At 40.0% G+C, this 72,089-nt stretch overlaps 1 protein-coding gene across 2 annotated transcripts; it reads right to left on the reverse strand.

Moving 5' to 3' along the window:
- Nucleotides 1–7,142: 7,142 nt before the first annotated feature.
- KLHL7 (kelch like family member 7) lies at nucleotides 7,143–35,085 on the reverse strand. 2 transcript variants are annotated; one of them, XM_063452377.1, is made up of 11 exons: nucleotides 34,955–35,085; nucleotides 20,220–20,322; nucleotides 19,210–19,303; nucleotides 17,507–17,631; nucleotides 16,875–17,050; nucleotides 15,705–15,879; nucleotides 14,786–14,928; nucleotides 12,360–12,600; nucleotides 10,343–10,544; nucleotides 9,334–9,431; nucleotides 7,143–8,190 (listed from the first exon to the last, which is right to left on the reverse strand). In XM_063452377.1, exons 2-11 carry the CDS (start codon nucleotides 20,296–20,298, stop codon nucleotides 7,907–7,909), a joined length of 1,617 nt encoding a protein of 538 aa, XP_063308447.1. In that variant the 5' UTR covers nucleotides 20,299–20,322; nucleotides 34,955–35,085; the 3' UTR covers nucleotides 7,143–7,906. The 2 variants fall into 2 exon arrangements, with proteins under 2 accessions (XP_063308447.1, XP_063308448.1); XM_063452378.1 differs by lacking the exon at nucleotides 34,955–35,085 and adding an exon at nucleotides 34,734–34,900.
- Between the last annotated feature and the right edge of the window lie 37,004 nt (nucleotides 35,086–72,089).

Here is a 72,089-nt window from a genome sequence, read left to right on the forward strand (position 1 = left end):
TAGGGCAAAGTCAGAGTACTTCATACTATAGCAACTCAACTATATTTTGTATGGAAATCTCTGTCATGAACGCAGCCTACTCCAAGTGTAAGCGCGACTTGGTTCTGATGGCAAAGGGGTTAAAAGCCACTATTTGTCTGCACTAGACCAGAAAAAAATCATCAAAATCCCCTTAACACCACCCACACTTAATTATAATATAAATATTACTATTTTTTAACACTGTCACCACCAAGATCCCTTGGTCTCTCAAGTAAATTAGAATAAAAACCCATCAAATACAATTTAGCACAATATCTATGCAATTTCAAAACAGTAACAAATTGGTCTCTTCAATTACTCACTTAGGTTTTAAAAATCAAGTCTTCTGACCAGGGGAGGCTCCGGCAAGGACATTTGGCAACTTGCACAAACTTAGATCTTGACTCCTTGTAAGCACACTAACCATTTGCTTATCAATTAGTTTTCTACCTTCTGGATTTACCTCAGGTTTCCAAGTGGTGGTATAAGTGACCCTTCCCTTGTGTTTCAGACCAACATGAATCCAAATAGAAACTTTTGATTCTATTTCTTCTTTTGTGCATGCCACAGAAATAGTTATTGCATCTAAGTATTTGTTGCAATTTTTCCATTCCATAGATATGTCAAACTGCCAACTTATGACCTAATACAATGGACATCACAATTCTTTCCAAATGGCTTATGTAGCGCTAATAATATTTACACGGTTCCTGTTTTCCCTGTTATAAGATGTACAAAAGGAGGAATGATTATTAATCTGTGGGTTATTATTAATGTCTATTTTGGATATCACACTGGAACACAATGGTTCTTTTGAATGCCAATGGTCCTTAACATATCAAAAGTATTCACTATCTAACAGACTTTTAGGCAACTCATGTGTAACATTTCACACCTTGCAGAGGAGAGCTGGAGTCACGGTTTCAAAACCTTCTGACATTTATCACATTTCTATACACTTTTAATTGACACCGTATATCTATCCTCTAGAATCAAATTGGCCATACCACCTCTACCAAGTAGGCGATTCATGTATGCACTACACATAACCCATTAAATAGCTATATTCTATAGTGCAACAATGAATTATGCACCCTTATATAATAATTTACTTAAATGGTGTCCACATAAAGGAGTACACTCTAGAAAATGTAAACAAAAAAATATATAGCAGGATAGTTTGCAAGATCACACTTACCTCTGTATAATTAATCTGTATAATTAACATCCTGGTGCCTGTTATTTAGTTACACAGATTTTGAAAACAAGTTTTTCTTTTGTTAAATAAAATGGACTAGATTCAGTGTCACGTGTTTTATTGTGATCAATAAACAGACAATGTACATTCACCTGTGTGTAGATAGCAGACACACTTAGTGGGTATTAGGTGAAACAAAAACACACAAATTACCCTTAGTTAACTGTATCGTAGATAAAGGATTCCTCTTATATCCTCAAGACAATAACAACAAAACATAATTGCACTCACAAAACCAATTTGATTGAAGGCATATCAAAATGTGATGATGTGGATAATTCAAGACTTGTGGAGCATCAGAATCATGTATAGGAGGAAAAAGACAAATAATAGTGCAGAGTATCCAAGTAAAAAATGACACTTTATTCACAGGTACACTTACAAAATTGCAGTGTCAAATAGGCACATCAAGGTTCAGGTGGTCACACATCCCAATGGAGAAATCCAGTGGAGCAGAGGAACCAGATGCATAAAAATAAATAAATAAATAAAACCGATAATGAAAATAAAAATGCTAATACTCTAGCACTAAAAACAAAGCCCTATGCGTTTCGTTCAGAAATGAACTTCCTCAGGGGCATCGAGCATACAATCATCCATATGCAAGCATGAAAATCAAGTCCAGAAACCTCCCTTTTAAATCCGTCCGGTTTGGCACGAAAACGCCGGCTCAGCCGCTCACTTCCGGGTTCGGGCTACTTCCGGTTACGTCATGCGTTCCGGAGTTGCTGTCCAAGCCTCAATTTGATTTCGTTTATCAGTGCAGAGGTGGCACAGAGGGAGAGTTCCGTTTTATTCAATCGTTCATAAACACAAGTCCATGGTATAAAAAAACAAATATAGTACATGAATTAACAGCATATCATATATATAGCCAGAAACAATAAGGATAACATTATGAAGCCTATGACTGATGTGAAAACACCTTAGGGGGAATGGAACAAAAAGAAACATAAGTAAAATAAAAATAAAAATAAAATTAAAAATAAAGGTAAAGGTAAAGAATATAAAATAAAGGTAAACATAAAAATAAATAAAAATAAATAAATAAAAATAAAAATAGATAAATAAAATGAAATGAAATAAAATAAAAAAAATAAAAAATAAAATGAAATAAAAGAAAATAAATTAAAAAAAAAAAAATACAAATATAAATCTAAATAAAAAACCATAAATAATTATAAAAAACAAATCAGATCAAAATCCACGTTCAAACCCCTTGGTTTCATGGTTTTCAATGTATGAATCCAATAACCCTCACGTTGTCTTAAGGTCATCATTAGATCCCCACCTCTTTCATTCAAGCTTACTTGTTCTATGCCTATGCATTTTAATGTATTAAAACTGAAGAGGGGGCAGCTATTACAGTGGACTGGCACTGAATGAGTCAATAGACCCTTTTTGATGTTATTTCTATGTTCTTGAAAACTAATTTTTAATTTTCTCCCAGTTCTCCCCACATACTGCATCCCGCACCCACAGGTGAGGAGATATACTATATGCGTAGAGGAGCAGGATATCTTATTTTTGATTTTAAATTTCATTTGCGTTTGTGTACTAACAAAATCAGAAACTGTACTAAATAGATGGCCACAACTTATACAGTTCCCACATGTATAGAAACCTCCCTTATGCCTAGTGTGAAGCTTCTCAGATCGAAAGGCACTAGGAGCAAGGATCTGTTTTAAATTAGTGCCCTTTCTGATCAACCGATCCCCTTATGCTATATTATATTCTATATCTCCAGTGGTTAATATTTTTAAAAAAAATGTTCTCTTCTTTTATTCAGCCTGGAGCAATTTATACTATTATTATGGTTTACTGCCCAGCTACTCTTTGCTATTATAAGGTCTCTCTTATATCTTGTCAAGCTGGTCCTGCCTACATATGCCTTCAGCTAAGCGTTGTTGTCTAGAGTTAAACGTAATTTGTGAGCATGTTCTGTTAATCTCCCTCAACGTGATTGAAATCTATGTAGCAACTTATCAATGTTCACCTTACTCTATAACTTACAAGCATGAATATATATCTTGCGCCCTGAGAAACCGGCCAACGCCATCAAGCGACTGCAACCCAAGTGCAAGCCCCCCTATGACATTCTCAATGGAGCCACGGAGACCTCGGGGCACCGTATAGCTCGGAGAATCCAGTCAATCCACCCTGTGTGCCAGAACGGACTGTCCATGGACCTCCACCTCTTAAAGACTGCCCGACTCTCACCCTGCCGGGACTTTGTAAATCGAAAGGCGGGCATAGGTTGAAAATGCTGCAGCCGCAAGAACTTCCCAGCCATCCACCTCACCCACAACAAGCGTGGGAAATGGCATATATTCACAAATGGACGCTATCCGGCCTCTTAAAGTTTTATGTGTTACAGCCGTTCACTCTAGATAGTGGATATGTGACTATACATCTCGGAATACCTACATTAATCGTTATTGTATACTCTTTGCCTCAGATCCTTATGCTTATACTTCACCGCACTTGTAGAGAGACAGGCCACTACACCATTGGAAAAGCTTACCGTACACACCACGAGCGGCATTATCCCCGCTCACTCCTCACCCATGCACACAGGTAACAACACGCTACCTGGCACATAGGCATAGAGAGCAGCCTACTAGGTGATGACCTGTTACCTTAACACAGACGAGACTCCACTGACTATGGCACACCTGCCTCAGTACACCCTCAGAATAACTAAACACCATACACAGCGCTGCTGCCCTCGCACACAAAGCTGAAGCCCAGGGCTGAGGCCTCACCCCCACAACATTCAGGCTCTCCACACAGCGCATCATGCTTCACCTCCAACTGACAGAGCCTCCTACATCGCTACTCAATTCATCTTAAACTTACAAGTTAGCATGTTACACAACTCTACTATAACTACTTCTTTATCTTGCAATACTTCTTGTTTAATTCATGTACCTACTCGACAAAAAAAAAACAAAAAAGTGCAGTACCTCTCGACTTTGTATATCAAATGTTTTGAAATGTTATTGTACACTAAACATGTCACTGTTTAAGCTTGTTATTATCTCTGCACTCAAAAATAAAGAATTTAAAAAAAAAAATGCATAGGCATAGAACAAGTAAGCTTGAATGAAAGAGGTGGGGATCTAATGATGACCTTAAGACAACGTGAGGGTTATTGGATCCATACATTGAAAACCATGAAACCAAGGGGTTTGAACGTGGATTTTGATCGGATTTGTTTTTTATAATTATTTAGGTTTTTTTATTTATATTTATATTTGTATTTATTTTTTTTTCTTTTCTTTTATTTCATTTCATTTCATTTCATTTATCTATTTTTTTTTTTTAATTAAATTCTTTATTTTTGGTATGCAGGTGTGTACAACAGTGCCTGTGTCGCCACAACAGCGTTGGCAGGCTCAAGGTACTTAAACATTTGGTAACAGTATTGTGGCTCGCTAAGTATGCATACATTTTTTTTTAGTAATAAAGGTTAAACAGTATTAATATACTAAGTCATGGTGAAGGAAACAACACGGTTAGGTCTATTTTTATTTTAACCTTTATTTTTAATTTTATTTTTATTTTACTTATGTTTCTTTTTGTTCCATTCACCCTAAGGTGTTTTCACATCAGTCATAGGCTTCATAATGTTATCCTTATTGTTTCTGGCTATATATATGATATGCTGTTAATTCAAGTACTATATTTGTTTTTTTATACCATGGACTTGTGTTTATGAACGATTGAATAAAACTGAACTCTCCCTCTGTGCCACCTCTGCACTGATAAACGAAATCAAATTGAGGCTTGGACAGCAACTCCGGAACGCATGACGTAACCGGAAGTAGCCCGAACCCGGAAGTGAGCGGCTGAGCCGGCGTTTTCGCGCCAAACCGGACGGATTTAAAAGGGAGGTTTCTCGACTTGATTTTCATGCTTGCATATGGATGATTGTATGCTCGATGCCCCTGAGGAAGTTCATTTCTGAACGAAACGCGTAGGGCTTTGTTTTTAGTGCTAGAGTATTAGCATTTTTATTTTCATTATCGGTTTTATTTATTTATTTATTTTTATGCATCTGGTTCCTCTGCTCCACTGGATTTCTCCATTGGGATGTGTGACTCCACCTGAACCTTGATGTGCCTATTTGACACTGCAATTTTGTAAGTGTACCTGTGAATAAAGTGTGTAATTTTTTACTTGGATACTCTGCACTATTATTTGTCTTTTTCCTCCTATACATGATTCTGATGCTCCACAAGTCTTGAATTATCCACATCATCACATTTTGATATGCCTTCAATCAAATTGGTTTTGTGAGTGCAATTATTTATAACTACGATTATAATTATTTTGCAACAGTATTGCGCTATGTCCGTCTCTATTATTTCTGTATTGTAGATTGCCATCTTTTTGGTGTTTTGTTGTCACGTGTTTTATTGCACTACTTTTTTATAATATTATTTTAATACCAAATATTAAAATGTTGTGTTAATGATAACACAGTTGGAGATATTAGATAGGAAAGTTTCAATGTAAATATGATTGCAATTATAATGACTGAATGCAAGCATAATTGCTTTAAATCCAGACCTGATTTATTCCATAGAACCTAAACAGGTGTATTAGTTGGGTGCAAGACAAAAAGGTAATTCTCGCTTATTAGCCATTCACACACCTTATGAACCAAACAACATTGCAAGCCCCATGCTAACTAGCTATTTATTGACACACAGTTTACGACAAGCCACTTGCTCTCATACATACAAAACTAGACATGCACATCTATTGGCGAGGTGACTTGCATGTCTGCGACATTTGTTCCTGGTCCTTAGCATGGAGCAAAGGACATCTTTTGCACACTGTGACACCAGAGAGAGCTTCAGGGCTCCCATTGCAATCCAAAGCTCTGTATTTAGTCAGAGCTCCAGGAAAATATTATGTCATAACACATCCTCCCATTACTCTGATTCGGGATATGGCTTGGTTGCTGGTGTTTTGATCTCTCCTGAATATTGCTTATAACCAGTGAGAAGAATTGTCATTGCCAGTTCACATTTCGAGATTACTTTGGATTTATTAACCCCTGCTGTAAATGTCTTCTTTTTCAAAACAATACAATCATTATTTCTGTGTAATCACACGGAAGCTCGAGTGATGTTAAACAATGGATTTCTGATTACCAAGTAATGTAATGTGGGTACACTATAAATATATATTCTACAACCTGACAATCTTCACTGTGTCACTAGAGTATGTATCTCAAACTACACGCCCCAAAATGTTATTAAACTACTACTCCCAAGGTAATCTGGTCATCAATGGCACCCTATTAATTCTGGCAGATGTAGGCCATCAACATCTGGGGGGCTAGAGCTATTGATACCTATGTACTCACCCTATCGAGCTTGTCTGTATCTCCTATTCACTTCAACGTTCTGCATGCTTGTTATTACTTCCAGTCTATGTAAGTTTACATTTTAATTGTGATGATCACTTGCTCTGTGAACAAATTGGCTATCACCACCACTAATCAACGGCGGGATCATATGCTGCAATTAATTATATAAATCATTTGTAGGTTTGTAAAAATAATTTATTGTGCTGAAATTTAAGATGACATTTGTTCAGTAGGCATAGAATAGGTGATAATACTACTCATAATGATGTTGGGAAAGTTGTTGTCTTTTGTCATGACAAGTAGCAGGTAAACCAAGATTTATATGTGGATTGAAAGGGTGTGGAATGGTGTTATTTATATCTATAGCTTTTAGTCTATGTAGCATTAGCTAGACAAGATGTGTGGCTGATATGCAAAGTCTAGAATTTGTTGCTCTAAAATTATACACAACAGTGTCACGTGATAACTAGTACAGCCAAGTCACAACAGAATAATATTTTAATAAAACTGACTGAGCTTACATAAGTAGCTTGGGCAGCTAGGTTCTCAATGCAATACAAACATGAGGAATAAAAAAAACAAACAAAAACACACAGCACGTTAAATGGATCCCCCCCCCAAAATAAGCAGTTTATAACAATGTACAGTATACAGTGAAATTGCTAAATGAAAATCTCTGAATGGAGTAAGACTGAGCATACATAGTATTTATAAAGATGTCTATATCGAAGCTGAAAGTCTTATCATGTAAAAGCTCCAAATCACACACCACAAAACTAAGAACTAAATGCTCTGCTAACATTTCTTGAGGACGGCACCAAAACAGCTGCCCTTGGTGAAAGGATAACAAATAAACAAAAAGAACAAAAACAAAAAACACGTGGTGACCATATTTATTAAACAATCCAAAATGAGGACAATAAAAAAAAAAAAAAATTATGTTTTTCTCACCGGCTGAATTTTACTCAATAAAATAATAAAAACTAAACTAAAAGCCTGTGGTTAAGACATTACACAGATATGTTTTACCTCTGAATACCAGAGATGTAACCAATATAGTGCGTTGAAATAAGCTGAAGGCACCCCTGTTATTCAAAGGATTAAAATAATGTATCCCGCTTTTCCAGAACGTCATTAATCTAGAAATTAAAACCTAGTAGTACCCTACCCATAAATGGCACACACTATTTTAGTGTGACAATGACAATTGTCCAGTCTTGCATGGAGCAAATAATGGGTAGCATTCAAGTTTCCAGCGTTTCTTCATTTGCTCCACATGTATCGACCACACAGATCAAACAGCTAGTTACTGGGAAGGCGCGGACCTTGGCGTTTGCAATCCATTTGTCTGTCTCTGTGTTATATTCCAAAATATGTCCTAATCGCCCCACTCCCTGGAAGCCAGCCAAGACGTAAATGACCGAGCTCACTGCCGCACACTTTACAGTAACTCCTTTCCATGGCATGGGGGACACCAACTTCCATTCGTTAAGTTTAATATCATAATATTCCACGCTGTCTAGCCCACCTGAAAATAAATTGTATAAAAAGTAAACGTCAGGTTCATTTGCCTTTGAAGGTGTGGTATATATGTTTAAAATAAATTTACTTGAAATAGAATATGAGTGGAGCATGAAAAAAATAAATTATATTGTGGTTGCTTTGGTACTATTTCAAACCATGGATTTTTAGTCAAAAGCTTCCTTTGCTCACCTAACAGTCTTTTTCCTTTCTTGCCTGTCCAAAATCACCATATTGATGTAGTAACCTGGTACAGAACAGAGCCGCCCTACTATACAATTTAGAGATGGGTAGATCCCCCACACGCTGGTAAAGTAGTATGAGCGTTTTAGATCCACTTCTGGAGAACTATATGTTGTATGGATAGCAAAGCAGATCATAATTCATGTGGCCTGCATGTATGCATGCATTAATTTACATAGCGCTTGTAAAGTGTATTCAGCGGTCACTGTAATATAGTGCTGCCACAGCAAGTACAGTAAATCTAGTAGACATTTTACATCTATATAGGCAAAATGTTTTGTATAGCTTACAAACTAGATAAGGAATGGATGACGATTTTGATCAGAATGGGGCACATAAAAAGCTTGATATAACTGTAAAACAATCAATGTACAATGTTAAAATTTATAAAACAATTATAATGTGACCAGATTTTGGTCTAATAATGCTGCACTGATTTGGCTTGTCCATACTTAAGGCCCTGAGCCAGCCATGACTCTCCCTATTACTAGAAGCAGTACACTGGACCATTAGGAAATACTAGATAAAATGAATATGGCTGTCTATCCAAATGAGTGCAGAGCCATCTCCACTGAAGTTTCATTGCAAAGAGCTGTGGGAGAAAGGCGTCACCTACTTTGGATCTCTAAATACAAGAGAGCCATCTGCAGGTTACTGTCATGCAGGCACTACCAGAGACTAACAAAATTATATAGATTTTAATGTGTTAATCCTAGATATTCTTGTGTCTATAAAACATACACTTCTTCTGTGATGACACCCCAACCCCCTATAGCCATTGTTGATAGACATGCACATGCAACTACATGCTTTAATTTGTTGCCAAACTGGTCCTATATAGGCAATATATTTCTATCCATTGTATGTGCTTTTTGTTCCACAGAACTTCAATAAACTGTTTCAATACCTAAACCATTTTGCCCACCAATGGCAAATATCTTGTCTTTCACAAACACCAATCCATGGTTTTTGCGAGCCTCTATCATTGGACACAGCTCAGTCCACCTGAAAAGAAGAAAAAAATAAAAATAAAACAGAAACAAGCAAACCAAAATGTTAGGAATAATTAATATATTAAAAAAAAAATACTTTTCACAGACACCTGCTGGTGAGCAAGCAGTGAACTATTTTAATTAATAAAAATATATAAAAAATAAATAAAAATGAATGTGACCCTTGAATCTGTGTTGCACAAAACAATGTGATTAAAGAGAACATTTATGTCCTCCTTTCTTTTGTGATACCAATTATTACTGGCAGCATTATGCCTATCAATTTGGGGACATGATGGAACAATGAGATAAAGACAGCAGATTCCATCTTTCAATAGATTTCAACAGATGCATATACTATGAAAATCCCGGAACACAATTACTCACAATAACAGGCAATTAGAATGAGCTTAAATTAGCTAAAGTTTAATACCTGGTGCTCTTACTTACAAAGACACATTTTACCCTGAGGATATAAAGCAGATCTCCTTATATTTGGAGATTACTACAATTATCCATACAATATATTGATTGCGCTATAAGAGCTGCAATCACTAAACATTTTTTCTTAGATTAATTATTGGATTGCAAAAGACTAAATTAAAAATCGCCTTATGCTGTCCGAAGCAGTGGATCTTGAAACTTGGGTCAGGACCTAAAATTGGGTTGCTGTGCGGTTTCAGTGGTCTGAACAAACATCAGACTGATCACTCCCAAGGAAAGTGAAAACCACTGGACCAAAGGGCACAACTTAACAAGTAGAGTTCTAGGAATTGTTAAAAGGTAAATTTGGTTTGCACATATTTTTCTTTAAAACCAAACATTCACCTGCAAAATATTTTATAAATAATAAAAAAAAAAATTCTATTAAAAAAAAAAAAATAAAATAAAGAAGGAAATTGATTACTTCTGAAGCATACTTACGTTTCTGTTGCTGGATCGTACACTTCACAGCAATTCAACACCCTCCCAGAAACATTGTTCCCCAAGCTGCCTCCACATACATAGATGAGCCCACATGCTTCTACCATCCCATGACTACATCTCTGGGTCAGCATGCTGGGTTTCGTGTGCCAGCTCTCAGTTCTCGTATCATAGCACTCAAACAGGTAAAGGGCAGAATTTCCTGGAGAGGTACACAAAATATATGTATTTTACTTTTTAAATCAACCTCATGATGCTTGGGAAATATAAAAGATGATCAGGAACTTTATAATCTCTTTAGCGGAAATACACGCCGTCACCCCTAATTCAAAGGAATATAAAAAAGAGCAAATATGTAAATAAATAAAACATTTACAGGGCAATTCACAAAAGTGAGAATTGTTAGGAATTGAAAGTGAATTTCAGTAGTTTAACTCAAAGCACTGCTGACTTGGAGAATTTTTCCAGCTTGGAAATTTTGACCTTATATTTCAAATGTAATCTGAATTCAATTTCAATTCCTATCAATTCTCGCTTTATTGAATAACCCTGTAAATGATGCTTAGGATTCTTGAACTGGAAGTATAATGCACAGATTATGGCTACTGATCAGTTTAAGTCGGTTATGTAAGTTGGCAACGATTGGTGACTGTGTGCAGGTCATTGATTAACACATCCTAGTTATCTTAAATATTTCTGCAACAAAAAAATTATTATTTTTCATCTTTAAAATCAAATTTCCTACATTTTATTAGGAGAGGTACAACTAAAATTTATAGTAGAAAATGTATAAATCCCCCCCCCCCCCCCCCCGGTGAAAACTTGAAACTGCAAAATAAAGAATCTATATATATATATAATAAAAAAATAAAAAATAAAAAGCCACGACAGGCAACGCAAGCAACCAACAACGAAGGCTTCTGCGCAAGCCAATTGAATGGTACCAGCAAATATATGTTATGTACGCTACTAACCTAACCTAGCCTTCCTTTCTCTCTGTCACCCCACTTGAGCAAAAGCAGATGACTAGGCTTCTGCGTAAGCAAACTTAAATGTCGTACTGAATACCTGTCAATACATAAATAAAGAATTGGGTTGAAAAAAAAAAAAAAAACGTCACTTTTAATTCATTCATATAAAAATTAGAAACCAATCAAAAATGAACACATTGTCTAAACAAAGGTACAAAAATCCACCGTGATCTTCCCACACGTTAAAAGAGAAGAAAATGAAATAGTAAAAGAGATAGTGAACCATAAGAGAAAGTTATGTTTTACTTTTATTTTTAGTCTTTTACCATTTCATTTTTTTTAAATCCTTTTTCTTCTCTTTTAATGTGTGGGAAGATCATGGGTGATTTTTGTATCTTTGTTTTGATGATGTGTTCATTTTTGATAGTTTTCTTATTTTAATATGAATCAATTAAAAGTGAAGTTTTAAATACACCACATTTTCTACTGTATTATTTTGGAAGGCTAAAACTTCTCGGTTTAAACAGACTGATACCACAATCCTTTTTAAGGGTATAGTTTTAACTGAAAATTATGTTTCAACAACACCTTTTGTCCCTGATTATTAAACTTATTTTTTACACCCTTTGAACAATGGCATCGATTTAATATTTTTGGATAAATGTTTAAAATTATTACAATCTAGTAGTAAAAAAAAAAAAAAAAATGTATTTCTACAAAGTCTCTCATAGAATGTAATTGGGACTTATGTAGATAAATCATTTAAAAACTCTATCCAAAAATAATAAATGGAGTCATGTTAAAGAGTGGGAAAGCAAGTTAAGGTAAAATTACCTTAAATTATTATTATTACCCTGAAGTGGCTTTGCCACCCATTGCATATGCATTATAGAAAAGCAAAATAAATCACTCAGAAAAGTTGCATAACAAAAATAAAAATTGGCTCTGATCCTCCTCCAGTGACCTAACTATCATATCACATGCATATCTTTAAGTGCTGTTTTTTAAATCTGTCCTGCACTTGAATGAATGGATAGATCTCTCACCCACTTCTGAGCCTCCTGACGTGTAGATCTTGCCCTCAGCAGCGCATGCAGCTAGGCTGTCTCGTGGCGTAGGAGGCCCCAGTTTAGAGTACCAGGAATCTTTCACAACATTATAGCAGTCCATTCTCTTAATTGGGAAAAGTTGAGAACCACCCAAAATATAAACAACATTGTCCCAAAAAACACAAGCTGCGTCTCGTCGCTTCTCAAAGGGACATCGAATATCAGTCCAGTTGTAATCCTGGTTAACAGAATAAATGTAATATATTTATATTCAAACGATATCCAAAAAACACACATATATGCATTACCGTAAGAAAACATGACATACAAATTGATTTTCAATTTTTCTATTTTTTGCAGTGCGTATAGTTGTTATAGGCATACACATGGTACCCCAACGGCATTCCATATGCTGATATCTAGACATTAGTTACAGTGGGGGGTAGATAGACAATGCACTTTTTTTTTAAGTTACGTAAAGATAACAAGCTAATAGGTGTCGCTTTATGGTATAACATGCTAGGTTAAAATTGCGTTTAACTCAACTAGTTGCACATTAGATTGTAGTTATATTGCCATGACAGTAATCTAAGACAATCCAAGACATAGAGGTTGCTTAGCAAATTAAACAAGATGAGCATCCAGATGAAGCTCTACCAGACAGTACATAGTTGTAGAAACCAACAGTGCATTCAATTTACCATGAGAGACATATCTCTTTCACCCAAGCAGTGGTTAGTAGGCACACAGTAATTGAAAACATCAATAGGAGGCACATAATGATTAGAGGCATACTGTAAATATTTGCACACATCTTGCCCTGAGGTTTTCAGGTGTCTGGTCTGTAAGTGCATGGAATGTCTCTGTGCTTTACCTCCGTGGCATGTTGGTGGTACCTCCGCTTTTTTTCCAGTTCACAGGTCTGTGAATGCTCATGTCCTAATGGGTGTTTGGGAAGGTTGGCTGTATAGCGTCCTTTGGTGTTCGTGAGGAAGCCGGCCACCCGCCTGTCCACAAGTCATCCTATTCCTCTGAGGGGGAACTGTGGCTGCAGCGTCGGGTAGGTCTGGGTGTCGGCGGACGGCCAGGGGTATACTGGGGCAACCCTCTTGCTCCAGGCTTTTTGTTGGGCCAGCATCATATCACCACGGACTCGGGGTCATGTAGAGGCCGGGTCCCTCCCTGGTAGGGTAGATCTGAAGGCTGCGGCGGAGTTGCGACACCTGCGGCGCCCAGGCCTCCGCCTGTATGGGAGATGCGTTGGGGCTTTGCCCTTTGGGGCCCGCGGCCCGGATGGGCTTATGAGAGGAGTAGCGGTCTGCGTTTTCGGGTTTTTGCCCAAGGGCTTCCCGGGTCCTCTCCAGCTGTCGCTCCCTTGATTTCTCTGTGTGCTCCCGCTTGCCTGCTTTCGTGTCCTTGCAGCAGCTTGGCGTGCTTCCACCTTTGCCCAGAAGTTTGCAAACAGTTTGTTTAAGCGAGTATCTAGTGGTTTGCAGGTGGAGTGGTGCCGCGTGGCTCTTATCCGGCTGTGCGTCCGCCATTTTAGTGCAGCTATTGGTCTGCTGGATTAGTGTACGGTTTAGGCTGTTGCCATCTGTTGCTTTCCGTGTAGGCTCACTGGTGTCGATTATTGGGACCGGGATAACCTCCACCGGTCCTAAGGGGGGGGGGGGGGGGTAAGCCCAATACTTCGGGTGCTGCTTGCTTTGGTGGGATGGGAGAGTGGCTGTCTCTCCTCTACCCTGCGTGGTGTAGGCCCCGAGTCTCTGAACCGGTAGCCCAGCGGGCTTTCTGAGTGTGTGAGGTATCCACCCGTTCCTCAGCATTTGGGTTGCAAGGTGAGGTAAGTAGGGGTTCAGGATTGAGCGGGGATCCCTCGTTTTTTGCCAAAAATCGGGTCCAGGCTCGGGAGCTCACAGATATTGTGTCTGTTCAGTTCCCCGGTCAGGCTCAGCCCCACAAATTGATTTTCATATGATTATTTTGGATAACTACCAAAATTACCCAAGTTTCCAGTTCAGTGATTTTTGCCTTAAATGGATGATTTCCTGGGGAATTCTCACTTTTTGTGAATTACAGTGTCAGGATTATTCACTGCAACAAATTTAAAATGAATCTTTAATTTTTTTTAGGCCAAAATTTCCAAAACTAAAAATATAGTCGAAATTACAGAATTTGCACTTTAGTGATAAACTCTGTGTGTGCTACCTAAAGTAGTGATTGGTGGCAGAGCAATTGTTAAGTGTCGGCAGGAGAGTAAATGAAAACAGGAAAGATTTCCATAAATCAAAAGTCAGGAAAGATGTTCTTTTCCGATTGGCTATGCGCGTGGGAGCCTCTAGACATTGCAGTAGTTTTAAATTGGTGGCTATGAGTGAAAGTTATGAAGTCACGATCAGATAATGGAAAGAGAGATATCTTACTTTTGGATTAAAGTATCTGCAGGACTGAGGCTGCGAGCCTCCAAACAAGGCAATCCTATAATCATGTTTCTTTCTCCGTGGTCTGGTTCCATCTACCAATTCTTCTCTGTCTTCTGGAGACAGAAGATGATAGCGCATTCCACCTAAGAGATGAAAATTTGGTGATCAAATCAGAATGTACAGAAAACACTTATTAGTTAATTCAGTCTTAAAGCTATTACACTACTGATCTACACAAATATCTACAAGCCCATACAAGGAAACCTGTAGTTTCTAAAAGACAGAGGTCCACGTTTGACTACTACAGCAATACACAGTAATAAAAGGAAATCACACAACTGTAAATTTATTTACACAAATTAATGTCTCTCCCATGCAACTAACCATTTGTACTTTCTTAGTTTTCATTTGACCTTAGCATGCTTTATGCAGAAAAATAAGAGGGCACACAATTGCATATTTTATTCTCCACAATTCTTAATGCCACGTGGAGAATTGTAGAAAAATAAAGGAATGATATATTAAATATTTTTATTTTTATTAAATATTTAAAAAAAAATAAAAAATATTTGAAAACATTACACACAATCATAAGATTTAGATCACAGTTTGATTTCAGTGTAGCCCCTTCACTTGTAAATTCTTCTGTTGTCGATCATTTTATACACAATTAAAAACACTGATATAAAACACAGAAGGAGTAAGGGAAGCCGGTATCAGATCTCAGGGAGATCTGATACCTGCTGCTTCTTTGCAGCTTACAGGGCTGGTAAGGGGACACATTTGATTGTCCTACATAGGCGTTTGTCCTAGATAGGCAAAGAGAAACGTCAGTATAACATTAATACCTTCTAAGTAACAAAATACCTTTCAACCAAAACTATTTAAAACCATTATTTCAGAAACAACGGTCCCTTACTTATCACCATTTTCAGGCATTCAGGATTGTCCTGTATCAGAGGCTCGGCCTGCACGGTTTTGCTTAGAAAGTTTTTGGAAATAAGTGGAAATCTGACTTTGGCAAGAATGTCCACCATGAATGGTTGTCGACTTGGCTCATCATATTTTAACCATCTGACAGCTGCATCATATACCTAAAATAAACATATAGTGTTACTGAAAACACAGTAGATGTACCGACATAGAATTCTGACTATATTCGAAAAAGGAAAATAAATACATAAAAACCGTCAATTGAATCTTTAGCCTCAAAAATAAATAATCATAAAAATGAGAATAAGAAATATCAGTATGAAGATAATTTTAATAAAATAATTTTATTAAGCTAAAAACAAAACTGAACAAAAATGCTTTAATGCATAACTTATATAATGCAATAAAACAAAGGATCTGCCCTGGAAAGTCCCTTTAATGGAAATTGGTAATAAATGTGGGAGAAGCAGCTTCCTGAAACTAAAATTAAAGGAAAATGTTGAGCACCAAGGAAACTTTAGCTTAAACAGTTGTAGTGTATAGATCACATACCCGGAGTCTCACTGCTCAATTCTCTGCCATTTAGGAGTTAAATCACTTTTGCTTCTGTTTATGCAGCCCTAGCCACACCTCTCCTGGATGTGACTCACACAGCCTGCATGAAGAAAGTATCTCCTGCTGTTATTTGAACTTTAATCACAGCAGACGGCTCATGCTGGCTCTAGCAGGCTGTTAATAGATTTTCTCTCCTGCTCTAACTTAAACAGACTGTGCTGAAAGGAAGTTTAAGCATTAGACCTTTCTTTACAGGAAATGAGTATGGAGATTGTGTAGGTCACATGCAGTGAAGGTGTGGCTATGGCTGCATATATAAAGCGATTTAACATCTAAATGGCCGAGAACTGAGCAGTGAGACTGCAGAGGAATGACCTGTACACCAAAGCCACACCATTAAGCTAAAGTTGTTTCAGTGATTCGAGTATCCCTTTAATATCAATGCTGCATTATGTTATTTTAACGGAACCAGACAATAGATTTCTGTGTTTTTTTTCCCCTATAGTTTTTGTGACATAATTAAAGGGTATTCATGTATCCAAGTGTGGTATACTGGAACAGTTAAGATGTTCAATCTCAACTGTTAGTAAAAAGACAATACCTGATCTTCAGCACGGACAGTTAGTGTGTCCTGGTTCAGTAGATGAGTAACACGTTTCACACCTAGCTGCAGAAACTCATCGGTTTTGTAAACTTCAGTGAAATGCTGATGAATGAAGTCATCTGCTGTGGCTTTTAGCTCAGGACAATCAAGGCATTCTGCTAAAACGCTAATTCCTGTTCGTACAATTACATAGGAAATGTGGCAAGTTTTTATACATGAAAATAAAGCACACCTGAATGAAACTTAAGAATTAAAAAAAATATGTAGTTTAGATTAACAATGTAATTTATTGAAATCAATCACCTTTTTGGTATATTAACATCGAAGTGAACATAAAATGTTATTCAAGGTAACTAGCAAATAATGTATAAAGATAATCTTATATGCTGTCACACCACTCAGAAATATCTTTATGGAAAACGAGTGTGTGTTTGTTGCATCATCCTTGGACTCCTTGGACTATTCGCTACAGTTGCCAAAATGGTTTTGATTTCAGTGCTCCTTTAAGAATGAGATTTTACATTTGTTACAAACCAGTACAAATGAATAGCTTGCTGAAAACGATTCAGGTCATTTCTCACAATGTTTGATTAATGAGTAGCCAATCAAAGTATACGTGCGATATTTACCCAAACAGTTAGAAGCGTCCACTTGTTCTTTTAAGAAATCCACACACATTCTCTTGACCGGTTCAATTTGATATTGGTTGGCGGCATCCAGCAAGGATTGGACATTATTGCTATTTACAGATATTCTGAAATGGGGGAGAGAAAAAAAGTAATGTCTTTACATCAAAAGTTAGAGTAGAGATTGTAGCCTTTCTAGTCCAGTGATGCAATGTAAAATAACAGATGAACATAGTATCTTCTAATACCTTATTTTCTGGACTAACAGAATTGTGGAATGACAAGCTTTGGGAGAACCTTCCTTTCTCGAGTCTAAAGCATTTCTGAGCAAAAACAACACATAGAATTCAAGTTGAGCTGTGATACTGGGGTTAAAGAGACATGAGTGCAGGTAAGATACAGGTCTAATAGAATATAGGCACCATTCTAACAGAGGGTCATAAATATCCTCTGTAAGGATCACAGATTAAGAATACATGAATTCACATCCAAGAATCCAAATATGCATGAGGGCCTATATATAATAATAATCATAAATATGTCCCTAAAATTAATCTTACCATGTGGACACATATGCTAGAAGAGTAAAATAATGATGGGGGGGGGGGGGGAAGGGAGGGAGGATTTGGGTGTCATGTAATACTTTGGTAGTGGGAGGAGTTGCTGATGGGCGTTTGGCTCCGCCACCACCCCATTGGCGGAGATCATCAAAATGAACAATCTCAGCTAATCCAATGCTTTTCCATTAGAAAGCATTGGATTGTCCGAGATCGTCAATTGTGATGATCTCAGTCAAGAGGGCGAGGTGGGTGGGGCCAGACCAGCAGTGGAATAAAAGGTGAGTTTATTCTATTCAAGCGGAGTAAGGGGATCGAACCACCTAAATAGTGTTTTTAACACTATAGGGTCAGAAATACACTTTTGTTTTCCTGACCCTAGAGCGTAACTTTAAGCTGAAGTGCTTCTGGTGTCCCTTTAACCCCTTAGGGACCAAACTTCTGGAATAAAAGGGAATCATGACATGTCACGTGTCCTTAAGGGGTTAAGCAAATCTGCTACAAAGGTAGAGAGTATGTCAATGAGATAACTGTAGGGCCAGTTCAAACCTCTGGGACACAGGTGTTAGTCTCAGCAGGATCACCTTAGGGCTTGTTTCCAATGCTATCTCTGACACAGTACATTCTACTTATGCTCATTTTAAGGAGCATACATTTTCATCTATACATTGTACTAGCAAATGTATAGCTTGGGTGGAGGGGGATGACATATATAAATTAGGTATTTCATTCCCTGTCAATCAGTTCTTTAGCATAGACCTCTGTGCTGAAGAACTGACTCAGAGAGACCAGGTTTGTTCTCCTGCTCTCCAAGCATAGCAACACAGCGCATGTAAAGCGATTGCTATGGTTACTCCCTAGACGACACTGCTAGAGCTAGGAATGGAGTGACTGAGGTTATGGAGGTGGTTTGCCAGGACCATCGTGGCTGGACCAGAGGTGACTGTTGCAATAACACCCACAAAACAGAGAAAATGGTGGCAAAGGACTGGATGGAAGGTGAGTTAATATCTCAACATAATTAACGGAATATACAAAATTAAAGTAGCAGCTACTGGCTGTTGATAGAAACAGCTTATGACAACTATTTAGCAACAATGTTGGAAACAAGTCCTTAGACCATTGTTTTTCCAGACCAAAAAGGTATACCTTGCTGTGTATGCAAACTCCACCAATTGCTCTATAATATCAGGTTCAGCGTCTTTCAGCTCTACCTCAAAAGACTTGGATTCAAGCATGTTTGCTAGAGAGAAAGAGAAAAACATTTTACAAAACTATAGTGGATTCTCATATATGTGAACACTTAAAATATATCCACTTAAAAGAACACTGTAGTAACCATAACCACGTTTTACGCAGTTTGACTACTTACTTATGGTCCGCAGACACCACCCTGCCTCAAGGAGTGTCAGATATTTTGTCAGTGTGAGCCAAGTTCGATATTCCAAGCAGGAGCTTCTGGCTCTCCCAACCAGAAAGAAAGGGATAAGGAGTGCCCGGGCATTTCCCCATTGTGGTTTAGAACACTAACTTTTTAATCTGGGTCCACCAGATGCTGCTCCCCAACTCCACTACTAACAACAGAGAAACAGAAGCTCCTAGGCAGAAGTTTTTGTTAGCTCTCCTGAACAAAGTTTGGGGAGCATCAGCTGATCACTTTCTACCAATGTGTTTAGCCTAAGGCGAGGCTTAGCTCAGACAGAGAGCGTCCAGATCTCAATCATTAGCAGTAGGTAGGGAGCGATGCCTGGAAAACCCTAGATAACAACATGTCAAACCGATCCAAAATGGTCTAACTACTTACAGGGGGGAGCATAGCACTGCAGCTTGGATAGTTTCTTTTTTCCCCCAAAAAAACTATTTTTATTGTAAATGCATGATACAAAAATATGGAACGAATGACATTAATAACTTAAAAGCAGTCTTGGATCTTTGACAGTTGGAAAGTGATATTCAATCAGTTACATTAACTATTTTGTAGTTTTCTCAACATAGAGTTTCTTTTAAAGAGCTAAGAGAGGGAGATTAAAGACTCGTGGAGAAATTTATCTATAACAATCTACAATGTTGGCTGTGTAGCTCATCCTCTGTACATGTTGCCCTGAAGTTTTTCAGTTATATTCTGTAGTTATGGTGCTAAGAATGTGATGGGTACTCACTTGTGAACATCAGGTTAAAAAAGTGACTGGCGGCTGCCAAGACTACACGATGAGCAGGAATTTTTCTGTCTTGGACCATAAGAATGACATCACATAATGTTTTCTATCAAAAATAAATAAATTGAAAAAAATAAGGGAAGAGCAGGATGTTTGTATACGGTCATATGGTGAAAAAGATATGCAATTAAAAGTGCTGCAAAGACAAAGCTTAGTTTAAATGTCAAGTCCCAGGTAAACATGAACGGTAATCAGTTAGGACAGAAGAGCCTTTTCGTTTAGCAAAATAATAAGAGTAAGAGAAATTGATTTCTGGGAAATACTATGAAGTTAAAAAATACAAAAAGCCAATTTGAGAAGCATGCCACACAATGCTTTACCCCTTAAGGACCACATCCATAACACCTTACAGATCACAAAAAATGCTCCCTAAACACCCGTGCTAGTAAGGAATATCCTGTTTTTTTTTGCATGTATGCCTCCCCAATGCAGCCCTGCATTTGTTAAATGAGTGGAATGATATAGGCCAGGACTAGGGAAGTTGCCTAAAACTTTACAACAGGCAGTCTATATATGTTTTGCACGGCTTAACATATATTTATATAGCTAGGTAGACTATTTTAAGGACTGTGCTGAAATGCTTATAAGGGAAGTAAGGTGTGTAAAGAATCGAGATGAAAATGTTTGGTGAATGTAGTGTGTGGATTTGTTTGTTAAATGTATCTATCACAAAAGTCATGTGTTCTTGTGTTTGCTTACTACAGAGGCAGATTACTAGGATTGTTACTTCTCAAGAATGTCAACTGTTTGTTACTGAATAGGGTGTTTTTTTTAGAGAACATTACATAAATGCAAATATTACCCTATAGTAATACATATTAGCCAATGATATAAAGACAGATTATTGTCATGAAAATTCAGTCATGTATAAACTTGTGTGAAGGACTGTTCTTCGCTCACAATGCTTTGTTATTCCCCAGATGATCACTGGTTTACTTTACAGCAAATTACATTTTATGAATCCAAGTGTGGAGTTGACTCCACGTCTCATCCTGAGAACCAGCTAATTGTTTTGAAGGCAAAAAAACAACTCAGCTGTTTGTCATCTTTATGAGGCACTCACAGACAGGTCATTTAACCCCTTAAGACCGCAGCCAAATGTACAAGTTGTGATCCAAAAAAACGTAAACAAAACCTGGCATTTGCGCTATATGTCTGTCCAACCATAATTCACCTCTTTCATATTAAATGCACCCCCCATTATTATATATCATTTTATTCAGGGGAAACGGGGCTTTCGTTTAACATCAAATATTTAGGTATGGAACATAATTTAATATGAAAAAAATATTAAAAAAATGGGAGAAAATAAGAATTTTTAAAAAAATTTAGTTCTACGTGACATTCTAACTGTGAATGTCATAATACTGTTTGCTTTTACTGCAATACAATACACATATTTGTATTCAGCGATGTCTCGCGTGTAAAACAGTACCCCCTATGTACAGGTTTTATGGTGTTTTGGGAAGTTACAGGGTCAAATATAGCGTGTTACATATTTCAGTTTTTTTACATTGAAATTCGCCAGATTGGTTACGTTGCCTTTGAGACCATATGGTAGCCCAGAAATAAGAATTACCCCCATGATGGCATACCATTTGCAAAAGTAGACAACCTAAGGTATTGCAAATTGAGTATGTCCAGTCTTTTTTAGTAGCCACTTGGTCACAAACACTGGCCAAAGTTAGTGTTAATATTTGAAAATGCAAAAAACTAATTTGAACGCAAATTTTGGCCAGTGTTTGTGACTAAGTGGCTACTAAAAAAACTGAACATACCCTATTTGCAATACCCTGGGTTGTCTACTATTGCAAATGGTATGCCATCATGGGGATAATTTTCATTCCTGGGCTACCATACGGTCTCAAAGGCAACCTGACGAATTTTAATGTGAAAAAACTGAAACGCAAACCTTATATTTGACTCTGTAACTTTTGAAAACACCATAAAACCTGTACATGAGGGGTACTGTTATACTCAGGAGACTTCGCTGAACACAAATATTAGTGTTTCAAAACAGTAAAACGTATCACAACAATATCGTCAGTGTAAGTGCCATTTGTGTGTGAAAAATGCAAAAAACGTCACTGTCACTGACGATATCGTCGTTGTAATATATTTTACTGTTTTGAAACACTAATATTTGTGTTCAGCGAAGTCTTCCGAGTAAAACAGTACCCCCCATGTACAGGTTTCATGGTGTCTTGGAAAGTTACAGAGTTAAATATAGTGCTAGACAATGTAATTCCCTGAACTTTTGGCCTGGGTTGGCAGGCAGGTCCTGCAAATTGTAATTAATAAAATGACCTAATTATGTAAAATTATTACATAAATATATGCGTAGAATTATTATATATATATGTGTGTATATATATTTGTGTGTATATATATGTATATAATTTTTTTTAGTTATTTTTATTTATATATAGGTATATACATAGTGATATATACGTATATACTTATGTATATAGATATATATATTATTTCGTTCTACATGTATTTTGATATCAATATATATATATTAATTTTAAAATACAGTTAGAACGAAATTACGCATGTTTATATATTTTTTATCTATTTTTTTTATTATTTTTTTATAATTTTTTTATTTATTTTTTTAACGTATTTATATATTTATTTATTTTTTATTATATATAAATATATATATAATGAAAATTATATATATATTTAATCAATATCATTGTACGTGTATTTTGATATTAATATATATATATAATTATGTATATATTAATATTAAAATACACGTAGACAGTGTATGCATATTTATGTGTATGTGTGTATATATATATACTTAGATCATATATATAATAAATATATATATGATCTAAGTATATATAATTTATTTTTACACTGTTTTAACATTTTTTTATTTTTTTTTCAGACAGCAGGGGGAGTACCTGTCATTACAGGCACTCCCCCTGCTGGCAATGCCTTGGACGGCTATGCCGTCCATGTGATCGCGGGGTCCTCGCAAGGACCTCGCGATCACATGGCCCTGGGCGGCTGAAGAGGACGCAGGGGGACTCCCTGGGCTCCCAGGTAAGTCCCCCATACCGCGATCGCCGGCGTGGGATCGCCGGCGACCGGGTAAGTACATAAGATCGCAGGACGTACTATGCCGTCCTGCGGCTTTTAGAGCCACCAAAATAAGGACGGCATAGTACGTCCTGCGGTCTTAAGGGGTTAAACAAGGAAATCGGGGGGCGGGGCCTGGCTGCCAAACTGAAAGGCTGCATGCAGTGTGGGCTCTGTACAAGAGTTGACAATTGTCGCCTAAAAACAGTATTTAGAAAGCAAACAAACGGCTAAATTTGCGCTGATACCTACCTGCAAGCTACTCTGCTACAGCACAAGGGTTTCCAGGCGTCTGACAAGCAGATTGAGCCCACACCGCCACTGAGGCCTACCTCGAGGTGAGAGCCTGGGAGAAGCGGCCGATCTCCCTACTGCCTCTCCGACCGGAACAAGCTGACGTTATACGGGTCCCCGCTTCCCCCCTGCCGGTGGGGGTTATCCCGACACCATCACCACAGCCAAGCTACATCCCTGACAAGCACATCGTTTTAAAGCAAAGACATAGATGGGCGCAATCTGCCTCAAAATGGCAGCTACTGCACCAGCTGCAGACACACTGAACCGACTGCAGACACTCGAGCAGCGTCTGGATGACCTCCTCGCAAACTTCTGGCAAAGAATGCAAAACAAAGGGGCACAGACCCAGAGGGAGCCGCTACACCCTACATGACCGCATTACTCACCGCCGGAAAAAACACCTGGAGTGGCTGAGAAGGCGGCCCATAAAATCTGAGGCTCGCAGCTGCCTTTCTGGGTTGAGGGCCCGAAAGGGAAACACCCTGCTGCGTACCCCACATGCCCGAATGAGACTTTTCCATCACACAACCGCCCGGGACCTCGCTTGCGGTGCTGAAAGTGACCGGAGCAGTGGAAAGTGCACAAGGGCCCTTGAGAAGGCCTGGGGCCGGCAGAGTGGCCAAAATCGGATGCGGCCACTAGACCAACCTGCTGGCAGCTTCCCGATCGTGGGCATAGGATGAACGCATAAACACACTCCTGGAGAGTACCACAGCGTGCACACCGGGACTTACTCACAGGCAGCTCTAAACAGGCAGATACATGTTGCCTCCTGAACGTTACCAGCAATGCCATAAATGTATATTCTGCTTTTATTAGAAAAGTATGATTTCTCTTTTTTCAGTCCAATGGTTTATTTCTTAACATGCCTAGCTTGATGCAGACGCGCCCCAAAGCCTCGTGGTTTACAACGTTTAAGCTTGCTACATATAAGTCTTGCCGAACCCTGCAAAATATGCGGCCTTTAGCCTTTATGTATGTTTAGCCTGAAATAATTTAATCTAAGAGTATGCTAGCCCTAAGAAACGCTTTTCATAGTAGTACTCCTTTATTATCAATCGATAGGTCTTATTTTCACCTTGTTTTTACCCAACTAGTACAGGCTATAAATTAAGACATAAGTACCTAACCTGCATTTACTAACAAAAAAAGAGTGCCATTCTTGCATGCCATAATACTGTATTCACTGTATTGCTGTTTTAGCTTGAACGCGCTGTTGTGGCGATACGAGCTTGTTTATGTTACCCACGCACTGAAAGAATAAAGATTGACAAAAAACAAACAAAAAAGACAAAACTTTTTTAATTAAATGGCATTCATATTATAGATTAAGTCCACTGTGTATGGGGGTACAGTTTGGTAAAGAGTTCTGTGTGACTGAGCTGGTGTGTAGGCAAGGTTAGACTAGCCCTTATGATTTCTCACATCCAATATGTGGTCTGATCCATGATATTGCACAAACAATTGTCCCACTCAATATCACAAGAAGTGCCGATATTCTTAAGGAAGGATTTTGTCCTAACGTAACTGACCCTCAGAGCCAATGCTAACCGTTAAGTTGAGAATGCCTAACGGTCTGGAGTATATTTAGCGTCAGAGGGAGTACTGTGGAAGTTGCATAAAATAGATGTCCATCATAAAACATGGTGTCTTTTTACTTTTGTCAGTTTAACAGACATTTTTTGTTTTATAGTTTAATAGCCTATTTTTCAAGAACTATCTTGAAATGTCTAGGGGCCTGGCTGGGAAGTAACGGATGGAAAGCATAGGGCTCAGAATGTGAGAATGCAGCAAGTGAATGCGTCAATGTGTTTGTAAAATGCATGTACCATAACACAGTCATATGTTCCTGAAACGGTTTTCTAAGGAATGATCTATAGTGAGGATGATTATAGTCTTAAGATGAACTCTAGGAATGTCAAGTTTTGTTAATTACCAATATGGTTTTTCTTACATAATTTTACATAAATACAAATATTAATAGCTAGTAATAGTTTCTTAGCCAATGGTAGAGAGACAGATTATTACTAGCTATGAATATTCAATAATGTATAATATGGTGTGAATGACTTCCCCTCATTCAAAATGCTTCACTAATTCTCCCTGATGATCATTGGTTTTCTTACAGTCGGTAAATACTTTTCAGAATCCAAGAGTGAACTTGGTGACTTTGTGTCTCATTTAGAGATCATGCTAACAGAATCTTTATAAAGGCTGGTCTGTTATGACGTATATATGTATGTCATTGGTCCTTAAGGGGTTAATGAAGCTCTTCCAAGACAGTGAGTTTGGTAGGTCGATTGATACATATATTTTATTTATACTAGAATTGTAGGTAATCAATAAGAATTGCAAAATTTAAACCATGTTTGGAACTGGAAGAAGAAAGATCTCTAATATCCAGTAGTTGCTTGCAATTCCCTTGTCAACTCACCTTAAATTCCCTCTTAGTGTATAATGCCAAATATGCCAACAGTTTACAGAAAGATTCAAGAAAGGCAAATGGTAAAGCACATAAAGGAAATAACAAACAGTAATAACAGTGGGTTATAATAACTCATCCAAAGGTGCTGACTGAGGTATGCTAAACACATATTAAACCAGGGCTTGACAAATTTGTTTGGAATCTAGGAGCCAGCTAAAAAAAGTTAAGAGCCGTTTTTTGTTTTTTTAAAAGGGAATGTGGTGGTTCTGGTGCCTATAGCATGTCGCTGTAGCCTTTTCAATGCAAAAGCTGCATTTTCAGAGAAAAGGCAGTGTTTACATTGCTGCCCACTAAGACCTCTAGTGGCTGTCACTCAGATGGCCACTAGAGAGTCCTGTGTCAGTGCTCTGCATGGATGTGCTGAATGTTACCCATACAGAACATGCGCAATATCCTCACATTGGCTTAGCAGAGATCATAAAGATTGATGAACTTGGCAATGGAAGCGGGACAAGCCATGGCAAAACCTGCACGGCGTGGGGGGAAAAAAAAAGGTGAGAAAAAACACCAATCATGTGATCGGAGAGGGACAGGTACTTAGACACACATTCTCTGACTGACAGACAGACAGACAGACACACACACACACTGACAGAGACACATACACTTTCTTAAACATTCAATTATTTTTGTTTTTTTACATTTTAATCCACCCAGCCTCCCTACCTTTGGAAAGCAGAGTGACTTTCCCTGGGGTCCAGTGGGGCTGCTCTCTCTTCCTGTGTGAGAGGGAGCAGTAATCTACCATGCAGCTCCTCTCTGCTCTCTGTGATGCCGGGGCCGGAATGACATCATATTCTGGATCCCAGCATCATTAAACAGCGCAAGGGAGCAGCCGCTGGAAGATCACTGCTCCCTCGCACGCTGCCCCAGCCGACCGCCTTGATGCTCCACTGAGCCGGCCGCCTTCATAAAGACCAGGGCAGCCGGCTACAACGATCACTCAGCCGGGCGCCTCCATAAAAGCTCAGGGCAGCCATTATTTGCCCAGCCGGGCGTTTTAGATAAAAAGCTGACAAATACCAGGCGCCAGGGCAAAATTTTTAGTCGCCATGGTGACCTGGGATTTGTCGAGCGCCCCAATGTTTCAGCTACCAAGACATTACCCCTGAGGAGCCGAAACATTGGGGTCCTATTGTCTCCTGCTCTTGAGTCAGTATGCCTGTTTTATTATGGGTTTCTTTCTTGAGCACTTTAATTTGCATACATAGTGGTTATTGGTATGCTATTTGTTGTTTACATACCTGTACTATTATCTGCACCTTTTCTGTATAATCTATGCTTATCCACTATATGAATAAAAAACTTTTTTATGTGCAAATTGATTCTGGTGTGCTTGGGTTTTCTTCTACTACAACAATTATCAAACCATGGAAGTGCTAATGCAAGAATCTGCATTAACAAGAATCTGACCAAATAAGGCAAATGTTAGAAGTAAAAAATTTTTTTATCACTTAAACACTCTTTCCTGCTTCATAAACTGCATTAAAGAGCCGACACGTGAATATAGAAACTTGCACTATGCATACAGGCAAAAAATGACAAACAGCAAGTTATCTTCTGCATGTCTTTTTTCAGACAGCATCAATAAGGTTTATGGGATTTCATACATAAAATAAATTCACTATTATTGGCAGAAAACACTAAAACAGTACAAATATGTTTATTGATTCAGAGTAGGGTATAGGGACATGTATGATGTGATGAATGTTGACAGACAAGTGTCATGTAATTATAGAATCACATATACAATGAAAACAGATTTAAATGGTTATTCTGTAAAGCAAATTGAAGATTATATGGAAAAAGAAAAGTGTTTGAAGCTTGAAAATCTAGGACAGACACAAGGGGGTAACCCTAATTATGAATACATCATTACCTAGTTACATACTCTCCATTGGGGCTTATGTAGATAACTTGACGCGTTGTTGCAACTTCCGATCACTTTATAGACAAATACTTCTTGACAAGTATATCTAGTGGTTGTTTTCTATTGCCACAAGACCGCAATAATCTTACCACTACATATATCTTCACCACCATATACTTATATATATTGTCGGAGCGAACCTTCTGAAACTTCATATTATATTCCCTCCCTCCCCTTTTTTGGTTTATTAAGTATTTTTTTTTTTATCCTTTTATTGAATAAATGTTACATTTTAATACCATTACCTGCACTTCCTAAAAAGGACAGATCATGTCTCTCTGCTCCCCCATTGAAGACTATATGGGCACAGGAATTATAACAACATTTCCAGATTAACCTTCTGTTATTCTAAGATCCATGCTGGTGCAACTCGTAACCAGTGTCACAAAAATAGTTAAATGGTTACTCTAAGGACCATGACCACTTCACTAATTTGAAGTTGCCATGATGCCTAAAGGGATTCTATAGTGCCAGGAAAACAAACTCAATTTCCTGGCACTATAGGTTTAATAGGTCCCCCTTCCCTCGTGCCCCCACTCCTGGCGGGCTGAAGGGGTTAAAAGACCTTCAGCCACTTACCTGAATCCAGAGAGATGTCCCTCGGCGCTGGGTCAGCCGGCGGGGGAGACCTAATGCGCAAGGGGAAGCAATGGCCGCATTGAATAATACTTTCCTATGGGGAAAATCGGACGTACAGTTTAAGATAACGGACCAAAAGTCTGTTTGGATTCCTGAAGCAATGGAACTGCAATGTTTTACATTGCAGCACTAAGTACAAAAGGGACACATCACCCAGATCACTTCAATGAGCTGAAGTGGTCGGGTGCCTACACTGTGTGCAGAATTATTAGGCAAATGAGTATTTTGACCACATCATCCTCTTTATGCATGTTGTCTTACTCCAAGCTGTATAGGCTCGAAAGCCTACTACCAATTAAGCATATTAGGTGATGTGCATCTCTGTAATGATAAGGGGTGTGGTCTAATGACATCAACACCCTATATCAGGTGTGCATAATTATTAGGCAACTTCCTTTCCTTTGGCAAAATGGGTCAAAAGAAGGACTTGACAGGCTCAGAAAAGTCAAAAATAGTGAGATATCTTGCAGAGGGATGCAGCACTCTTAAAATTGCAAAGCTTCTGAAGCGTGATCATCGAACAATCAAGCGTTTCATTCAAAATAGTCAACAGGGTCGCAAGAAGCGTGTGGAGAAACCAAGGCGCAAAATAACTGCCCATGAACTGAGAAAAGTCAAGCGTGCAGCTGCCAAGATGCCACTTGCCACCAGTTTGGCCATATTTCAGAGCTGCAACATCACTGGAGTGCCCAAAAGCACAAGGTGTGCAATACTCAGAGACATGGCCAAGGTAAGAAAGGCTGAAAGACGACCACCACTGAACAAGACACACAAGCTGAAACGTCAAGACTGGGCCAAGAAATATCTCAAGACTGATTTTTCTAAGGTTTTATAGACTGATGAAATGAGAGTGAGTCTTGATGGGCCAGATGGATGGATTGGTAAAGGGCAGAGAGCTCCAGTCCGACGCCAGCAAGGTGGAGGTGGAGTACTGGTTTGGGCTGGTATCATCAAAGATGAGCTTGTGGGGCCTTTTCGGGTTGAGGATGGAGTCAAGCTCAACTCCCAGTTTCTGGAAGACACCTTCTTCAAGCAGTGGTACAGGAAGAAGTCTGCATCCTTCAAGAAAAACATGATTTTCATGCAGGACAATGCTCCATCACACGCGTCCAAGTACTCCACAGCGTGGCTGGCAAGAAAGGGTATAAAAGAAGAAAATCTAATGACATGGCCTCCTTGTTCACCTGATCTGAACCCCATTGAGAACCTGTGGTCCATCATCAAATGTGAGATTTACAAGGAGGGAAAACAGTACACCTCTCTGAACAGTGTCTGGGAGGCTGTGGTTGCTGCTGCACGCAATGTTGATGGCGAACAGATCAAAACACTGACAGAATCCATGGATGGCAGGCTTTTGAGTGTCCTTGCAAAGAAAGGTGGCTATATTGGTCACTGATTTGTTTTTGTTATGTTTTTGAATGTCAGAAATGTATATTTGTGAATGTTGAGATGTTATATTGGTTTCACTGGTAAAAATAAATAATTGAAATGGGTATATATTTGTTTTTTGTTAAGTTGCCTAATAATTATGCACATTAATAGTCACCTGCACACACAGATATCCCCCTAAAATAGCTATAACTAAAAACAAACTAAAAACTACTTCCAAAAATATTCAGCTTTGATATCAATTAGTTTTTTGGGTTCATTGAGAACATGGTTGTTGTTCAATAATAAAATTAATCCTCAAAAATACAACTTGCCTAATAATTCTGCACTCCCTGTACAGTGTCCCTTTAAATACAGATTTAAATCCAAGTGCTGCCCAATGTATAACTCTACCTCTGTCATTAGCTAGCCCAGAATGAGAGTAGCTGAATGTGCCAGCAAGGTAGGGGTAGGCAACCTTAGCACTCCAGATGTTGTGGACTACATCTCCCATTATGCCCTTACAGCCATAATGCTGGCAAAGCATCAGGGGAGACATAGATAGCAACATCTGAAGTGCCAATGGTAACTAACCAAGAACAGTGTTTTATCAAACATGTATTCCTGAACCTATGCTGTTAAAACCACCATATAGGTGGCTTGTTCTCCCTTAGAAAGGGTTACAACTTACCTTTTTCCCAGCGATGGACGAGTCTGCTGGCGCTGACCCCGCCTCTGATCCACCTCTTTGGCTATCATCATGACAATAGGGAAAGCATTGGCCTGGATGAAATAGTCAAGGAGTCAGGTGTGGGCGGAGCTAAATGCCAGCCTGGCCAATCAGCATCGAATAAATGCATCTCTATGAGGAAAGTTCAGTGCGCTAAACGTCAGAACAACTACAATGAGCTGTAGAGATTCTGGTGACTATAGGTGTCCCTTTTTATTTACGGTATTCATAATCACTTGCTCCAATGTGCTGTCTCACACATTCTAACAGCACACAGCATAGGAACTGTCAAGAATGATTGGCTTGGTTAAGGCACAGACATTTTTTCTATTGAAACTTCAAGTGAATACATGTTCAATTTGATGCTTGAATTTCTACTTTGCACTACAGTGCTATGAAACGTTACTTCAGTCTTCATTGAATGTTCAGTATATAAAAACAGTATAAACAGACTTGGCTAACACAAACACTCATTAAACAGAGTTAAAAACATACATGGGATTATAAACCAAGCTTTGCAATTTTGGGCGCCGACTAGGGAGCGCTGACTAGGGAGCGCTGACTAGGGAGCGCTGACTAGGGAGCGCTGACTAGGGAGCGCTGACTAGGGAGCGCTATTTGGACCCACACTTTTTTTTCCCTGTCGATTATTTTAATTATTTGCTGTCTGTACAAATCAGGGCTTCATACAATAAATGCATGGGTTCACTCTTCAGCAAACAGCAAAGTCCTGTGATTTGTCTCTCAATGAGCCTATGAATTACCTCTGGTTCCCCCTAATTTTGCAGTTAGTTTTGGTAATTGTGGGTAAATGCTCAGCCAGACGTGCAGCTTATTTCCTTAATCCTTCTCCATGCTGGTTACAGTTATATCAACATGCTAGATAATTCCGCAGAAAAACGGGAGTACCATTGCTGGCATGTCCGGTAGGCCAAGTACCATAACCACTACAGACCATTTTAATAGGTATGGTGTCAGGACACAATATTCAAACTATTTGGGAACTTACCTGGGTCACAATGGGTGCATGCACCCGTTGCTGCTAATAGCTCTATGCATGCTTAAGTAGCCAACTCAATAACTTGAAAGACAGGAAGGGTAATTCCAGCCTCTCAGAATGACAGAAATGCAAGGCACAGCCGCAAGGTCTGCTTGAAAGGAATACTCCAACGTAAAAAACTCTTTATTCGGTTTTAACATTGGGAGTGTTGCTGTACTACACTAGATGCCAGACACACCCTACACATGAAAAAAAAAAAAAAAAAAGTATATATATATATATATATATACAGAGAGATAAGAGATGCACTCACAGGACTTGATACGAAAAAATCAATCACTTCTTTATTTTCCAAACAAGGTTTACATCATCCGATCGACGTTTCGACCCCTTAGGGTCTTCCTCAGGATCCTGAGGAAGACCCTAAGGGGTCGAAACGTCGATCGGATGATGTAAACCTTGTTTGGAAAATAAAGAAGTGATTGATTTTTTCGTATCAAGTCCTGTGAGTGCATCTCTTATCTCTCTGTATATATATTTCACAACGTGGGATAGCACCCAGGCATTCTAACCTATTGATTTGGAAAGGGTGAGTGCCAAGACAAGACTTTAATTTGTATATATATATATATATATATATATATATATATATATATATATATATATATATATATATATATATATATATATATATATATATATATACACACACACACACCATTTACTCACCTTTTTCTCCAGTGGAGAGAATTCTCTCAATTCTGCTCCTCTCCTTCTCCAGGAGACCGACGACTGCCTCTGCATCGGGAAGAAACTGGCACATGTGCACCAATCACCCAATAGAATACTGCTCATAGGGAAGCATTGGAATGTTAAAGCAGAGTGAATCAGAAAGCTCTTATTGTTGTCAGCTTTGACAGGCAGGTGGGCGTTCTTAAATTAATTCACGATAGTGCTGATTTCTCTTGAAATAGGAATCCCTGGCTGGAGAATTGGAGGTGGAGTTACACCTCTGCAGCAAATATCTTAGTATGTGCATGGTTTTTAAACTGAAACGCTGCACATATAAACACTAATCACCATGACCACTTAAAATCAGTGAAGGGCACATGGTGCTTGGAGTAACCTTTTAAGAGCTAGAGGGCTCTGGAGTTTTCCTTTAAAATCCTGAAGGTAGAGAGAAGAAATAACTCAAGGTAGAGAGAAGAAATTCAAGGCTGAGACTGCAGTGAAAGTATTAGAGTAACATAGCAATTTCAATAAGATGGTACCTTAAAGGAACATTATAGGGTCAGGAAAACAAACATGTATTCTGGACCCTATAGTGTTAAAAACCACTCTTTAGCCCCTCCTGACTTCCCTAAATATAGTAATATTTTACTTTTATTCCAGTCTGCAGACTCTACCCCTGATCTGCCTGCTTGGATGACATCATCAGAAGTTATTCTCTCAGCCAATCACAATGCTTTCTCATATATTGACCAACACTGTCAAGGGGAAGAACAGGGGCAGATCCAGCACAAGCCAAACACAGCCCTGGTAAATTAGCATCTCCTCATGTATTGAATCAATGCATCTCTATGAAGAAAGTTCAGTGTCTCCATGCAGAGGGTGGCGACACTGAATGGCAGTGCTACACACCCCCAGGAAGCACCTCTAGTAGTCATTTGAGGAGTAGCCAGTCTGGGTATCCCTAGGCTGTAATATAAACATTGCATTTGAATGCATTAGCAATGATATCAGTCAGCCCCAACCTGACTAAACCAGCACTATCACTTTTCAGCATTTCATAAAGATAAAATCTTGCATAGTATTAAAAGATACAATCTTTATGAAATACTCATGTTGACTGCATTCAGTAATTTAAACGGTTGTGAGACAAAATACCTATTATTTTCTACGGAGATTTTACAGGTCGACAAACCACAGAGCTTTTGTTATTTCCAAGCAGCCGTCACACGAGATGCCTGTAGGAAAAAGCAACTTGTCGCCCACTTCATGAGGAGTTCTATGAAGGGTCTCTCATAGACTTACGTCTTGAACTCATACACACTGGCAAGAGTACAACTTTGATGCAGACTCTTCTACTTGACAACATACATTGGCTGTTAAAGTCAGCTGACACTCTCAGCAAATGAATAATGTCTGAAGTGGCACAAAATTTGTTATTGCTAATGCTGTAGTATAGGGGTATGTAACCTTTAGCACTGCAGGTATTGTGGAATACTTTTCCCCTTGAGCTACGCCAGAATTATAGTCGTAGGAGCATTATGGGAGATGTAGTCCACAACACCTGGAGTGCCAAAGTTTGCCTACCGCTGCTGTAGTACAAACACCAGCTTTAGCCTACCAGTTGAGACTCGAGTATCCCTAAACATTAATATTGATCAAGGTTAAAATTGGCGCTATTCTGGGGCAAAGTGCTACCTTTTGATCTACATACTTTCGATTTGCATAGCGATCGCCCATTACTAAGCACACTGCTCCTGAATACCACCTGTTTCTTGTCTTGATGTCCTGTTAAGACATTTAAACCATGCATAAAACCTGACAAAAAGGTTAATTAAACCTCTGGATCAAAGATCTCAGCAGGACAATGTACTGACTCCATGTCTTAGCTCTTCTAGCAGCTTGTTGTTATTAACAAAGCATTAGGCTATTGCACTGAACCAAGCCCCAGGTGACAATGAGCTCATTCTCTCTCCCATTACTCCAACACACAGATCCCCACCACCCCACGGAGTACCATAGCCTCCCAGTAAGCATTGTTATGGGTCATGCATGCTCTGGGGCCCTGGGACTCAGTGCTGCCCTTCACCATGCATGCTTCATGGGGTGCCTTCTCTTAAAGGGGCCGCACGGTTGCCATGGTTATTGGTGATTTTGTGAAGGTTAGGGAGGGCATGTTTTACCTGTTTCCGCATGATGTTCATCACTCCCATAAAGCTGGCCAGCAGCTTGGCTTCCTCCCTGGCCGCGAATTTCTTTTCGGTTTTCTTTTTGCTGGGGTTTTTCTCCGATCCCAGTGCAGCCATCCTTCCCCCCCCCCCGAGGCCCAACCACCAGCCCTCAGTGTCCCCTCCCCCGGTGTAACCCCGGTTCCCTTACCCCACCCCCAGTGACGGTTCCTTACCCGCAACAAACACAAACCGGCCCGCAGCCAGCCTGCAACAATAATAACAGCACCACCCAGCGGCCGGCCGGGGTCACGGCAACAGTGGAGAAGAGCCAGGACCGAAGCGGGACGCTGATTGGCTGACGGGGAAGAGAGCGGTGACAGAATCCCTTCCTGATTGGCTGAGAGCTGCGCTTTGTTTTCCTGCATGCTGGGATGGTGCGCCTCGGGCAGCCATTGCGTGACGTCACCAGGACCTGGCAGCCCAGTAGACAGAGGGGGCCAGATCCTGTGGGTCCGGGGAGGAAAATTTTTGGGTACAGAACCTGACTAATGTTGGGTGGGGCTAGATGGGAGTGCTTTCTTAGTACTTCTGGCTAATGCTCCCTCTCTGTATGGCTGTAGGAGTGCATGCAGGTTATTGGCACTGCAGCCTGGAGCTGAATGTAAACATTACTTTTTATTATTACTAAAAAAATGTTTTTATCATAATCGGGGCCATGAGCATTAGGCTAGCCATCAGTTTCAGCAGGACTGCTTTGAATTGAATGGTATGCCCCTGGAATACCGCTCCCACCCTGTGTGAAAATATAAATCACTATAAAATAATATAAACACAATCAAGTAATAAAAAACACAATCAAGTAATAAAAAACACTATAAAATAAAAAAGTGACATATTCCTGGTCTTTGCATCAGCATACATCATTTTTTTACATCAGTGTAAACAGAAAGGAGGAATTTTATGGGTGGCTTTGAAGAAGTGTGGAGAAGTGTCTTTCTCAACCACACATAAATCATGCTTTCCCTACCCTTCAGACTTTCTCCCCAGCTACTGAACAAGAGGTGGCTGCACTTCTCCATTCCTCTCGCCCCAACACTTGCCCACTTGATCCTGTCCCATCTCACCTCATCAGATCTCTCTCCCCTTGTCTTGTGCCTATCCTAACACACATCTTTAACTGCTCTCTCTCTTCTGGCACTGTTCCTGCTGACCTTAAACATGCCACTGTAATACCTATCTTGAAAAAAACATCTCTTGACCCGTCCTCCCCCTCTAACTATCGTCCCATATCCCTGCTCCCTTACTCATCAAAGCTTTTGGAAAGACTTGTCTTTACCCGTGTGTCTCACTTCCTTAATTCCAACTCTCTACTTGACCCTCTTCAGTCTGGCTTCCGCCCTCTCCACTCTACTGAGACCGCTCTTATCAAAGTGACTAATGACCTAATCTCCGCTAAATCCAAAGGTCACTACTCCATATTAATTCTCCTTGACCTCTCTGCTGCCTTTGACACAGTTGATCATGCTCTCCTCCTTCAAACTCTTCAATCACTCGGTCTCTGTGACTCTGTCCTCTCTTGGTTTTCCTCCTATCTCTCCCAAAGCTCATTTAGTGTCTCCTTTTCCAAGGATACCTCCTCCCCTCGCCCTGTCGCGGTTGGAGTTCCCCAAGGCTCTGTCCTTGGTCCCCTTCTATTTTCTCTTTATACTGCCTCTCTTGGAAAACTTATTGCCTCTTTTGGATTCAACTACCACCTGTACGCTGATGACACTCAGATATACCTCTCCTCACCGGACCTCTCCCCGGCCGTCCTGCAACGTGTCACTGCTTGCCTCTCTTCCATCTCTGACTGGATGTCGTCACGCTTTCTCAAAATTAACCTCTCTAAAACTGAACTCCTTGTCTTTCCTCCTCCTAATACTGATCCTCCTCTCTCACTCTCCCTTCAAGTCAGTGATATCCACATGAGTCCATCCCTACAAGCGCGCTGTCTTGGCGTCATACTTGACTCTGGTCTCACCTTTGAGTCTCACATCCAGTTTGTTGCCAAGTCCTGTAGGTTCCAACTCAAAAACATAGCCCGCATCCGCCCCTTTCTTACGCAAGATGCTACCAAGGAGCTTGTCCATGCTCTAGTAATTTCCCGCATGGATTACTGTAACCCTCTCCTGATTGGTCTCCCCAAAAGCCGTACTGCCCCGCTACAGTCTGTAATGAATGCTGCAGCTAGACTGATTTTCCTATCCAGTCGGTCCTCTCACACCTCGCCCCTGTGCCAGTCCTTACATTGGCTCCCTGTATCCTATAGGAGTCAATTCAAAGTGCTAACCCATACATTTAAAGCACTGGACAATTCCAGCCCCTCTTATATCTCTTCACTGATCCAGAGGTATGCCCCTCCTCGTACCCTCCGCTCTGCCCGCGACCACCTCCTGACCGCTGCTCGCACTCGTACGGCCAACTCACGCTTGCAGGACCTCTCACGGGCGGCTCCTCTCCTATGGAATAACTTGCCTACTGCCATCAGACTCTCCCCTAGTCTTCAATCATTTAAGAAGGGCCTTAAATCCCATCTCTTCAGGAAAGCGTATGGCCTCCCAGAGTAATCTCTCCCTTACATACCTGTCTCTTGCTCTCCTATGGGATAGTGCTTTGCTCTCTCCTCCAGCTCTGCTTCACTCCTACTTGATATTTCCTATCCTAATGTTTCTAATACCCCACCTCCTATAGACTGTAAGCTCATTTGAGCAGGGTCCTCTTCAACCTATTATTCCTGTAAGTTTTCTTGTAATTGTCTTATTTATTGTTACATCCCCCCCTCTCAAAATATTGTAAAGCGCTACGGAATCTGTTGGCGCTATATAAATGGCAATAATAATAATAATAATAATAAGAGAAAATGGTAGAGAAATTGAAAATAAGGAGATAAGACCATGGAGGAAATAAGGGGTGGGAAATGAGAGTAAAGGACACAGAACAGAGGTTAGGATTGAGTGATGGAACAAGGGAAAAGACCAAGAAAAAAGATGGAAGGGAGTTCATGGAAAAGATGTGGGGAAGGCAATAAACTACTTGAGAGAGAATGGAACAGAGCAATATAGAGAGTTTGGGAGATAAATGATAAAGAGGGGGAGAGCAGCAGATATTTTTATCTTGAACTAGGAATTTTAAGTAGCCTTGGGATATTTAAAACATATTTTGAATATGTGCTGATCCCTGCTGGCATATTTTGGTTAAGATGAAAGGGAGCCCAGAACGATAGAGAAATGAGAAGATTATCGAAAACAAAAGTTACAGAAAGCAATGGCTAAACAGGCAAGGGGCATAGAGAACTGGACAGAGAACTGTCAGAATAGGGTTCTAGAGACGGTTTGACAACAAAAAATTACAGATTTGTATTTTATCATTGTAAGATAAAATATCACACACCATAATAGTGGAGGAGTGTTAGGAATGATGGACAGACTCAATCTGTGCATCATCTATTGATGCAGAAACTGCTCCCTTGGGGCACCATTTGGTGTATTTTGATGAAGCACATAGACACATGTGTCAATTTTCCTAGTTTTTTTTACATGCATCAATTAGCTGTGCAAGTGAGAGGGCATTAAAAAGCCATCTTTCCCGTCCCTTAGTGCCAGTTTGTGGTTCAGACCTTTTTTAGAAGTGTACCAGGTGCTGTGGCCTATTTTCCTTATATGTTTTCTGTGTTTGACCCCGAATGTATTTTGACCATTCGCCTGCCTGTTGCCTGTCCTGACCCATGGCTTGTTATTTAACTATTCTGATTTCTGGTTCGCCTGAACCCAGCTTGTTCCTGGACATTGTTCCTGGACTGTTATACCTGTTAGAGGTCTCTGTATTTTCATGTTAAGCCATGCTAAAGTCTATGTCTATGTCTAATCTGCAATTAGGAATTCACAGCTATCTTTCAGGATTTTCCTGTGAGGGACACCGACAATCAAACCTACAAGTTCTGTGCATGCATTGACAAATATATAAAATTTACACAGTGCACATTACTGTAACAAGGAGCCTTTCACTAATAGATGGCACAACAGCAAAACATGTTGTTCAGGATGCAGTGTTCTTGCTGCCTTGATCTGTAATCTCTGGCAAGCTGTCACGTCCTTCTACATGCCATCTAGTCTTTTCACAACATTGGAGTTGTGATAAGGGAGTAAGTTAGCTCTTTATGCTAACATAGCACAAGAGACAAAATGGCCATCCACACAAAAGTGGAGTAAGCCTTTGTCATTCATATTAAACTTCTATCAATTAATGCCCTCACACCACATTAAACGTTAACACTTTCAGGTATATTGTATATTCCTGTCCTAATGTGTTTTACACCCCACCTCCTATAGAATGTAAGCTCGATCGAGCAGGGTCCTCTTCAACCTATTGTTCCTGTAAGTTTATTTGTAATTGTCCTATTTATAGTTAAATCCCTTCTCATAATATTGTAAAGCGCTACGGAATCTGTTGGCGCTATATAAATTGCAATAATAATAATAATTAATATTATGTTTACTTATCCCCTATACATAACAAATATTTATCTGTGAGGTGTGAAAAAAAAATGTATGTGTAAATCCATACTACTTTATTCTGCAACTGGGTGTCTCCATCTTAGTGTCACGGGATTCGTACTCCAACACACAGGTAAGAGGAAACCCACAAAAGGTGGATCCCAAAGACGTATTACTGAGCATTAGAATGGCCTGACTTAACGTAATATATAACAAGAAACAGATTGAAGATAAATCAAGGACAGGAATAGCAGGAATTCTCAAGAGTCAAGACAAAGCCGGCTCAGGATACCAGAAATCACGAGTCAAATACGAAGCCGAGGTCAGGATACCAGAAAACACAAGTCAAATACTAAGCCAAGGTCAGGATACCAGAAGACACAAGTCACCTATGAAGCCAAGGTCAAAAACAGGAAATCACAAGAGAATCTATAGGAGCACTAAATGAGGATTTAACAGGAACCATGATAGGTGTCACATCCTGCTCTGTTCTGTGGATATGTCTGGCCTTGGCTTCTGGTATCCAGTACTCTTTTTGCTATTCTTGCTTGGTTTTCTTGGTTTTTGGTTTTCTATTCTATGTCTGGTTTTCTTTATGCTTGGATTTCTGGGTTCATTCCTATAGTTCGTCCCTGGATTTCCCAGTCTCCAGGTTTCCTTTAAATGTTTGTTTTATTTGCCACACCCGTTTGTTTCCATCTTTCATTATGTTTCAGTGTTCCTGCAGGCAGCTGCTCACGGCTTCTGCCCTTTCTTGCAGGTAAGTGCTATATATGTGTTCTGAATCTGTGGTTGTTTTAGCATACATTAGGCAGTGTAGGACCTGACAGATATGGGGTACATTGGCGTTGTTGGCAGGCTTATGCAATGTATGATCATATAGTGTGACTAAATCCCCATGATTTCCATATGTAGTACTTTCTCCTCTTGTTTTGCCTATGTTATCTTGTCTTGTTTTAGTTTGTATACCCAGCCCATGTACAGTCCTGTCCAGTCATGCCCATGTTATGTTCATGTTTTCCTCATGTCTTGTGTATATGTTCTGGGTTTAGCTTACTATCCTTCTCTGGTTCTAATAGTTCTGTCTTGTTTCCATGTTTGGTGCCTATCTCTAGTCTTGCCTTGTTTCTAGTACTGGATACAATCTTGCTGCAGAGCCTCCCTATTCAGCTCCTGGGAGGTCTGCTAATTTCCATGCTCCTAGTTCCTGGTATCTGCTTAAGCTGGTTCAGGGTCTTGGTATGTGGCTGCACAAACGCTGGTGCTCAACACCAGGGGGCATGCGGTTACCCTGCTAATCCACCTCCACGCTGTGACTCCTACTCTGAACATCAGGCATGCTGGATCCCGGTCCTGCACCGCCGCCCGGACAGTGTCTGGGTCCCGGGCATCGGACCGCCACCCTGACAATAGGGCAATAAATGACGACTAAAACAAGCCTTAAATAGGCTCAAAAGAGTACCCATCAGTCCACGTCAAATCTGCGAGCCCAAACAGCATTGGGTTGCCTAGATAACGTGGTCCCTTTAGGGTAATGATGTCATGGCTTATTATTATTTTATTTCTAGGGGCTGCAGTTCGTCCCACGAACCAGCAGAGGAAGCCATTCACGAAGGTAAGCATTCTATTCAGGTCGCGCAGCCATGTGGATCATTCAGGCCGCGCGACTCGAGGAGAGCAGGAGCCCGGGCACTGTGTAAAGGTAAGTTTGTGACACTTAGCTGCATGACAGTCATTATCCTAAACTCTATTCTCACACCTGACAGCATAAAGAAACCATTTAGAGAATAGGAGAAATTAAATAATGTTTCTATGCTTCCTGATTTTAAGTATATGCCATGGTTGTACCCAAACTGAACTTGATTCTGATATAGGCCCCAATTTATAGATTACATTTTAATGATTTCTTTTTTTATATAAACAAATATATTGTATAGAAAAAAAAAAAATATATATATATATATATATATATATATATATATATATAATAAAACAATTAGGAATTCACATCTATCTTTCAGGGTTTTCCTGTGAGGGACACAGACAATAAAACCTACAAGTTCTTTGCATGAGTTGACAAATATATAAAATTATTTACACAGTGCACGTTGTATCATATGGAAAAAGGTTAACATAAGGTATAGGTAATTTTTAAAAATATTTTATAAATTAAATGTCAAGGATAGGCACCCCAACACCTAGAAGGCTAAAGGATTTCCTATACTACTAGAAATTGTATTACATGTCGTTCGGGTGGACGGGCTTGACATATTAAAGTATAGAACACAGTTTGCAAAACAGACGAGTATACCGGGGACAAGCCCAGTTCAAGGATTACAAAGTATTGGAAGAACGGTACACAGCTCAGTCAATAATGAAGAAGCGGGCATTACAAGTGTAGACGCACTCCCGGGTAACAGACTGTAACGGACCGTTTTGCACACAAGAGGTTAAAAACCGTTTAGGCGATATTCCCCTTTTCAGATGCACAGGCAGCTACTGCAATCACCAATCTCCCGAACTGCAAACACATGAATTCACCAACCTCCCGAACTGGAACCAGGGGAATGCTCCACACTCCCGAACAGGAAACACAAGAATGCTGTAAACAGCCGAACAGGAAAAAACATACGAACAGTTTACACTCCTGGCAATCAGCATACAATCCAATTCCCCCCCAAGAACAAGATGACACTTCGTTTTGAGGTCAAGCAGAACTAATTTACTGGGGCTACCTGCCCGGCTTTTATGCAGGTCTCCCACCTGGTGGACACTCCCCTAGGGGACCAGATGGGAAACTTGGAAACATATTGGACATTGACCAATTACAAGCTTACAATCCCAAAATGCATCACAATCCCTCCTCTCTGCCCTGGAGATAATTGGGAAGTAATCCAATTATCTCCAAGGACAGAGGCAAAACTCCATTAACCACATGGCAGACAAAGGACAATAAAAGACATAAAAATACATACTGTTCCATTTATCACATAGAACATACACATTCTACTTATCCCCAGATAGCTTAGATCTGAGCGCACATTATTATCGGATGGCGCTCAGATCACATACATACAGTTCAATCGCCATGGAGCCAAAGTCTTTCATACAGTCTTTCAGTATACGGCTGGGCTCCATGGCATAGCTATCTGGGTTAGCATGGCTTTAACAGTCTGCAGAAAGGCACGAACCAGCCTTTCTGCAGGGAAAAAGAACAGTGTTAAACATGGGGCCAATTCTTTATTTTTTATAGTGCATAGAGTAACATATTCGCTTGTGATGCCACGACAGCATGACAAACATATAGCAAAATCACAGGTAAATACATTGTCGTAACACATGAAGAACTGCACATTTTTAAGGTTTAAGTAAACAGGTTGATACATAAGTTTGAGCTTGGGATCTGAGGGACTACAGGAGAAAACAGACATATTAGTTTATGATAAACAAGCTGGGTGAATCATGGAAGATGTGTTTCTAATGCAGGCTAACGAAAGGTCAAAGTTTAGCTCCTGAGTCGGTGCAAAGGTAAGAGGTAACAATGTTAACAATCAAGGGTATCAGCTATATGGCAGTTGATTTTAAGGCTAAACCAAGTGGGTGACAATATTAGTAGTAACTGTTGCTTGTGTTACGTTGCTTGGAGTTAAAGTAAATCATATTGCCCAGATTGCCAGGTGAGTATATTTGGCAGTTATAGGTATATAAGCTTAACAATTCACGTTTGGCTGATCTGTAAGTGCTAGGTAGGGTCATCTGTGAGTTAAATCAACCCATCAGTCTAATGGGCCGTAGTAGCAGCGACTATGGAGCATGGTATGGTGTATAGCAAAGGAAACATATACTGGTATAACCCCTGGGAATGACAGTTTGACGCTCTCGCTAACTAGTGGTAGTCTATGTCAGCAAGTGCTGCAAATGTCCTTGCGATTACTCAGCCCACCCCACAGGGTGGAATTGTGCTGCGGAGTGCGAGAACCAGTCCATGTGGCTTCGTGGGGGTGCCGTTTTGGTCCCTTACGCTGTTGGGGGTCCTCCCGGCTGCCCCTGTATGCTTGCCCTTACCAGCCAAGTGCTTGACCCTCCGTGTTGCAGCTCCTATGTTGCACCTCCCAGATGAAGAGTGGGGATGGCTGCTGGGTGTGTGGGGGGTCCGCGGCACTCTTTGGTTGTGGTCTGGTGCTTGGTTTCTTCCCGCGTGTTTTCTTGCGGGCGGAGGGCCTCTCCGTCTGCAGCGCCATCTTGGGGCTCTGTGCAGTTTAGGGGTAAGTCGCTTGTGGTTGGGTTGCTTCGGTTGCTCGTTGTTCGGTTTATTCAGCCGTGTTCGGAGTTCCAATTTTGCCCAGAAGGCTTCGAAGATAGCAGTTAGGTTGTCTGCATAGTCTGGCACTTCTGCCTGGTGTTCCGGTTTCTCGCGTGGTGCGCTATCTGCCGCCATTTTGGTTGCGCCTTGTGATCGCCCATCATGGTGCTTTGTTACCTCGGGTTGTGGGTTTTGCTCAAAGTCACCTCTCCAGGCTCTTGTTGCGGACCGAGATGACCCCCATCGGTCCAGAGGGGGGAGGGGGGGTAGGAGACGAAAGCCCCAAGGGGTCCCCATCCAGGTCAGTCAGCGCAGGGAGCGGCCGCCTCCCCGCCGCTCGATCTCCGGTGGGCCTCAGGACACTTTGTCGGGTTCCCGGTGGGGTACAGGCTTGGTTTTGGAGTCGGTCTATTGCCCCGGGTGTCCCCGACATGATATCTCCTCACAGCTTTGCGGTTGTGCTATTTTTGGGGGGGATTATCCCCGAAAAGTACTTGAGTATGTGGGAGCTGATGTGTAGCACGTCCGCTCAGCCTGGATGCCAGGCTCCGCCCCCGGACCAATCTTTTTTTAACTAACACTATTTAAAATGTCCTGGCCCCATTTACTTTGACCTACTGTGGTTTCTGTTTCAGTAACTGTTTAGCACGTTTTTTTTAATTTGTCTATGTTCTACTAACATGGGGTTGTTGAACAATGAATTGAATTCAAAGTAAATTTAAAAATTTTAGATCAAAATACCTGAACTGGAAGAATAGTAGAATTTTTTTTAAATTCAGCTTTTTTTATTTATTTTTTATTCTTTATTTGTGAACCAGTGTAGCAAGTAAAGAACAGTGATACAAATCACAAAAGACAGCACCAGCATTTATACAATTACACAAAATGATTTCATGCTCAAATAAGCAAAAGTTGAGTTTTATTACCAAAATTCATGTATGTTGTCACAGACTTTTTACTCAAAATTTTTGAGCAATAGTGGAGTAAATCACCCATGCAGTCTCCTGTAGTTGAATGCAAGGAGAAAGGGCATACGGCTGAGCAGAGGCCTCAAATGCGAGAGATATCAGCACCAGCCCACATGTTGGACACTGATGTTGTCACTGGATGCTATATCCAGAGTACCTTGACTTAAACATTATCTAGGCACTTTATATATTTGGTTACACTATTGGTGTCTTTTTGTGTTTCTATTTCATATGGGACAACTTTAAGAAAATGCCACATCTCTACTAAAAGACCTGATTATTTATTCAGCAAGGAGGACAACAGATTGAGCTTCAAGAATACTATTTCCAGCAGGTTTTATATTAGTACCATAAGGACTTTCTCTTCGGGACTTTTATACCATATTCTTATTTAAGCTTTTTTACATTGCTATATTGTGTTCATACACTTGCTTAGTCAACATTCATATTTGGCGTAGCCTGTCCCCTTTTTCCATTTTTCTTGTCTTCTCGTTAGTGCTGTATCTCCCCCTCTTTTTTGTATATTGAGGGAGGTCTATGGGTTTCATTTCCCGCACCCACTGTATTTAAATGTTACACAACAACAATTCACCTTAAGGATGTTCAGGACAACTTTAATTCCCTAGGAAATCATTTTCTTCTTGTTGATGTTTGTTCTTCTTCGATACTGGATCTAACTTGTTCAATGTTTTCTTCTTTGCGAGCCAAATTTGCTCTGCCAGTATGTGGAAGGGTCATCAAACAACCTGAATCATAGTCACTGTGAGTCAATTCTTACATTGAAGTTGCAGTGGGCAGCTCCCAAGACTCCGTTATAACATGTAAATGCAACAACAAAAAAATACAACTATTAACAACTAAGTTATTTATGTGTCAAATAGTACGGTACTCTGAATTTTGGACCACCTTGTATAAGCAGCCAAAGGCCAGGTGCCAACCTGCACAGCAAGAGCACTCATGCCAAAACTTGATGACTGGCTAGAAGTCTGTTTTATAGCCTTGACTGGCAATATTAGACTAACCCAATAACCTATCTTTTTAGCTCCATATTCCAAATCACTGTAGATTGCTTTCTTTTGCCTGAACAAAGTATCATGCTGAAACAAGACCAGATAAATATTTGTCCTCTTCCAAAATTGAGTCTAGATGTTGGAAAAGACCTTGTTCATGATGCTTCTCACAGAGAACACTGGCAAAAATACAAAAACTTGAAGCCACTTGTTAAAGGAGCATGCAACTGTATGTCTCCTCTCAGCATCCTTAACCATATCATTTCTTGGCATTTAGAGGAAGGTAAAAGAGACAGTATTTCAAAAATACTCCCCATACCAAATATTCTCTTTAACCCCTTAGTGACCAGACCGCTTTTCAATTTTCTTACCGTTAAGGACCAGGGCTGTTTTTACATTTCTGCGGTGTTTGTGTTTAGCTGTAATTTCCCTCTTACTCATTTACTGCACCCACACATATTATATACGGTTTTTCTCACCATTAAATGGTCTTTCTAACGATACCATTATTTTCATCATATCATATAATTTACTATAACAAAATTATACAATATGATAAAAACTTTAAAAAAACACACACTTTTTCTAGATTTTATATTTATTTTATTATTTAATTTTTAGCAGCCTTGGGGACTGCCTGACAGCTCAGACAGTCCCCCTGCTTGCAGCTCCATAGACTCCTATTGCGGCGATGTGATCATGGTGATCACATGTCCCTGGAGGGCCTGGGTGGCTGGAGCTGCTGAAGGGGGACTGCTGGGGTCTCCGGCATTCCCTCCCGACCATGATTGCTGCAGATCACCAGTCCAGGTAAGTCCAGGGCTCCTATTTACCGCGGACATACCTAGTTTTTTGTCTGATGTACCTAGTAGGTCTGCGGTCGTTAAGGGGATATTTATTTATAACATCATTCTAAATGTATTTTGATTTAAATATATATATATATATATATATATATATATATATATATATATATATATATATATATATATATATATATATAATTAACATTATTCTAAGTGTATTTTAATATTTATATATATATATATATATATATTGTGACCGAAAGCAAGGAATTGTGCTGGAGGGAATCTATATACCTCCCCAGATTTTGCAAGGTTCCTACTTTGTGTAATTAGCCCCAGGGAAATGTGTTATGTTATAATGAATGTTGCACTTTAAATATGTGTATATTTGGGCCCTGGGGTGGAGTACTTGGAGAGTAGGGTGGGCCAGTGCTCCACTCCACATTTTGGAAGTTGCTTGGAACCTACAGGTGAGAAGTCCAGTTCCAGAGTTTGAATCCTAATTTAACTCACCTGAAAAGGATTGTCAATTACCAGTGCTACTAAGTACTCCCCTGCCAAGGAAGGAGGGAGATTGTGTTTGGTTTCTGTGAGTGGAAACAGAGAGCTGAAAACCCTGAAACAGTAAGGTTGTTTATGCTTATGTTTATGTTGGGAAATGGACAAGCCATCCAACCCAGTTAGCTGATTATTTTGTTTAGTTAGTGCTCAGAAGAGCAAGGCTTTTGTTTTGTATATTTTTGTTACCTTTATACCTTACTGTGCATTTATTTTGGATCCTCAATAAAAGAGCAAGTCATCCAGCGTGTGAAGTGTCTCTAAAGCCTGAAAAGGCTGTGTGTAACACCCCAATCCCAGGACAAGGTACCAAGGGAAAGGAGTACTTTTGTCACTATATATATATATATATATATATATATATATATATATATATATATATATATATTAATATCAAAATACAGTTAGGACAAATTTAATCCAATATATAATTTTTTTAAAATTTTATTTTGTTTAATTTTTTTCCAATTTATTTATTGATTTAAAAAAAAAAAAAAAAAATATATATATATATATATATATATATAAAATTAACATTATTCTAAGTGTATTTTAATATTTATATATATATATATATATAATTATATAGATTAATATCAAAATACACTTTTAATAATGATTTATGTATGTGTATGTGCATATAAAAGTACTTATATGATCCAAGTACTTCTATTAACTTTATTAAACTTTATAATAACTTTTATTTACTTTTTAAACTTTTATGCAGCCCATATTTTCATGGCCAGCTTCATGTCAGTACTGAACATTTACAGATATATCATTGCATGTCTACCTCTCCTAGAGATTCTAAAATCAGATGTCATTTTGTTTTGTAATGATCAGCTTTGTGGTTAATTTTTTTAAAAAACATGTCAGAAAACTCTGTTCTGCAGAAAAACAAACACAAAAAAAAAATATCTGGATAAATATACAATGCAACGAATTCGATAGAAATATTTTTTATATATGATTCTGTAGAAGTGAATCCTGTTATAAAAATAACTCCGCAACTAAATAAGGGAAGTAATGCTAAGCAAAGTTCTCACTTAAAATGTTCAGTGCAAATAATCCAAAGTAGGTGACCAAGGAAAATCAACATATATTTGCATTTTATATGATGACTTTATCTTTTGCACTCCTTATGTCAACTTAACATATCTATTATATATAAAGATTAACTTAAATGTATTAAGGCTTGATTCGAATATATTACGTTATGGAAGGACTGGCAGTTGGCTCTAATCGCTAAATGCTTTTCATGCAGAAAGTTGGCTATCACAATAGAGAGAATAAGTGTACATACTGTATAATTCTGACAAGTTAAGTTTTCATTATGTTCTAATCAAGAGATCCAAAATTGTTTACTTTACAAATATACCAAAGCAAATAAAAAACAAAACAAAAAAAAACCAAAGCTGCTACTACTCTAAATATGTAATTCTCCCAAAACCACACAACAACGTATCACATATACAAAAAATAATGGAGCGCTATATTGTTTAGGTGTCAAAGAATTTCATTTGCAGATATATTGAGAAACACTTAGCTTAATTCACTTTTGAATAACCTCAGTTCTGAGCGTGTTCCTTTAAACAAAGAGATAAAGTGCAATAGTGTAAAAACATTAAAACAATCTTAGGGTATATGTAAATGCCAATGGAACACTCACAATACCCAGAGCTAAATAACCTAGCTCTGGTATGTTTTTCTTATTGGTCCATTTCGGGCAGCCACTCCCCTCTTAGATGTTGTAGTCATGTTGGAAACACTTTTTTTCTTTTCCTTATTTCTCTCTGGATAAAGGAGACAAATTAATGGTGCTGATCCCTTTATTCTTTAGTATGGCGTGCAAAATGGCAATTCTCATACTCACAAGTGTGGAGCCTGCAAGCTGGCTCAGCAATGGTGCTTAGTGTGGTTAAGGACCACACACCTTTCTTTTAAGATGCTGGAGTGCAAGATGGCTTTTAAAACAGATGATTTTATTGCAATTAAATTATAATTAAATTAAATTATAAAACAAAAATTAAAATCGATAAAATAGATAATTAAATACCAAATGGTAAAGTAGAGTCTATTGTAACAGTCCAGATACACATTTTGCCGTCTTATGGCTTTCTCAGTCCGGTTTTGGTGTGACTCCTCTGTCCATCTTGCTCCCTTTTATATCTCAAATGCTGATGATAAACTCCTCAAGCTGATGTTCGTTTCTTTTTCCCTCCTTCTGAGTATATGTTGTATTCCAAGCCTCGTTTTGAGTTGTATTTCCGATTTTGGTCGCATCAATTCCAGTTTCGTCAGTGGCTCAACAAAATTCTTAATGATTTCTGGCAGAAGCTAGAGGACAGGAGGCAATCCGCCCCAGTGCAAAGGCAAACACACTCACCTCCACAGCCGATTACGCCCCCTAGGCAGACATCTACTGCCACGGCGGGGAAGCAGGCCCCAAGATGGCAGTGAAGCAGGAGGCGCATGTCCCTCCGACAACGGGCGGCACTCAACTGGGACTCACCCCGAGCCAAGGCAGGGGCTTCCAAGGTGCCTGAAAATAGCCACTTTGCCCCCCAACCGCCGAAAGCACCGAGACGGCGCTGCAGAGGCAAACAACACCCGCTTACAGACAATAGCACGATGGGAATCCATGTTCTAAAGCACAGACATGAAGAGCCGCAAAACTGCCACACATTCAGCAAACAACCAGATCGGAACAAGCAGCGAAATGCACCCCCTGCCGCACCAGCTACTCATACTCACCAGGATCCCTCCCGCGAGAGAGAGCAGCGGATCTGGGCAAGGATTCTCAGGGTGATGATCGGGCGCACCCAGCACCCACTCCTCCACGCAAGGCGACCTTATTCCGCAGCATTAAAGGGGCAAATGCAGCAGCCACGCACCCCACTCCGGTGCACCGGTAGTTTGTGGCGACGACCTCCGAGAGTGAAACTTAACTTGATTATATCGAAGCTGCAGCAAGGCTATGGCCTCCCTCAGAGGGGCATAGGATGAGGATGGACAGAACCTCCAGATGTTGGTCGTACCCCAGCCCAGACACTTTCATATTTGTAGTTAAGTTTTACCTGACTGACTTATGTTTTTTCTGTTTCTTTTTTTCTGTCGAAATATCTCTTCTAATCTGCTACCCAAAATGTCTGGGGTCCCTGCTCGCCTATAGTTAGGGCTTCATGGGTGCACTCGCACTCTTAGAGAAAACTTACAATGGCCATTTTGCATTCTCCTTAACTATGTCAGCATCCAGTGCAAGCACTATTTTATTTAGTTAAAACTGGCATGTTTATTTACGCTGCCACTGAAAGGCATAGGCTGACAATGTTCATATGTTGGTGGAGGGAAATTGCACCTAGATAGCCGGGACACCCCTAAGGGGATTGACCTATTGTCTCACCTTAACGTAATCAGACTGTAATGTTTACTCACTTGAGTATAATGAATACCATAGCTAGACTGCGTACCCACACTACGTTCCTGTTACATAGGATTTCACAGTTAATCCTGTACAACTAAGCGACCTGATCCCCTAAGCTAAGTGCACTCATACATGTTTGAATGTCTACTCTTACGCATACAAGACTAACCATAGGCTTAATGTCTCCTAACGTGACATACCACATTAGACGTAACCTTCTAGCTTGTATTCAGCTTGCAATATAAATACTAAAAAACTGTGCCTAGTTCATGAATGCCATGCAAATGCTTAACTATATTTATATTCAATTGCCTGTAACTGCCGTCGTGGCACTGCAAGCATACTTGTTACTTCTTGCACAGCAAAAAATAAAGAATTAAAGGGGGTTCTATGTCATATTATTATTAATTTAGGTAGACTAGATCTCACACCACAAATATTAGACAGAATACATTAATCCTACATCAATCATATTAGGTAGAGTAGGTTAAATATCATCTTTACCTTATTAAGCTTAAAAGATATTAGATAAATCCTATTATATCATTATACAATCATATCATGATGTGTTACTCATACAGGGAGTGCAGAATTATTAGGCAAGTTGTATTTTTGAGGATTAATTTTATTATTGAACAACAACCATGTTCTCAATGAACCCAAAAAACTCATTAATATCAAAGCTGAATATTTTTGGAAGTAGTTTTTAGTTTGTTTTTAGTTTTAGCTATTTTAGGGGGATATCTGTGTGTGCAGGTGACTATTACTGTGCATAATTATTAGGCAACTTAACAAAAAACAAATATATACCCATTTCAATTATTTATTTTTACCAGTGAAACCAATATAACATATCAACATTCACAAATATACATTTCTGACATTCAAAAACAAAACAAAAACAAATCAGTGACCAATATAGCCACCTTTCTTTGCAAGGACACTCAAAAGCCTGCCATCCATGGATTCTGTCAGTGTTTTGATCTGTTCACCATCAACATTGCGTGCAGCTGCAACCACAGCCTCCCAGACACTGTTCAGAGAGGTGTACTGTTTTCCCTCCTTGTAAATCTCACATTTGATGATGGACCACAGGTTCTAAATGGGGTTCAGATCAGGTGAACAAGGAGGCCATGTCATTAGATTTTCTTATTTTATACCCTTTCTTGCCAGCCACGCTGTGGAGTACTTGGACGCGTGTGATGGAGCATTGTCCTGCATGAAAATCATGTTTTTCTTGAAGGATGCAGACTTCTTCTTGTACCACTGCTTGAAGAAGGTGTCTTCCAGAAACTGGCAGTAGGACTGGGAGTTGAGCTTGACTCCATCCTCAACCCGAAAAGGCCCCACAAGCTCATCTTTGATACCAGCCCAAACCAGTACTCCACCTCCACCTTGCTGGCGTCTGAGTCGGACTGGAGCTCACTGCCCTTTACCAATCCAGCCACGGGCCCATCCATCTGGCCCATCAAGACTCACTCTCATTTCATCAGTCCATAAAACCTTAGAAAAATCAGTCTTGAGATATTTCTTGGCCCAGTCTTGACGTTTCAGCTTGTGTGTCTTGTTCAGTGGTGGTCGTCTTTCAGCCTTTCTTACCTTGGCCATGTCTCTTAGTATTGCACACCTTGTGCTTTTGGGCACTCCAGTGATGTTGCAGCTCTGAAATATGGCCAAACTGGTGGCAAGTGGCATCTTGGCAGCTGCACGCTTGACTTTTCTCAGTTCATGGGCAGTTATTTTGCGCCTTGGTGTTTCCACACGCTTCTTGCGACCATGTTGACTATTTTGAATGAAACGCTTGATTGTTCGATGATCACGCTTCAGAAGCTTTGCAATTTTAAGAGTGCTGCATCCCTCTGCAAGATATCTCACTATTTTTGACTTTTCTGAGCCTGTCAAGTCCTTCTTTTGACCCATTTTGCCAAAGGAAAGGAAGTTGCCTAATAATTATGCACACCTGATATAGGGTGTTGATGTCATTAGACCACACCCCTTCTCATTACAGAGATGCACATCACCTAATATGCTTAATTGGTAGTAGGCTTTCGAGCCTATACAGCTTGGAGTAAGTCAACATGCATAAAGAGGATGATGTGGTCAAAATACTAATTTGCCTAATAATTCTGCACTCCCTGTAATTAGGACACCTAAATAGGTCCTATATCAATAAAATATACGTTTTAGTTGGACTGGACTTTTATTAGTTTAGCTGGACTTTTCTGGCTAATCATGCCAGCATCACTTATTGGTAGGTCCTCCCTTAGCAGTCACAAGACAGGAATTAATTAGATTAATAATTAGACTGATGGACTACAGAGTCCCTCCTCCCCTTACACCAGAGTCTTTTTTCCTGTCCTTAGCTGATTCTACAGGACTTAAAACACTTTTAATTTTTTGGCCACCTTCCTGCGTTTGTTGTGGGTTCGTTTCAAATAAAGTTCAGCCTCTCTTCATTTGAAGGACCCAGTAAACAGCCTACATGAGCAGGACTAACTGGGTCAGGTTCAGTGTCAGTACGGAACTGCTGTGTGGGATTTATATTTTGTGTTCTGAGGGAGACACAGCTACAAGGTATTTCATGGTGTTGGACCTCCTTAAAAATTCCCTTTTTTTTTTTTTTTTTTTTTTGGCATTACCCCTATAAACTGGGGCCTAAATCCCTAGTGGCAGTTTATTGGGATCCATACTAGTGTTGGAGGGACCCATTGTAGGGACGCTCTTATTTGTCTCCTTTTGTCCTTCTTTTACCTGTCTTTAGCTCTCTGTCTTGATTGTTGGGGCTCTCTGCCGCTGATCTACCTCTTTGCGATCGCTGGAACGCGGTAGTGCGTTCCAGCGGGAGGAAGTGACATCTCTGCTGTATTCCGCAGGACCGGAAGTGATGCGGGGGTAGCGGGGGTATGACGCATGCGCCTGGAAAGCATAGCAATCATTCCTGCGTTCTGCACATGCGCGGAACTACCGTTTCCCCCCGACACTATTTAAATCCGAGTGTTCTGAGGCTCTGTGTGCATGCTGCATCTGCTGATAGCGATCCTGAGCGCACTGCTTCACGTCCTTTGGTTCAGTGCATTAAAGTTGGAGTTTTCCTTTCCTTGGCTGCTTGAATTATTTCTCATAGTCAGAAGGTAGGCTTTTTCTCCTTGTGATTTTTAAACTTTACTTGACATTCAGTTTTGCTTCTGAATTTTGATGGGATGTGGATTTGGGTCTTTTTTTTTTTTTATTCTTTATTTTTATCGTGCAAAAGAAGGTACAAGCATATCTGCAGTGCCACAACAGCATTTACAGACTTTTCAAAACTGACAAACTGTGACATAGGTTTAAAGCTGCCCATTTTTTAGGTTAAGGTATTGCTGAGAGAGTTGCAAGTTTAGTAAATACGAGTATCTATAGCGAAGTGGTCTGAGCCTGCTTCCGTGCACTGGAGAGCTTGGCTAGTCTTTGTGGTAGGTCTCGATGGTCATCCTATGCCTGTCATCTGTATGCGTGGAACTGGAGCTCAGCATGAGGGCCCCTCCAGAGCCGGCTCCATGCCCCAACCCGTGCCCGTGCATAGTTCTCGTTGCTCCGTTCGCTCATTGCTCCACGAGAACGGTCTTGAGGTCTGTGTTGCTCCCTCTGAGGGTGTGGGAAGGGCGTCTGGGTAATCTCCCTCTGGGCCCCCATCTTAGAAGGGTAGTAGCGGGTGTGAGACAATATGGGTTGTGAGTGGGCAAGCTTGAGGTGGGCTTTCTTTCCCTTGTGCATATTACCAGCAGGAGGTTTTCGCAGCTTCCATCTTTTGCCATCCTTTGGGTATGCGATGCTGTGAGGCAAGATCCGCCGCTTGTCGTTGCTTCGTGGCTTCTCCATCCCCTGCCGGGGCTGTTGTGCCCTCACACCCCTGCCGGGTTGGTGGTCTAGCTCCGCTGCCCGTACCTCCTGTGGTGCTGGTAGTAAAGGGACACGGGTTCGGCTCTGGATGCGAGCCCAGAATTCTTGGCATATCCTCTCAAAACGGTTGAAGCGTGCCTGCCAGCACTGGCTCTCTGAAGTGTCAGGAGGCAGTGTCGCCCGCAGCGCGGCAGCCATCTTGGGATTGCCACGTGGTGCCTGTGCATTCAGGTCGCTGTAAGACTCTGCTTGTGAACGGAGGGTAGTTCCTCCTGCGGGGACCGGGATAACCCCCGCCGGTCCAGGGAGGGGGGGTGCAGGGCTGTGCGTTCGATGTGAGTCCAGCGGTGGGAGACCGGCTGCATCCCCCACTCACCGGGCCATCAGGCTTGGTAGGCCGCGCTGTCAGGCGTCGCTTGTGCTCGGTGGAGCCCTTATATTGGAGTGCGCTCGCGGTGCTCCCTCTCACGGTGCCCGTTTGCTGTTCATTTAGGGCTTTGATCTCTGTAGTATCGGTCAGTAATAGCCTATATTTAGCTTGATTAGGCAGGAGCCGAAATGAAACGCGTCCGGCCATCTCGGCTGTCAGGCCCTGCTCCCGGATTTGGGTCTTTTGACATTTATTTTGATTCCCATTATAGTATAGATTCTCCCTCTGCCTCTGCAAGATCCCTCTCTAGAAAACATAGGTGAGCCAATAATTTTTTATATTCTGGGGTTTTTTAAAAGAGTGCCAGATTGAGCCTGTAATATATGTTTATATATGGCTTTGTTTCAACCCAGCAAACAATTCGATTCACCTCCAAGAAAATCAAGGATTAAAACCAATAATGTGTGAACTGTTCGTCCTCTGCACCTCAGGGAAGGAACCTCTGCAGAGAATGCTTATCAGAAATAGCGGATGCTTCCAATAGGAGTTCCGACCAGGACGACCTTAAACTCTGGATTTCCCAAGCTATTTCTGAGGACTTTAAGTCTACCAAGGATAAAGGTGGTCCATGTAAGAGACGCAGAGTGGAACCTCAGTCTTCATGCTCTGAAGAAAACCCTGATATGTGGGAGGTCTCAGATGATCGTGAGGAGGAAGTTGAATATACCTCCAGGTCTCTTGACTCAGTCTATTGATAGGCTGATTACCCTTATCAGGGACACCCAGTCTCATAGAAGAGAAGTCGGAGTTGAGAGAGGCTGACAGGTTCTTTGATGACCTAAAGCCTAATAGGCCAACATTCCCAGTGCATTCTTCAATCAGGGACATGAAAATCCACCTTAAAGAATAAGTTCACAGGATATATCCTTACTCTGGCATTGACTGCAAAGTATTGAACTCAGTCCCAAAAATAGATGCTGCCGTGATTCATATGGCTAAGAAAACTACACTCCCTATTGACTCCATGGCCTACCTTAGAGAACCTATGGAAAAATGTATGGATGGGCATCTCATAAAATCTTATCTAGCCCTAGGATCTGCCCTCCATCCTGCGGTGGCTCTAACCACTCTCTCAAAGGCCTTAAGAGTATGACTCGCAAATCTGGAGGAGGACATTGACCGTGGAGTACGCAGGGAACATCTCCTGGAAGTCTCAAAGACTTCAGCCTTGCTACAGAATTCTGCTCAGAAGCCTCTCTAGACATCACTTGTATGATTGCTAAAAGTATGGCTCTGTCTGTGGCCTCTAGAAGGGCCTTATGGCTTCATTCATGGGGAGCCGACTATGCCTCCAAGGCATCTTTGTGTGGCCTTCTGTCCAGGGGGATTTATTATACGATAAGATTCTGGAGGACACCATACAAAAGGCTGCAGATGGCAAAAAAGCTTTTTTGCCGCAAGAAAGAAGAGAGACTTTTTCCTCTTCCTGGAAGACTAAACGCTTCAAGGATCGGTCCTTTCGGGACAGCAGAAGCTATAAACCAGGAAGGGAGTATTCTAGAAATTCCTCTTGGAAAAGCTTCTCCCATTCATCGACCAATAAGGCTTCCAGAGGGATAGGATCTAGAACTTCTGAAGGTCTTCAGGCCCATTTGGAGATTGTAGGAGGAAGACTAAGGTTCTTCTACCCGGTGTGTGCCGCAAATATCACAGACGTCTGGGTCAATTCCATCATTAAAGAAGGTTACAGGATAGAGTTCTCCTTTTGCCCCAAACCCGCTGTCTTGAGGAAGTCAAGGGTGTTGACAGGCATCAAACGAAGAGCCATGAGGAAATGCATCTCTACTCTTCAGGAACCTAGGATTATAAAAGAAGTTCAGAAAGAAGAAAGTTTCAAAGGAGTTTACTCCACGGTGTTCTTGGCTCCAAAACCCCTAGGAAAGTGGAGTCTAATCCTGAACTTAAAAAGGGTGAACTCCATGCTCGACGTGAGAGCATTCAAATGGAATCCTTACAGACCATCAAAAAGCATTAAAAGAGGACTTCTATAGACTTGAGGGACGCCTACTGCCAAATACCTATAAACTGCGATCATGTAAAATTTATCAGATTCTGGTCTATAAGAAGACATTTTCAGTTCTGGGGACTCCTGTCACGGCAAGGGTGCATAATTTAATATTACACTATGGAATATTATCCTTTAATGTAAAATGGAGAATAAGATATAAGGTAGATCCACAGCGTCACAAACACATGTGAAGCCGTGGGATCCACCCTATAAAAGCCTACCTCAGAGCTACAAGATAGGGGATAACCCAAACGAGAATAAGTACAAAAAAGGAGACCCTTGAAACAAGGGGATCCCAGTGTAGTAGCTCTGAACACAGAGAAAGGCACCTAAGTAATACCAGAAAACAGGAAGGAGAAGAGGCGGAATCACATATAGCGGGTGGAGGGGAAAAGGTAAAACAGACAATCGCCCTGTACCACCCTAACCCACAGCTACCTAAAAATAGGAGCTAATAGTCCAAAACAAAAATGTAGGAATGGATCCCTACTCTCATAAGGCTGCTTAGGAAAATCTTATAGGTAGATAGACTCAACAAAAACCTAGATAGAGAACCTTATATAGAGGGTCAAGAGAACACCACCCCAAGAACTAAAACTGCCTATCCTAAAGGCCTGAATAATCTGGTAAACTTAGACTAAATAATCACCACATACTGACTACCTAAGTGCTACGTAAAGTGAAAAGAAAATAAAGAAAAGCGCTCAACGCGCGTTTCAGCGTGAATACACGCCGTCGTCAGGAGCAAGTTCGTAAAAGTGTCTCAATGTGCCGGTTAAATACCTGTGTAATCAGGGAGAAAAGACCCTTCAGCTGATCGAGCGTGTTGATGGGCGTGAAGGAGTGACGTACGGTCACCGCGCCCCCTCACCGCGGCATAGCCTGTTGAGACAGGCCATTGGGTATTGCCTGGATCAATCAGTGTTGATCGGAGGGAAGACGCCACGCCCCCTTCTTGCCGCATCACAGTCTGTGATGCCGGCCATTGAATACTAGCGGAGTCAATCAGAGTTGGTCAGAAGGGAGGGGGATGAATGAGTGACAAGATGTCACCACGCCTCCTCTGTCACATCACAGCCTGCGTTCAATAGTGATACGGCTAAAACGAAGTCAATCACTATAGGGGGAGGGTGTACTATCTAACGCTCCGCTAGGGCTAGGAATTTTAACCCCCTCATGTTATAGGGCTACAGAAAAATCTTACAGACCAAAGTAAAGTGGAGTAGAATAAAAGAAAAAAAGGAAGGAAATACTCTCTAATGTCAAGATACACTATCAAAATTATTACCTAACAGAAAAACCAGGGTGGTGGAAGGTCAGAGGATCTAATACTTCCACCTGCCAAGGGTCACTCTATATAGGGATACATGATAAAAGATGTCTATATAGTGACTCCTATATAGTGTAGGTTATTTTAGCATAAGATTCTAGATAACATATGACTTATATTGAACAAGAGGGAAAAGAAGTATTTCCAGTGTAATTATTTACTGCTTCAAATGTAAAAAGAGAGAACAAACCATTATTTAAAAGCGATAAGTACTAGCCAATAGGGTCAGCTGTATAATCAGGTTAGAGCCGGTAGAGAGAGTGCAATTATTACATAAAAAAAAACAAAACTTTTATTATTTACATATAAACATATATACAGACAGCAAAAGTAAGGCTAGTCGGATGGATAGGCCTATTTACTGTTGATGGAAAAAACCTATAAATCTATAAGAATGATGTAAACGAAAAACCTTTGTTTATTCCCTGTGGAGAAATTGTTTTTCATTTGTAAATCCAGTAGGATTCCCTTTGCGTCCCCTTTACGTTGGGTTTGGGTTGTGAGTTCTATACCCATAAAGCGTATCTTACTGGATGAGTTGGCATGGTATGTTTTAAGATGTCTGGAGATGGGGGTTTCCAATCTACTTCTAACTGAATTTACATGTTCCCTAATGCGGAGTTTAAAGGGGCGGAAAGTCTTTCTGACATACTTAATTCCGCAGGAACATGTCAACAGATAGATTACTCCCTCCGTACGGCAGTTGAAAAAGGACTGGACTGAATAAAAGTCATGATTCAAACTGTCCAAAAAAGTCCTAGTTTCCTTGGCTACATACTGGCAGGCACTATAGTGTCCACACCTGTATGTGCCTTTAGGAAGATACGGTTTGGGAGAACTGCTGAGTGGTCCAAAATGACTAGGTACCAATAGGTCCTTAAAGTTTTTTCCTCTACGTGCTGTAACCGACGGGAATGGAGAAATCACTGACTTGATCTGGGCGTCTGATGTCAGGATTGGTCAATATCTGCCAAGAATTGATAGCATTGTATGCCAACCTGCATCGAATGTCCCAATACAACGAATCAAGTGACTTGGGGATGGATTTTTATCCTGAAGGAGGTCTACTCTGTCTAAATTTAGTGCCCTTGAATATGCCCTTTTTAGCACTCTATTGGAGTACCCTTTATCCTTGAAAGATTTCCGTAGACTGACAGCTTTAGTTTTGAAGTCTTCAAGGGTTGAGCAATTTCTGCGCAACCGCAGGTATTGCCCAATCGGGATATGAGGGGGCGCGGTGACCTTACGTCGCTCATTCACGCCCATCAACACGCTCGATCAGCTGAAGGGTCTTTTCTCCCTGATTACACAGGTATTTAACCGGCACATTGAGACACTTTTACGAACTTGCTCCTGACGACGGCGTGTATTCACGCTGAAACGCGCGTCGAGCGTTTTTCTTTATTTTCTTTTCACTTTAGGTAGCACTTAGGTAGTCAGTATGTGGTGATTATTTAGTCTAAGTTTACCAGATTATTCAGGCCTTTAGGATAGGCAGTTTTAGTTCTTGGGGTGGTGTTCTCTTTACCCTCTATATAAGGTTCTCTATCTAGGTTTTTGTTGAGTCTATCTACCTACAAGATTTTCCTAAGCAGCCTTATGAGAGTAGGGATCCATTCCTACATTTTTGTTTTGGACTATTAGCTCCTATTTTTAGGTAGCTGTGGGTTAGGGTGGTACAGGGCGATTGTCTGTTTTACCTTTTCCCCTCCACCCGCTATATGTGATTCCCCCTCTTCTCCTTCCTGTTTTCTGGTATTACTTAGGTGCCTTTCTCTGTGTTCAGAGCTACTACACTGGGATCCCCTTGTTTCAAGGGTCTCCTTTTTTGTACTTATCCTTTAATGTAAATGGCACAAATTACAGAGATGGTATTGTTGAGGTCAAAAGGGGTTACATCTTTTTTAACCTGGGACCCCCACAGAGGTCAGATGACAGAAGGGGTAGTATGAATGGCATAGCAATGTGAAAAGGATTTTACCATATGGATGTGAAGTAATCAAGGCTCTGCAAGGTGTGAGGTTCTACACTTGGAAAAAGTCTGAATGTCTCTTCATCCATTTGGCATGTACCTTGTAAGTGATGAGTAAATCTCTTTGATATGTAAATGCCATTAGCTTTGTTCCAGTATCATATCCAAAGGAAGGACAAAAACATTCATATTTACCCCCACAGAATAATAATAAAGCCTCATTTTGGTTATATTTGGAATGTGACAAGCGCCATCTTCTAACCAAGTCCAAACATGAGTGGCCTAACTTGACCATAGGGGAAGGAATTGTGGTGTCCATCCTATCGGATCGCAAGGTCAGCATGCAACATATATATAGAATGAGAAAATAATAACAAATTCATAGAAGCAATTATTATTTATGTGGTGGGTACATAAGAGAAGATAGAACCAAATGTTTCCATTTGGATTGATGTGGGTCTGGACACAAGGGGGTGGTCACTTATTTCTGTAGGTACGCTAGTGTACTTGCTTGGGGGTCAGAATCGAATTCTAAGTGAGTCACCATCTTTCCTTGCCAGAGACCCCCTGGACAGAAGTTGTACATTGAAAACCTAAGTGAGTAATTAGGACTTCTGTATTTTATCCTTTTTGTTTTTATCTGTTGTTGGTGTAAATAATTTGTTTATCATATATTGTTATATGCACTGTGACTATTTTTTGCTCATAATAAACATTCATTTATTAAGTTCTGCCGTTGTCTGGTTAAGAATCACGTTACCTGAAGAGACTAGTTGGTATTTTTGTTATTCCTTAAATATTGTGCTAAGTAATATTTGGTGGGTTTTATTGTTGATTTACCTAAGGGACCAAGGCACCCCATCTATAAATTGGCTTGGTGGTGGCAGCGTTAAAATAGTAATAGTTATATTATTATGTTTAAGTGTGGGTGGCATTAAAGGGGATTTTGTCATTATTTCTGGTCTAGTGCAGACAAATAGTGAACTTTAACCTTTCACCACCACAACTACGTCACGCACACTCTTGGAGTAGTATGCGTTCGTGACAACTCCTGTTTGGCCTCAGCTTGGCACCAAGAGCATTCTCAATAGTTCTTGTCACTTTAATAGCCGTTGTAAGAGTAAGAGGTATCATAATCTTCCATTACTTGGATGGTATCATCATCATCATAGGTCCATCCCAAAGGATAGTGACTCATCATACTTTAGTGACGATGAACATTCTTCGAGATCACGGTTGACTTCTGAACGTAGACAAGAGCTCCCTATTTCCTTCTCAGTAAATTGTATTCCTTGGAGCATTGATAGACCCAATCTTAGCCCATGTGTTCCTCTCTCCAGAAAGGGCCCTAAAAATCCAAGACAAAATCGGAAAACTACAATATCTCAAAACAGCCTCAGCGAGAAAAGTCATGAGTCTCTTAGGTTCTTTGACATCAACAATTGGGCTAGTAATATGCCCCCAATGGAAGTTTCGTCCTATTCAGATTTGCTTCCTTCTTCAATTCGACAGAGTAGAAACAGATTAGGAGCAAAGGATAACTCTGCCCCTGCCGGTAAGAAAAGGGTTGAACTGGTGGAGGGGCAAGAAGAATTTGGCAAAAGGCTTCCCGTTAGAGGAACCTCCTTGGAACTTTATTACAACAGATGCAAGTTCTTTTGGATGGGGTGCCCACTTCAATTCCACATGGAAACAAGGGAAGTGGACCCGAGAAGAGTCATCTACACTCAAATTTAAGGGAACTAAGGGCCATTTCCAGAGCCATCTTGGAATTCCTTTCGATGATTGAAAAATCTTTAATCCTGATCAAAACGGACAACCGAGCGGTTGCCTCGTATGTGAACAACCAAGGTGGCACAAGAAGCAGATTGCTCTTGAAGGAACTAGCTCCCTTGATGAAAGTGGCAGTAAACAGTCTCCAAGGTCTGAAGGCAATCTATCTTCCGGGTTCAGAGAACGTTACTGCGGACTTCTTCAACAGAAAATAAATTCTTCCAGGAGAATGGAGACTTGACTCGGCAGTATTTTCATGAATTGCCCATTGGTGGGGCATACCCCAGATCAACCTGATGGAGACTTACCAGAATTGTCAGGTAGAAAATTACTACTCTCTCCGTCCAGACAATCGGGCGATGGGCTCGGATGCTCTCTACCTTCTTTGGTCGTTCGATCAGGGGTATGCGTTCCCTCCCCTACCATGATACCCAGATTCCTGCGGAAGGTTTAGACAGAAGGCAAAAAAGTAATTGCCATAATCCCGATCTGGCCTCGAAGGCCATGGTTTCCTCTCTTAACCATGATGAGTCAGTAACGGCCTTTGCCTCTTCCGATAATGAAGGATCTGCTGACTCAGGGCCCAATCTCCCATCCTCATCCAGAACACGTCAAGTTAGGGGTGTGGGTTTTGAAAAGAAAAGACTTTGACAATTAGGCCTTTCAGAAGCAGTGGTCAATACCCTTTTGCAGTCTAGGAAGGTCTGGAAAAAGGCCTTAGCTTCAGCGCGCTAAGAGTTCAGTCCTCGGCGCTTTCTGTATTATGCAATATCTCACGAACTTTGGATCCTTTGATCTCAAGATTCTTAAAATCAGCTTTCAGGTTGAGACCTCCTTCCAGATCCGGTACCCCTCCTTGGGACCTTCCTCTTATTCTCAACTACCTGACTGATGATCTGTTCATTCCCCTTGAAGATTTGGATACTACCCTTCTGACTTACAAGACTTTGTTTTTTGTGGTTATTACTTCTGCAAGAATAATTTCAGAGATTAAAGCCTTTTCTACCATGTCTTCCTGCCTAGATTTAACAGGATAGGGTGTGTCTGAGACCAAAACCTGAGTTTTTTCCCAAGGTGGTCTCTCAGTTTAATTTTTCTCAAGAAGTGGTCCTTCCATCATTCTATCCCAATCCAACTTCTAATGAAGAAGTTAGGTGACAACATTTGGATGTTAAGAATGGCCTGTCTCAATACCTTTTTCGTTCTAAGTCATACAGAAAGACTGACCAACTCTTCGTTCTACCTTCAGGAGCTATGAGTGGTGAGGCAGCCTCTTTATCTTCGCTGAAACGTTGGATTTTCGCTAATAATCAGGAAAGTGTATGTCTCTAAAGGTCAGTCTCCTCCAATAAAGATAAGAACACATTCTACCAGAACATTGTTGACTTCATGGGCTAATTGGGCAGAGGTTCCTCACGATTTGTAGAGCAGCAACCTGGTCTTCCCCGATGACATTCATAAAACATTACAAACTGGACGTGGGCTGTCCTTCCACCTCCTTTGGGAAGAGTTTTCTGTCTACAGTTTCTTTATCCGACTGATATTACATTTCTTTGCAGCATGAGTATCTGTATAATCTCTTTTTCTCGGTTTCTTTATTCCCACCCTATATTTCTGTGAGCTTGGGTATAAGTGATGCTGCCATAATTTGCCAGGAATAGAGAAAATTTATGACAAACTTACCGTAATTTTATTTTCCTGGCTATTTCTCATGGCAGCATCAGGGTTCCCGCCCATTCTTTTATTTATTTTTTTGCTTTATAATTGGACTGTGGTGTAAGGGGAGGAGGGACTCTTTATACCCATCAGTCTAATTAATTAATTTAATAAATTCCTGTCCTGTGACTGCCAAGGGAGGAGCTACCCATAAGTGATGCTGCCGTGAGAAATAGCCAGGAAAATAAAATTACGATACTTTGTCATAAATGTTCTCTATTACTAACCATCCTATTAATTGTGTTTTTTTGCCTTGAGGACTGGGTTGGGAAACACTGGTCTAAACCATGTCTAGTAACTCAAACAAACTACCTGAAGTTAACCCAGGCATAAGTCTCCTCTCTGACCTGCTCAGAATCATGACACTTACTTCATATTCCTACTTTTTCTGATTTTTTTTTCTCTTCTCTCTACTTTCATATCTTTCTTCCTGTTCCTTTCCTGACCCTATGTACTCTATTCCATAGTGGTGGGTATCTTGTCTCCCATGGGCATAGTGTTCAGGATTTAAGAATTTGACATAATGTTAAATGCCTTAACAGCCTAATGAAAAGGAAGTCTACCGTTTACTATTACATCCCTTGAGGAGGGTTTAGTTCCAGGCTTTTGGGACAAATGTTTCCCTTTGTTTACGATGCATGCACCACCACCACCAAGCAGATTGTTGTTGGTAGATGTTTTGAGATAATAACTTTTTTTATATTCTAAGATTTTATTTTCTGCATTTACAATTTTTCTTTTGTTTATTAAAACAATGATATGTTGCAGTTCAGAATTTAGAGTTTACTGATATTGTTTAAATGTTTGAATAGATTGGCGCAAGATTTAAAAAATGATTTCCAAAAAATGCAGTAACCAGCAAAAACAATCTAGCGCTATAGCCAAGACTTAAACCACTCTGATTTTGTGAGTGATATTCTTAAAGATCCATATTTTTATTCTGTATAAGTGTTATACTGTATTGCACTAGGAGCTCTCTCTCTTTCTTTGTCTCCCTCATAGATACTTGAACCTATATCTCGCAAGTATATGCACATGTCACTTTGTTCAACCATCACATACTGCACTTTTTGATTGCTTGTTAAACACTAATATTGCACTTTGGTCTGTTACAAGCGTGCATTCTGCAAATTATATGCTATATTGGATAAGGTTTTTCTATCTAATATATTAAGGAGTGTTTTTAATGCATTGCGCACCGACAATTTGATACATTACTACAGATATGATCAATGCTTGCTCTCACATCGTTGTTACTCTTATTTCATTATCTCATGTCAACTCGCACTCTGTAAAGTCTCTATGTTGTTTTTTCTCTGTAAACGAGAATACAGGGAGTTTTTCCTATGTAAAAGCAGATTGATAGCATAAAAAACCTGGGCTTGTACTGTGAATTTGTTTTTTTCAAATGCTGAATGTTTCCAACAAATTCCTTTTAAGTCACATGATTTCCTTTGTCTTCCTTCACGATAGTTTCATACAATATATGCAATATACAAAATATACAATATAGCCAGTACGGCTATTTAAAAATAAAATTTAAAATTCACCTTGATTTATGTTGTAATGATCCATAAATTCGCACTTTAGTGAGTAACCGTATTAATGTGATTGAATTGTTTCTGATGAACTTACCAAGAACATTGGCAAGCAATTCATTAACACATGGAATTTTCAGAGTGGCAGGATGCATCTTTTTCCTGTTTAAGTAAGGTACTGTACTCTGTGTTCTAACAATTTCAATTGAAATACGCTGGTTTTAATATTTGCACTGGTTCTTAAAGTACATGTTATATTTTCATAAACTTATTTGAGTTTTTGAGAGCGAGTCTGCTCCTAAGTCAGAATGCTTCAGGAGATGGCTAGTGCCAAAAAAAACTAACAATTTAAAACCTGAATTCTGCATTTATCATATTTGTGTTAATCTTAAACTATATATATGATTTGAAACCATTAAGTGTGACAAATGTGCAATTACAAAAGATATCTGGAATGTGGCAAATAATTTCTCTTGCACTGTATTGTATCACATAAACTGTGCTTTAGAAGTAGGACCAAAACTACTGTAGTCCAAACTACAAAATAAACCTGAAACATGCTCAGTTTTTAGCTTCTATCCCATACAAGGGCGATAGATAATGCTTTAGTAGCACTCATTAGCTAAAAGTGCTCAGTTGAAGCTAACAGTGAGATGACCCTCCAAGTATCAAATGGTTTATTAAAATCAGAAGGAACAAATGTGAAACCTTTTTCTAAGATCTCAATTTGTCTTGCTAACAAACCCTGAAGTTGAGATTTTAGAAAAATGTTGTAAATTTGTTCCTTCTCATTTAAATTTTATTTTTTTTAATTTTACATTTTTGTTGTGCATGGGTGATAACACAGGCTTGTCTTGCCACAACAGCAACGACATGCATAAACAAACATAACATAGCAATAATAAGCAATAGTGTGGTATACTAAACATTAGCACTTATTTTGTTGTTTTTAAGAGCAATTGACATGTTACTGGTTGTGTTGTCTTTTGGGCTGAATGATATGTACATGACATAGGCAACTTATAGAGAAGAGAACGGTATACATCAGAGTGAATATCATGGTAACGCTAGTACAATTGGTGTATAAGAATTACGCCTTGCTGTTTTACACTAGAGCGTGATTGTTTCTTAGGATTCTTCAGCAGGAGGGGGGCCATACATTTCAAAGTTGAGAGAAGAGGAAGAGAGAATAAACTGTAAAACATATCTAATCTAAGAAGAGATGTACTACTGCTGAATACAATATCACATTCAGGTGGTTGATGCGGTGTATCGGTGTTGCCCAAGTTGCCTCGGGACGAAGGTGGTGACCGTGGCTGGATCCCAGCGGTGTTGCGGTTCAGCAGTGCTTCATGTTTCAGTAAGCTGTAGAGAATCCTACGAGAGTCCCAGCTTTGGAAGTAGGGCCATTGCCCCCTGCATATTGTGTACCAGATGCTTGTTGTCGACTTGTAGAACCAGCAGTGTGCGGGCTGCAAGCCACCGATATTGCACAGTGTGCTTCCTGCGGAGTGAGGTGAACGGCCTCAGGGATCTCCGCCAGACCACTGTACCTCTGGAGAGGTCCACATAGAAAGTTAGGGACATAGTTTTAAACTGGAGAGGGAAGCGTTCCCTAACCGCTGCCTGTACTGCTGCCCTGTCTTTCCCCTGCTGGAAACGGACAATTAGGTCCCGGGGTGCTGTGGCTGGAGCTTTGGCTGGCTTGGGGACCCTGAAGTGACCATCCAGACCCACCGATTTAGCTTGTCGAGGGGTAAGTAGTTCTGCCAGGAGATGTCAGAGAAAGTGCGGTATTTCAGCCATTGGGATGTCTTCCGAGACGCCTCTTATTTTTACGTTGTTTTTGCGCCGCATGTCTTCTAATGCAGCAAAGCGGTGCTCATATGCCTCATTTTGGAGTTGGAGGCTCCGTACAACTTGGTGCAGGTCAGTGAGTTGGTTTGCGTGGTCTTCACAGCCCCCAGTCATCCCATCAGGCCCTGTATATCTGAGCGGAGCACCGCCACATCTGACTGGATCGTCCTCTGAAGGTCCGCCAATAGCATTTTCAGGACTGAGGCCGTGACCGGTGAGTTATCGGGACTTGGGAGCGCTGGTGCTGGACGAGGCTTAGTGAGTGATAGTGCGTCCTCCCCTTCAGTAGAGAAATCATCGGAGACCTCAGAGCGTGTCTCCGCATAGGCAGCCATTTTGGGCCCAGTTGTCCCATGCGTTTGCCACAGTAGATCTCCAATACTGGGTCCGTGCCACGGTTGTTCAGCCTTTTGCTTTTTCGTCTTGCGGCCCATTCGAGGTCCTGCCGCCGTGTGGGTCAGACTTTAAAGCCCAGGATAGGTGATTATAGTCGGTATTATGCAGGAGCTCTGTCCCCATGCGACCAGTCTGCTTCGTTGCTTGGCTCCGCCCCGTTCCTTCTCATTTTAATAAACCATTTGATACTTTTTTAGATATTAATATATTCATACGTAAGATGTGTATGAAATAAATCATCTCCTGCAGAACAAACCGAATATATCCAAGATTTTGACCATACTTTTTTAACGAAGAAATCTACTTTCTTTCCTCAATATTTTATTAATGGAGGAAGGAAGGTATTTGAGCGACTTGTTATGGAGGAAATATAGTACATAAATAGACATAATAATAATAATAATAATAATAATAATAATAGTTTCCACACAAAAAAAGGCAATTAAAGAACTTCAATCAGACAAAAATATAGTCATAAAACCCACTGATAAAGGCAGGGGAGTGACTATACAAAGTAGGGAACAATATACCCAGGAAATATACAGACAATTAAATGATCTTACTACATATAAGGAATTAAAAAGTGACCCCCACCGTGCTCAGGTATACCAGCATTTGTGTGCTTGATCGGTCCCAGCAAGAGAATATGTGTTAAAGTATAAAAATATGTTAGACCTCACTAAGGGGCATTGGCTTAAATCTCGGTTAACTTGTATTATTGATAATTGTTCGAATTTTTTAAATTTAATTTAATTTCACCTTCATCAAACTTGTCACTTTTTACTTTTTCTATCAAGGCAGTGGCACATGCAATACCTGTATCTTTATTTGTCATGTATTGTCTCATGCTGTAAACTTTACAGTGCAAGGTTACAGTGCAAGGTTATGATACAGTGCAAGGTTCATATCCCAGTGACAGTTAACCTGGGTGCCACAGTCTCAGATCGTTCAGATTAAACACAGTCTTTTCTCATACTGTGAGTGGTGGATTGGTCTCCTTGCATATTAAGTTCCTGTTCCCATTTTCATAGATGTATTCCACTTATCCACCTATGCAGAGAGGATGTTTGCCACTAGGTGTCACTCTAGCACCTTCCTACTGCTTTATTTTTTTTGACACTCTATGTAGTGGTCTGTTATCCTTGGTTGTTTCTTCGTTCAGCAGTGTATTGCAGTATACAGGCAACAAAACTTCCAACATTTACGTTAATCACACCTAACATTTTTTTTGCCTATGCAATGCAATTTTGTTCAATTACATATGCTGAAAAGAGACTTGCGTCTATCAAGTTCTGCCTACCTCACATCTGTTTTTTTTGCTGTTGATCCAAAAGAAGGTAAAAAACTTAGTTTGAAACTCTTACAATTTTGCAACAAACTAGGAAAAAAAAATCCATCCTAGTTTGTTGCACAATTGGAAGTTCTTTTTTTGCCTTCTTTTGGATCGACACAAAAAACAATGTGAGGAAGTCTGAACTTCACCACAGTGGGATATACTCACTACACCTGTAGTTAATATGAGTATTGCACATTTTGGGCCAAAATAGGCGAATTGGAAAAAATATTATCAACTGCATTATCTTTCCAACTTGTAATTGCCTGTTTAGTTCTCCACCTACCCCACCATAATGACTAACCCTCTGTTCTATCAAAATATCACTGCTAATATTCTTGAAAAGTCTGACAACTTACCTGGATTGTCTTAATTGAGTAAAGCCTTTCAAAGCCAGGACTGCTCTCTTTTCCTGAGAATGCTTAGCTGACATGCTAAGCCATAGAGCTTGTCCCTGCACTGTACTGCTGATCTCGTGAAACTCATCATATTATCCTGCAAGGAAAGTCAAGAAGCAGGACATGCAACTTAGGGTGCTCAGTGGAACCCAGGTAAATTATTAAACTGTTATAAAATGGTTTTACAAATTACTCTCGGAATGCGCCTAGGCAGCTATGGCACCATAAGCACAACCATCGTACTTGGATGTTCCTTGAAACAGTAACATAACTGTCACTAGAATGCTGTGGGGTTAACATTTTTTACACATTTAATGGGAAGACACATACCATCTCATTGTTAAAGGGACACTATAGTGATCAGAACACTTACAGCTAAATGCAAGTGTTCTGGCACACACAGTCAGTCCCTGCATGCTTTTTAATGTAAACAATGCAGTTTCAGAGAAAATGCAGTGTTTACATTACTGATGATAGCAAAAAAAGGAATAAGGGCTGCGCCACAGAGATGTAAAGAGAGATACAACATATCTAGTAGTACAATAAAAATAGTCTTAGTGAGGAAATTTCATAAAAAACAATGTCTTTAGTACACAAGATGAAAGTCAACAAGGTGCAAGTCAATAAAGTGCTTGATGGGACGAAGTATCCTCAATGACTTTAAAATCCAATGTCTCCGTACGTTTATATATGGAAGACAAAAACGTGGACATCCAATAGTGCAATGTGTCTAATCAGGATATGAAACACGTGTCCACGGTTGGAAGGGGTATCCAAAGCTCAGAGAAAGAATAAAAAGATGACTGATAGTGCTTTCAGTAAGTAAAATATCTGTGATAGATAAATAAAATTATACTCACAAGAGTAGAGCAGGCTAAGTGCTCTATGAATTAGGCGCTGGTGGTATAATCCCCACCTCGGATTTCTTGGATTACAGGAATACAAATAAATATAAACATGCACATACTGACATACATACTGACATGCATATATACTGACATACATACATACAGATGCATACATAATGACATACATACAGATATACACATACATACTGACATATATACATACTGACATGCATATATACTGACATACATACATACAGATGCATACATAATGACATACATACAGATATACACATACATACTGACATATATACATACTGAAATACATACATACAGATACATACAGACAGACATACACGTACTGACATACATACACACTTACTGACATACATACACATACATACAGATATACATACATATATACTGACATACATACAGACAGACAGATAAAAAGACACATACTGACATACATACACATACATACTGACATAAATACTGACATACATACACATACATACTGACATACATACACACACACACACATACATACTGACATACATGCACATACACACACACATAGCTAATTTTTCTTACCATTTCCTTGCAGGAGGGTGGCTGAAACTGATGGGAGTCGGCGTGGCTCTTCCGTCCTCGCGGCCTTCTCTCTCCCCTCCCGCGTGCAGGGAGCTGACAGGAATTGACCAACCGTCACTTCCTCCCAGCACTACTTTGCGGCTGCAGTTTTTTAAAGGGGTCCGGTCGCGCTATTGCAAGGCTGCAGCGCTGCCCGGGCCTCTGACGATATAGGGCTCATTGGGTTACACGTGGGGCCCAAGCCGTGGGGCCCCCAGGGCCACCGGCCCCGTGACAAATGTCATGTTTGTCACCCCCTGATGGCGGCCCTGCACGTGGCACTGGGAAATTGTGAGTAAATCACCTTTTTAACAGGGATAAGGGGTTGCCGGTCATGTAAACAGCAGTGCCAGGAATGTTCCTTTAACTTACAAACCATAGCTCATCATACTAACTATATTGTAAGTTCTACCAAATAACTATAGATTTATGACATCTTAAAAAACTTTGTTGTAAATAAACCCTTGAGCCTGCCAATATCTACCGTTAACCCCTTAAGGACCAAACTTCTGGAATAAAAGGGAATCATGACATGTCACACATGTCATGTGTCCTTAAGGGGTTAAGCAACTCTCCCTCCATATTATATTGGACCAAGGAACAACCAATGCTCTAGTAGTTCACTATAATGCAATCTTACCAATCCTAGACTAAATTGAAACAGACCATACTGAATGCCTTATTTCAGTAACCTCACTCACTTTAATGGGTATGAAATCTAGAATCTTGTGGCAATATTTTACCTTTCTGGAAATGGTTTGATATAAATAGGGGAACATCTAGGCACCCACACACCGTGCTCTGCTCGGCTGCATTGATAATAAGGAATTTTTGTCAATTTTGGCCATTCCTGATGGCCCTCAGTCAATCGATACTATTCAGGCTAAATAGAGTTGACTCTGTGGAAATGTTAATTCTGCATTATTAGTACAGCCAAAGGTTTTCAGGAAGATTTTCAATATTTCTTTTTATTAACTTTTTAAAATATATTTTAGAACCTTTCCCTAAAATCAAGAGAATGTGTTTTTTTGATATGTTCTCTAGAGAATATGTTACCCATTGTTTCCCTTAAGGGCCTCCAGAAATTAGAAGTTTGAGTAGGGACCCACATTGGTGAGAAGGCTTTACGTGTGTTCATACACAAAGAAAACTTCATTTTAGTACATTGGACAATATTAAACAGAAATTATTTCCAATATTAAATGCATTTTATATGTCAATAAGATAAATATTTTCTCCTAAACTTTTTCACATACCGGTACTTAAAAAAAAAAAAATAATACAAAACAAAAAACATACACCCCGACCTCTTCCCAAAAACTTAATTTTGAAAAACTTTTAAATTAGCAAGGTTTCATTTCTGGCAACCAGTGTTTTAAGATTAAAAGTAATTTATAATAAACAGCAAGCGATTTATGCTTTTTTTTTCCTCAGAGCTGTTCAGGGTTTTATTTAAATAGCTTTTAATCTTCATTAAAATTCATTACTTTTTGCGCTTAACAGTTGTATAATGTTATTGAAGGCTTTTTCTTCCCTGTAGTGAAATAAAACATAGCTTAAAATAGAGGGATCGTTTCAAGGGTGGTAATTTTAACATCAAAAGTCACCACTAAAGCTTAATTTGAATTACGAATTACTTGGGGACTTACGTAGAAAAAA

Source organism: Pelobates fuscus, chromosome 4, assembly GCF_036172605.1.
Source record: "Pelobates fuscus isolate aPelFus1 chromosome 4, aPelFus1.pri, whole genome shotgun sequence".
Lineage (NCBI taxonomy): Eukaryota > Metazoa > Chordata > Amphibia > Anura > Pelobatidae > Pelobates > Pelobates fuscus.

What these genes read in the sequence shown, in the direction of transcription:
- KLHL7 (XM_063452378.1), bottom strand. Translation starts at nt 34,856, where the DNA reads ATGGCTGCACTGGGATCGGAGAAAAACCCCAGCAAAAAGAAAACCGAA. An exon ending in GGACGCTTCTAACTGTTTGG is followed by an intron (nt 17,051 to 17,506) that starts GTAAATATCGCA and finishes TTGTACGAACAG; the next exon opens with GAATTAGCGTTTTAGCAGAA. An exon ending in GCAGATACTTTAATCCAAAA is followed by an intron (nt 12,601 to 14,785) that starts GTAAGATATCTC and finishes TCTGTTAACCAG; the next exon opens with GATTACAACTGGACTGATAT.